General features: G+C 42.9%; 1 protein-coding gene across 2 annotated transcripts; it reads left to right on the top strand.

Moving 5' to 3' along the window:
* Window positions 1-38909: 38909 nt before the first annotated feature.
* NAMPT (nicotinamide phosphoribosyltransferase) lies at window positions 38910-71439 on the top strand. Of its 2 annotated transcripts, XM_086609883.1 has the most exons (12): window positions 38910-38984; window positions 53893-54049; window positions 55356-55459; window positions 58102-58230; window positions 58706-58864; window positions 59231-59367; window positions 61403-61628; window positions 62811-62930; window positions 65462-65479; window positions 68160-68300; window positions 68457-68591; window positions 70311-71439. In XM_086609883.1, the coding sequence occupies exons 1-12, from the start codon at window positions 38925-38927 to the stop codon at window positions 70422-70424; spliced, it is 1500 nt and encodes a 499-aa protein (XP_086466009.1). In that variant the 5' UTR covers window positions 38910-38924; the 3' UTR covers window positions 70425-71439. The 2 variants fall into 2 exon arrangements, with proteins under 2 accessions (XP_086466009.1, XP_086466008.1); XM_086609882.1 differs by lacking the exon at window positions 65462-65479.
* The last annotated feature ends 650 nt before the right edge of the window (window positions 71440-72089 follow it).

Raw genomic sequence — 72089 nt, 5'->3', positions numbered from 1 at the left:
GCCATTCCCATGAAACGCTGGTTTCATAGCATATGCTGCCATTCATGAGATCTCTGTCAGTAAACGCCTGGAAGTGACCCCCTGACTTGGGAAGTCACAGGAGGAGAAAATGAACAGAAAAACCACTTTTCCTGTAGATGGAAATTAGGAGACAATCACTAAGGAAGCAGAAGTGTGTGGAGCCCACTGCCATGCTCCCACACATCTGCTCAGTCACTTTGACTACAATGAGCTCTGGATATAGCCCTCAAAGTGGTCCATGGAAAACCAAAACCAAACCCAAGAAAACCTGAACCCCCTTATGCAAAATCTGCTGCTAGTACACAGCTTTTTCAGAGAATCCGATCAGTTACATTTTATCCTGAAGCTCTTACAAGGAGTTCTCCTGAAGGAAGCATTGTTCTTTATGCCAACTCAAAAATATCTGCTTCCTGTCTTACCACCTGTAAAGCTATTCTAAAACACATTTCAACAATTATTTTATATTGGAAACAATGCAGCTTTTTTTTTTCCTTCATACATTGCTAGAAAACACTTTTTTTCTTTCTGATTCAAGCCGACTGCTAGGCAGAGTTTCAGTATTGCTGTTGAAACTCATCCCTCCTCAGCTGCCTGAGGTTTTATTTGCTGCACCCTAACAACCTGAGTCTTTCATCTCAGACTCTCATCTCATTAGGAGTTGCTCCTTATTAGGTTTCAAGAAATACTTTTTCACAACAGTTGTGGAGAACTGGGAAAGTATTACTACCTTTCACTGATCTTGCAGAAAATATTTATTTGTCATGACCAGGAAGCCACTGGCAGAAGCAACGAGACAGTTCAGGTCCTCCATGTCCTACCTACCAAGCCATAAGAATGATCTCCCTTCCCAGCAGGCCCATCCCTTGTTCTGTACATGTCACAAAACTTCCAGTACTGACACTTCCAGGTATACAACAACCCCACCACCACCACTAGTTTGCCAAATCCTGCTTCCAAGCAATGCATGGAATGAGGTAGACAACCCAACAGCAGTAATTAAATATCATCACATTACAAAAGTTTATTACAGTGAATTCACTCACAAGATAGTCTGAAATAACTCTGGGCTTTTGCAGACGTGCTCTGCAAGGAGAGCAGTCCTCAGCAGGAGATGGTACTGGGATGAGACCTGTGGATTATGCTGCAGCCTCCTTCAACCCGAGACCCAACATGGCTCTGTGCCTGCGGGGCTGGGGAATCGGGAATTTAATCTTTAGCTTCAGGAAATTCAGTTTGTCTTTAAAGAGGCTTAGATTCCAGCTCACAGTCTGCAGCGTTTAACCTGCAGTGAATACAGTGTAATATGAGTGCATGTAGACAAGTAAGGAAGCACTGAGAGGACAGCGTTATAGGGGAAGCTCTCACACCTTTCCTGGGAAATTAACAGGACCAAGGGCCTCTCTGAAGTGCCTGTACACCAACACCTGCAGCATGGGGAACACACAGGAGGAATTATGAGGTTTGTGTGCAGTTGCACTGCTATGACCTGACGGGGATCATGGAGACACGGTGGGACAGCTCACCAACTGGAGTGCTGTCATGGATTGGTACAGGCTCTCCAGGAACCGCGGGCTGGGAAAACAAGGAGGGGGTTCACTTTTTATGTGCAAGAGCAGGGGTAATGCCTGGAGGTCTGTCTGGGGGTGGACGATGAGTCAGATGAAAGCTTAGAGGTTAGGGTTAGAAGGCTGACCAATGTAGGCAATGTTGTGGTTGTCTGCTACAGACCCCCTGATCAGCAAGAAGAGCATTTCCTACTGGTCTCAGACACTTGTGATTCTTGAAGATATATCTTGCCAGTTAAGATCACAGCAAGTGGATATTTTTTATCTTGGCTCTATCAAGAGTTTAGACACCGTCTTCCATAACATCCTTATTGACAAATTGATGAAGTATGAACTAGATAAATGCACAGTGAGTTGTGGAACGGTGGCACAAAGTCCAGCCAGTCATTAGTGAAGCACCCCAGGGGTCAATACCAGGGTCGGTACTGTCTGACATCTTTGTTAATGACATGGACGATGGGACAAGGTGCCCTTTCAGCAAGCTGGTAAACAATATAAAACTAGGAGAAGGACAATATAAAACTAGGATGAACAAAGAGCTCCTGGACCAACTCGGGCACAAAAAGAAGGCCTACAGAGGGTGGAAGAGAGGACAGGTAGCCTGGGAAGAACACAGAGCGATTGTCCGAGCAACCAGAGATCAGGTTAGGAAAGCTAAAGCCCTGAGAGAGTTAAACCTGGCCAGGGACATCAAGGGCAACAAAAAAAACTTCTATAGATATGTCAGTGATAAAAAGAGATCTAGGGAAAATATAGGTCCTCTCCAGAAGGAAACGAGGGACCTGGCTACCCAGGATATGGAGAAGGCTGAGGTTCTCAACGATTTCTTTGCCTCAGTCTTCACTGGCAAGAGCTCCAGCTGCACAGCCCAAGCCACAGAAGGCAAAGGCAGGGACTGTGAGAATGTAGAACCGCCCACTGTAGGAGAAGATCAGGTTTGAGACCATCTAAAGAACCTGAAGGTGGACAAGCCCATGGGACCTGATGGGGTGCACCCATGGATCCTGAGGGAACTGGCAGATGAGGTTGCTAAGCCACTATCCATCATATTTCAGAAGTTGTGGCAATCTGGTGAAGTTCCCACTGACTGGAAAAGGGGAAACATGGCCCTCATTTTTAAAAAGGGAAAAAAAGAAGACCCAGGGAACTACAGGCCAGTCAGTCTCACCTCTGTAGCCGGCAAGATCATGGAGCAGATTCTCCTGGCGACTATGCTAAGGCACATAGAAAACAGGGAGGTGATTGGTGATAGCCAACATGGCTTCACTAAGGGCAAATCCTGCCTGACTAATTTGGTGGCCTTCTATGATGAGGTTACAGCATTGATGGATAGGGGAAGAGCAACTGACATTGTCTACCTGGACTTATCCAAAGCATTTGATACTGTCCCACACGACATCCTTATCTCTAAACTGGAAAGACATGGTTTTGATGGATGGAGCACTCAGTGGATAAGGAATTGGCTGGATGATCACACTCAAGGAGTTGTGGTCAACTGTTCAATGTCCATGTGGAGGCCAGTGACGAGTGTTGTTCCTCAGGGGTCAGTACTGGGGCCAGTGCTGTTTAACATCTTTGTTGGTGACATGGACAGTGGGATCGAGTGCACCCTCAGCAAGTTTGCAGATGTCACCAAGTTGTGTGGTGTTGTTGACAGGCTGCAGGGATGGGATGCCATCCAGAGGGACCTTGACAGGCTGGAGAGGTGGGCCTGTGAGAACCTCATGAAGTTCAACAAGGCCAAGTGCAAGGTCCTGCACGTGGGTTGGGGCAATCCCAAGGACAAATACAGGCTGGGCGGAGAATGGATTGAGAGCAGTCCTGAGGAAAAGAGCTTGGGAGTGCTGGTGGATGAGAAGCTCAACATGAGCCAGCAATGTGCGCTGGCAGCCCAGAAAGCCAACTGTATCCTGGGCTGCATCAAAAGTAGCGTGGCCAGCAGGTCGAGGGAGGTGATTCTGCCCCTCTATTCTGCTCTTATGAGACCCCCCCTGGAATACTGTGTTCAGCTCTGGAGTCCCCAGCACAAGAAGGACATGGAGCTGCTGGAGTGGGTCCAGAGGAGGGCCGCGAAGATGATCCAAGGGCTGGAGCACCTCTGCTATGAAGACAGGCTGAGAGAATTGGGGCTGTTCAGCCTGGAGAAGAGAAGGCTCCGGTGTGATCTTATAGCAGCCTTCCAGTACTTAAAGGGGGCCAACGAGAAAGCTGGAGAGGGACTTTTTACAAGGGTGTGTAGTGATAGGACAAGGGGCAATGACTTTAAACTGGAAGAGGGTAGATTTAGATTAGATATGAGGAAGAAATTTTTCACTGAGAGAATGGTGAGGCAGTCGAACAGGTTGCCCAGAGAAGTTGTAGATGCCCCATCCCTGGAGGTGTTCAAGGCCAGGTTGGAAGAGTCTTTGGGCAACCTGGTGTAGTGGAGGGTTTCCCTGCCCATGGCAGGGAGGTTGGAACTAGATGATCTTTGAGGTCCCTTCCCACCCTAACCGTTCTATGATTCTATGATTGACGCATCAGAGGGGTTTGCTGCCATTCAGAGAAACCTGCACAGGCTGGAGAAACAGGTGGACAGGAACCTCATGAAGCTCAACACAGGGCAACACCAAGTTGGTCACCCGGGCAGAAATAACTTCAGGCACCAGAGCAGGCTGAAGGCCAGCTAGCTGGAAAGCAGCTTTGCAGAAAAGGGCCTGGATGTCCTGGTGGACAAGCTGGCCATGAGCCAGCGATGTGCTTTTGCAGCAAAGGTGACCACCAGCCTCCTGGCTGCATTAGGCAAAGCATCACCAGCAGGTCAAGGGAGGTGATCCTTCCCTTCTACTCAGCAATGTCTCATGCTGGGCTTCCTGCTACAAGACAGGCATGGAACCACTGGAGTGAGTCCAGCAAAGGGCCATGGAAATGATGAAGGGACTGGAGGATCTGACATATGAAGAGAGGCTGAGAGAGCTGGGACTGTTCAGCCTGGGAAGTGAAGGCTCAGGAAGATCTTATCAGTGTGTAGAAATAAATACCTGGTGAGGGGAGTAAAGAAGACAGAGACAGACTCTTCTTCATGGTGCCCAGTGACAGGAGAAGAGGAAATGGGCAGAAACTGAAACACAGGAAATTACACTTGAGCATAAATATCCAACACTTTTTTTTACTGTAAAGGTGCTCAGGCACAGTGTAGGTTTCCCAGAGAGGGAATGAGGTTTCCATTGTTGAAGATTTTCAAAAGCGGACTGGACACAGCCCTGAGCAGTCTTCTGTAGCTGACCCTTCTCTGAGCAGACGGGCTGGACTAGACGATCTCTAGAAGTGCCTTCAAACTTCATCCATGCTGTGGCACTGGATTCCTACGGTGTTGCTTGCAGGTGCCTGCTCTGATCCGCAGCTCCTGGTCCATGGCACAGGTAGTTGAAGAGTAGCTTGTCCCCTCTTCAGTTAACTTGAGCTATCACCAGTGCCAGTGGCATCACTCACACTAATATGCAGATAGGATGGCTGAGGATCTCAATGCACAACTGCCGCTGCCCCTGCTCAGGGAGAGGAATCTCCACAGTGCCGGAGTAGTAGCCCTCAGCATCATGCCAGAGACAAGTCTCCACAGTCACTCCAGCCCAAATGCTCAAGAATGTGTCAAAGCATTTGTCTGTTTTTGGACTGATGCAAGGAGAAAGGCTTAATACACTGATAGAAATTAAGTTCTTTATCCCTTTAGCCAAGCTCTCTTTCAACTGGTGAGATAAGATGGACCAAATCCAGAGGAACTGTGAGTATTCTTTTATTAGTGATAAAATCTAAGCTGTTGTTAGAAACATCAAGGGGATTTAACAGGCTTAACAATGAGACTCCTAAATTCCTCAGGAGGGCTATGGATTTGGAGTCCAGATCTGTGAGAGCTAAGAAGCGCTTGGCACCTTATCAGCAGTCAGCTCAGCAGCCTTCGGAGAACGAAAATCACCTTTTTGCTCAACTTCCCTTGGTAGCTTGCCAACCTTCTTGTTACTCACTAAGTCAACTATTGGCAGAAAATACGCTTTCTGATCTAAGCCACAGGATTGAAAACATAGCTTAATAAGTAAGGGGCAAGTTGATAGGCATTATATCATATCATAACATCTCCTCAACAGGCAGAGGCAGTTCAGCTCCTTGGCTGCACAATATCCTAACTAGTCAATAGGTTTTTCTCCGTGGTGCCACTACCTTGGAGGCCCAGAGTTCTCCCTACGAAGCTGTCTGGCCTCTTTCCTTCTGGAAAGCAGTGGGCAGGCAGGGACACAGAAAGGTGGTAGGAGGCAAGGACCAAATAATGGGAGCAGGTGGGTGAGCAGCTGGCAAACAACCCCAGAGCCATGAAATTTCCTTAGCAGTCTTCTCAGAGTGATTGAAACATCCCCCTCAAATTAGCCTTATTGTGACCCTGGATGTTTCTGTTCACATGGCTGAAGTTTGCCAAAGTTTCTCTTCCAATTCTAATAAATACAAAATATCTTTGTGTAGAGCTACAGTTAGTATCGTCTAAAGAGACATAGGATAAAATCCTCTTGCACCAGTAACTAGGAATACTGAATTACGATCACAGCTATCACTAGTCATGTCCCTCGTTCCCCTTCAAAAAATCCTAAATTTACATTTATTCTGTTGGCATCCATGCCCATCACTGGAGAAGTTGTACCATAATCAGAGCTGCCAAAGCCGTGCCCAAGGCCCAGCCGGAGACCCCCACCACACACATCACAAGGGGTGGGATTAAAGAGTAATACACAGGCAAAGGAAGGGATGTTCCCAAATACATTGCTTGCTCCGAAACATTAAATATTTTGCAGTTGCCTTGACCATTTGTGGAGTGCTCTCCATTAAACATTCATCATTTGCTATCCCATTAATCACAGCAAGTGAATCAGTAAATAGCTGTGATGAATGTAAGATATGTGTCAGCAAACACTGATATTTTTTTACTAAACAAAACTCTGTCTAGCTCTAAAGAAAATGCTCCAAAAAAAAAGTCTGTCTGCTCACAGATCTGAGCAAAATGTGTGCGAGAATCCAGGACTTGGCTGGTTCTCCTGTGTCTGGGAATTCGGGTGATTTGCGATGCTTCACTTTTTTAATTTCAAGTAGCAATGTGAGTTTGCTTGTTCTGCAGCAGAGAGTGTATTGGCAGTGCCATTTCCCCTGAACAGCTCTTTCGTCTGAAAAGCAGCTCATGTTCCCTTCAGCATGACAAATAACACACTTCATCTCCCCCTGGAGCCTGGAATATCTGAGATGAGATTGGCACTGCAATATAAAGAGAGATACCCTAAAAAGAGAGGCAACAGAGGCAAAATCGTTTGGCCTGGGTGGAAATAATCACTGGCACTTCCAGCCACAAACAGTCCTCTGATTTCAAGCTGTATTTCAATGTTAAAATGGCTTTCCCTCGTCATGGTTGTACAGTACCTCGCACAACTCTATCCCAATCTTGACTGTAGCTTTCTGGCACTGCACTAAAACAGACACCGAGCTTATAAAAAAATACACGATCACACGTGTTCTTGCATGAGCCCATCCACTGCAGTCAACACGCCCTCAGCATAAATTAAATCCAGGCATGGGACTTTGTACAACTTCAATTTTGGACATCCAGAAGAAAACTTTTCTCAACTAATCCTGCATTTCAGAGCCAGCCAGGCTGGGAGTTACTTTTTAAAAGAAAAAACACACAGGTGGTCTGCCATTTGCTGTGGGTACATAAAAGGAGTATTACACAGATAGCACAGAAGAAATGGATGGGTCTGGCAGATGGCATCGTGATCAGGGTTAGCCAAACCCCCGCTCAGGCACAGGCGCCCATATGGCCAAGCAGAAACACTCTCTGCCATGAAGCCTTTGCGTGCCTTTGGGGCATCTCTGTGCTGGGAGGGGAAGTATGTCCGCTCACTATCTTGCTGCAATAAAAGAAAACTGGACGTATTTTGGCAAAGTGCGTTCATTCTCAGGCCCTCCTCAGCCCCAAAACCTTCCTCCCCTCATCTGAGCCTCTGCCTGGCCAAGGGCTGATCATGGCCCCGCACACTGTAAAAGGCGATTAGCGCTGATTTTGAAAGCCAGGTTTGCAAAAAGAGGAAAAAAAACCCCTCCTGGCAGGTTTCTGTCTGTGCACCTCTAAAATCAGCAAGGTCTCTCTGAGAAGCTGGGAGAGCGGGGACTGGATGGATGCAGTGCTAAGGGACCCAGCAAGGGTGGCTGGTGCTGATGGAAGTGCTTTGCAAAATGCTTAACACTTTCCCTTTGTCTTGACATTGCTTTTGATCTTGTGGGGCTTCGCACAAGTTATCACACAGTTATGCAATAAATTTTCACTGCTTGTCTCACTAATGACACCACGAGACATCCAAGATGTCAAGACCTTACAAGTGTCTCCTACCTGCTGCTTTTCATGCTCAGCTCAGCCCAAGTTGCCATACACTTGCAGGTTGTCAGTAAAAACCCGCCTGGGAGCCATTGCACAGGCATAGGGATTCTCCAGGGCGTTGCAGTGCCATGTCCAGTGCTGGCACCTGCACTGCCCAGGATTAGGCCAACAGTGAAATAAGTCTCAAGGAGACTTTAGTGAGGACTCTGACCAACATACGTCCAAGCTGCCCCTGACTTACGCATTTGGTAAATACTCAAGACATGCATTGAGAGAGCACAGGGACTGGTTGGGAGAGGAGGAAGAGGAGGAAGAAAAGTGAAAAATGAGAGAAAGAAATGGGACAGGACGGGGAGAGGAGAAGCAGAGCCTGACTCAGAGATAAGGGAAGGAATCATCATGAAGCTTTGATAGGGAGAGAAGGTTAATTAGCAATTATCTTTAATCTCCCCATCTCTTTTGCCTCTTTTGCCTTTCCTGAAACCTGACATTGCCTCCTCACCATCCCATCCTGCTCCAGTCTCATCTACAGACACCCTTTACACCTCGCACGAGCCTGCTCACTCGCACAGGCTTTCCTCTTCTCCTCCTCTTGTCCCCAGACCTCTCTCCCTCTCGAGCTGGTGGCTGCTCCCTCAGTGCCTGCTCTGTCCCCAGCTGAAGGAGCCCAGCCCTGTGCAGTCGCTTGAGCGGGGCCATTGCCATCATCATGCCCTTCTCTACACACACATCCCCTTGTGATTCCCTAAACACCTGTAAAAATTCAACAGTTCCTATTCAGGACGATTCCTCCTTTATCCTGAAAGCCCTCATTTCCAGCACATCCTTCCTTTTCCTCCCTGAAAAACCTGTCCTTCCACAAATCCTCTCCTTGTGCTTTGCCTTGTGCACACGTTTACGCCAGGGAACAGCCTCTCTGCCATCCCTGCTGTGGTTTAGAGGCAGCAATGATGCTCCCAAGCCAGTTTTTCCCCTGGCTGTCAGGCCAACTGGGCCAGCAGATGCCATGCCATGCTGTGCCGTGCCATGCCGTGCTGTGCTGTGCCATGCCGCAGCCTGCACAGTTGAGCATGGCAGCGGGGGGACAGCCAGCCCCATGACACCCCTTCAACCAGGAGCAAGCTTCTCTATGAAACACCTGAGGCTCTAGCCTACAGCAAAGAGCAAAAGAGAGCCAGAACCGAGGCCTGAGCACCACTTCGTGATCAGCAGCTAACTCATCAGAAAGGTCCTTGGCATGGGTGAGGTCCCAGCAGCCCACGCGACAGCCGGTCAGGGTGCAGGCTGGCACCAGCCTGGCTCCTCACAGGCTGCCTGGGTGCAGCCGTCAGCTTTGGCCATGAGAGAGCCCAGCTGTGCAGACAGAAGCCAAACCATGCCAGGGGGCTGCTGGGCCAGAGAACAGGGTTTCATTTCCTAGCACAAACGTAGCATCAGGAAAGCCTTCAGTGCAGCCACACCTTGCTTGCCTACAAACTCTCGGAAGCAAGAAACACAACAGCCTCTTCAGTAAAGTGCAATGGGTATAGTGTGACATTGTTTTTTGAAGATTACAAGCGACTTCATTCCAAATGCTCTCCCAAAAACTCAGCGAGTGATTGTGGCATCCCCAGGCTTCCTATGCAGGATTTTACTACTTTGGGATAAGCACCTTCCAGGCTATGGAAGAGAATTCTGCATCTCCATAATGCCACGCAATGGCTTTGCTCATATCATCTGTCAAACTACTGTTGCTGCTCCTTCTTCTGCCACCTCTGCATCTCTTCCTACCTCGCACACGGTCCCAGGTCAGGCTGTCAGATCCTGGCAGACCCTAACAGATCCTGATTGCCAGACATGTCAGGCTTAAGTCTAACTTTAGGGTTTAGGTCGCTGAGACAGTAAAATGCCAAATCGAAAGTTCATCAGGGACTTTGAAAGGTCATCTCGCAGGATGCAGGGCGAGAGCCAGCTGGGTTCCTGGCGCAGTGCTGAGCTCAGCATGGGGGGATTTCCTGAATAACAGGCGGCACTTGGAAACTTAGCATCGCTAAACCTAATGACTGTGTTTGAAATGGAACCCTGACAAGGAAACGGGATCAAATTAAGATGAAGTCAATTTTTTTTGCATATCACCTGAAGGCAAATATTCATTCTCACTTAAAAATTGTCTGCTTACATGGACATAGTGCAGAAAAAACTACTCTTGGACTACAGGTAGGAAAATCCCTCTTTGCATGAGATTTATTCTGCAAAAAGTTTTTCTTTCCATCTCTAAGCACAGCCCACTGTGTCTGAGCAGGGCTGCAAAGCAGGGAATGCACTTTTACTCCCCAAATCCCTTCTCCCTTCCCTGTTGGAACACGCAGCAACATCACCACTTTGGCCTGATTTGGTGGAGGATACTACAGATGGCAAAGTAGCAAAGGCTGCTCGTGACCAGGGGCTCCGTGGCCATGTGGTTTAGGCAGCCTGGGCAGGCTCCAGCCAGCCAGAAGCACGTGAAAGGAAGGAGGATGGCATCTCACAACCCTCTGATCTCTAGCTGATGGCAGGAGAAGTGTTAGCTTGAAGATTGCATATCTGGGAGAGTCAGGGAACAAGCCTGGAGCTTGCTCTCGTGCAAGGGCATGTATTGAAAAGAGATGTCCCCATTTTACTCTCGAAGTACATAACTGAGCAGGTGGAGCATGAACCTCAAAAGGGTGTTGAGAAATGGCAAGTTCTTGTAAAGGAGGGGCGGGAAGTGTTCACTGGCTTGATGGGATGAATAAAAACAATTCTTTATTTATTTCTATCTTTAAGACTCAAAGGCCTGAGAAGTTGGGCGCAATCTTTACGAGCTTCTAAATCTGACTGTGATTTCCCAGGGCTCCAGGAGAGGACGTGGTGTAGCTCCCTGGCAATCTAAGAAGCAGCCATAAAATACCACCAAGCCAGCATGATGCTGCTGCCCAGCCCTCCTGCCAGGGCAGGTCAGCCCATGCCGAGCTCCACGCCGCCCGTGTCCACGGACCACGAGCCCATGCCTCAACACACCACCACCACCAGTATTTCTGTGCTGCTGCAGCCCGGCTTGGCCCTGGCTCCTATTTACTTGTGAGCATGAGAAAGAGAGAGAGTACTGCTATATTTGACAAATAAGAAATTGGTTTCTTCCACGCCATTTCATTGTTCCAGCTCCTGATTCGGTTCCAGGAGCTTGTCACCCCTCAGCAGGGACAGTCCTGTGACAGAAACAGAGTCTCTTTGTTTGCTGTGGGTCTCTGGGCTCTTCTGTGACCCACCTCCCACCAAACTGCCTCAAATGCTTTTTCCTGCAGTAAGCTTTGAGGTGGTTCCATTTCATCCCACTTCCTCAGGGAGTTATCCTGCATAAAAATGCTGTAGCTCTTTCCCTGACAGGTTCTTAAGATATATGATAACTATATTTTACATGGATGCAAAGAGGCTGGCAGCACTAAATTCAGATGGAGCCATTCATCACCAGAGGTTAGCAAGGATGAACATAATTTAATAGCATGACAAAATTTTTGTTCTGTTTTTGCTGGAACCCCAAAGCTGAGAGCGAGAGCATTTCAGGCCTGAGATCCAGACCTTGTCACTCCCCAGCAATCGTGGGCACAGCCCTGGGGGCATTGCTGGAAAGGACTGACATATGACGCTAGTCTGACAATTCATGGGGTAGCTGTTATTTTCTGAAACTTTTGCATCTGTTTTTTCACGCTGATCAGCAAAGCTCTGAGCTGAGACCAGATGGTACCGATTTGCTCAGGGTTATTGCTGGTTGAAACTAAGCAGCGCTGCGCTCCGTTCCCACGGACAGCTATTAGACTGGAGATGATTATTATTTATTCATTGGTATTTCAGCGGTGTTCAGTCGGGAGCGAAGCCACACTCAGCTGGGCACTAGTCACAAGCACAGGGAGTTACGGTTCTTCGTTCCCAGAAACCTAAACTTGAACTGAAAGCCCCAGATGCACAGTGCTCTGACCTCAGCCTGTTATCAAATACTTCTCTCTACTATTTCAAAATCCATTTCTCGGCAATGCGATTTCCTCTTTTTTCCTCCCCGGCTCGAGGAGCCTAGATGTCATATTACAGCAATCGCTGACTGAGCTGGCTCAGAAGACACCCTTCAAGGCACAGCTGAGGCTGCTGCAGCTCTGCTGCTGGGGTTGCTGGGAGTGGCTGCTTCTCTTTTCTCCATCAAAAGACCTTCTGCCACGTTATCATCCAACCTGTGCCTCCTGTACCCATCTGAGAGTTGTTTGATTCGGTAAAATATTGGCTAAACTACTGTGGACAGTCTCTTGGAGATGTGGCCCTTGGGCAGCTTTTTTCTCCTTATTGAGGGAAAGGGAGATTGCATGAGGTTTGTGTCGGTAACAGAAACATTTCCCTGAAGCAACTCTTGACAAATCCACTACCTTTCTCAAAGTCCATATTAAAACTACTGATTCTGAACACTCTGGTCTAGCAGAGCTTAGAGGACCTCAGCGGCTCAGCGTCCCACGTGGCAGGTCTGGGGCAGGCCTGGACAATTCTTGGGAATGGGGGAAAACAGCATTTCGGAAAGACAAAGTGTCTCTGGGGACCTCGAGAGCGGAAGAAACAGAGCCTCAACGCAACCCTCATTTACCTTTGCAAAAGAAAACAGCCCAGTGTAATCTCAAGAGGTTCTGTGAGGCCATCTTGCTTTCTCTGTTAGCCTTGACTGCTTCATGAATGTACCTGTCGTGCTCCAGTGCATGACAACATGCAAATAGTGAAATCCACTGATGGCAAATATCAAGATAAAGAAAAGCTTAAATTTAATGTAATGATTGCCATAATAATTTACACACAATTACAACTCATTATAAGGTTATCTTGCTACAAATAGCTAAGGTTATCTTGCTACAAAGGTTAGCTAAGAGAGGGACCTGGACAGACTGGATCGATGGGCCAAGGCCAACTGTATGAAATTCAACAAGACCAAGTGCCGGGTCCTGCACTTGGGCCACAACAACCCCCTGCAGAGTTACAGGCTTGGAGAAGTGTGGCTGGAAAGCTGCACAGCAGAGAAGGACCTGGGGGTACTGGTTGACAGCCGATTGAACATGAGCCAGCAGTGTGCCCAAGCAGCCAAGAAAGCCAACGGAATCCTGGCATGTATCGAAAACAGTGTGGCCAGCAGGAGCAGGGAAGTGATTGTCCCCCTATACTCAGCACTGGTGAGGCCACACCTTGAGTACTGTGTCCAGTTTTGGGCCCCTCACTTCAAGAAGGACGTTGAGGTGCTGGAGCGGGTTCAGAGAAGGGCAACAAAACTAGTGAAGAGTTTAGAGAACTTGTCCTATGAGGAGCGGCTGAGGGAGCTGGGACTGTTTAGTCTGGAGACGAGGAGGCTCAGGGGGGACCTTATCGCTCTCTACAATTACCTGAAAGGAAGTTGTAGGGAGATGGGAGTCGGTCTCTTCTCGCACTTTATGAATGACAGGACGAGAGGCAATGGCCTCAAGCTGCGCCAAGGGAAATTCAGGTTAGATATCAGGAAGAATTTCTTTACAGAGAGGGTTGTGAAGTATTGGAACAGGCTGCCCAGGGAGGTGGTGGAGTCCCCATCTCTGGAGGTGTTTAAAAACTGTGTGGATTTGGTGTTGAGCAATATGGTTTAGGGACCCTGACAGTGCAGGGTGAATGGTTGGACTCGATGATCTCGAAGGTCTCTTCCAACCAGACGATTCTATGATTCTATGATTCTAAATGTGACAGAGGCCAGTGATTCCCTTAAAATGGTAGAGCTAAGTCACAGATTTGGATAAATGAAAGCTTATCTGCAAGAATGATGGTTTGCTTTGGATAATATTACAATTTTTCCTGGGAAGTTTCATGATCCAGAATAAATTGGAAGTATGTTCAATTTGAATGAATTCTTTCAGTCAGTAATCCAAGAACAGAGATTTCCATATTCTAAAGACCAGAAAAATATCTTGGAATGGCAGAAGCTGCCAGACTTAAGTTCTAAGTATGACACTCAAGTCCGTCCCATAGTTACAACTGTGGCAAAGCTGGGTGTCAGGGCCGTGCTGCTCCGTGTACCCATTGCACTGCCGTGGTTTAACCCCAGTCAGAAACTGAGCCCCACGCAGCCACTCACTTACTCTCCCCCAGGGTGGGATGGAATTGGAAGAATAAAAGTGAGAAAGCTTGTGGGTTGAGATAAAAACAGTTTAATAGGTAAAGCAAAAGCTGCACACGCAAGCAAAGCAAAACAAGGAATTCATTCCCCACTTCCCATCGTCAGGCAGGTAGGAAGCCATCTCCAGGAAAGCAGGGCTCCATCACATGTAACGGTGACTTGGGAAGACGCATCACTTGGAACGTCCCCCTCTTCCTTCTTCTTCCCCCAGCTTTATATGCTGAACATGACATCATATGATACGGAATATCCCTGTGGTCAGTTGGGGTCAGCTGTCTCAGCTGTGTCCCCTCCCAACTTCTTGTGCACCCCCAGCCTACTCGCTGGTGGGGTGGGGTGAGAAGCAGAAAAGGCCTTGAGTCTGTGTAAGCACTGCTCAGCAGTAATGAAAACATTTCTGTATTATAGGCACTGTTTTCAGCACAAATCCAAAACATAGCCCCATACCATCTACTATGAAGAAAACTAAATCTGACCCATCCAAAAACAGCACAAGCACTTAAGTCATTAATTCTCTGGTGGTCCAGGAACCCCCCAGCTTGTCATCAGCACAGATGAGCTAGTAGGGCTGGTTTGAGACAACAGGCTGCCTTGAAAGCAAGTCTGAACTCCTTGCCACCTCCATAATTAAGTAATTGAGACACAGTTCTACATATTCCCCCAGGTAGCTCCTGCTATAGCTCATCTCCTTTGTATGATTAAATGCGTATGTGTTGATTAACATCCTGAGTGGAGCGTCCCTGAGATTCTCACGCAGTTCTGCTGCTTCGGCAGTTGCAGAAGGGATCAAGTTGTACATAGATAAGAGAGTTGCGAACAGTCAGTACAAACTGTTCCTGCAGATGCAAAAATACTCATGTAGGACAGTCTTTTGTACACAGTTAAGATATAGAAACCAGTTTTGCATGTAGCTGTCATGGACAAAACAGTCCAGAGTCGGAAAATTGTACTTGAGTTAATTTACTGTCAGGTCACACAAGCTTCTGATCCTTGATTTGGACATTGTGGGAAAGAAGAACACAAACAGCTAGACAAACACAAGAAACTCGATCCTCCCTCCTTCCCAGCCTCAACTTCCCTTATTTTTGCTGCAGTTAGAACCAGTCCATCAAAACTCCCCTGGTGAGGCAATGGCCAGTGTAGGAAGTGGAAGCGGTGCATGTGATGCCTTTCTGCTGCCCTGTGTGCAACCAGTTCTGCCAGGCTGCACTTCAGGACTCCTGACACTTTGTGTAATGCTTTCTGCCGCACTGCACGTCATGGCCTCTGCTGCTCTGTTCCTCAGTGTCCCCACTCCAGTGGGGGCTGCCCATGGGTGTGTTTTTTCACCATATGGTTTTCACTTTCTTCAGAGCAAGCTGGAACCATTTTCAGCACTCAGCAGATCATGAGCTCACCCCATGCAGGTCATCACTGCAAACCAATGCTACGTACAGCCTGCAACATCTGCCCATCGCAGCAGGTACGGTAACAGGGATGGATTACGTGTAGTCATGCAGGATGGTGGGATGGCTTGCAACTGAGAACTTGTATGACCATTGCAGTGGGGATTCTGTTGGCATGGGGCAGCGAGCAGCCATTCTGAAAGGTTTGATTCCCCATGTAAGAGTTACCTTATGATAAGATTTAAAAAAAAATATTTATTTTAAACAAACATTCTGTCATTGAGTTTCTATGCAACATTGGGCTGCCTGAGAAATGGTTATTAAAATATCTTTATAGTGCTCCCTCCAAAAGATGCATAGCTCAGCAGCTCAGTATATCCCCAAAAGCCTGAGCATGAAGGTTAACTCTGCCTATCAGCAGCTGGCTCACTTCAATTAGAAATTGTAGTGACCGTCTTAGAAGTAGAGCCAAAGATTATCAGAGTTGAGTTTTTTTGCTTATGCTGTCAAATGAAAGGAGTCTGAGAAATGGCTCTCTGTCCATCTCTCAGAAAGCATTGCGAAGGAAGAAACCTGATGGCTTGATGTTGCTGAGTAGCGTTCCTCCTTTAGGATGAGTTTCAGACCTAGAATTGCTTTGTGTGTGTGTGTGTGTGCGCGTGCGCACGCGTGTAACAGGGAATCTGCTGAGAGTGCAGAATGAAGACAAAGCCCTGCCCGCACTCAGCCTGCACGTAGCTACCACCCTCCGTACGCTTTAAATAGAGACCTGGGACCACTGAGGCTTACAAGGGTCTCAAACAATTCCTCTGTGTACTTATACTCTGAACTGGGAAAACAGTCTCCTCATACCATGTAAAAGCTGTACAGGCCTGCTCCAGCGGTACCTGTTTTGGGAAAAGATTGAGAGGTTTAAGCATGTGGGAGCAGCCTGCAGAGCTGGTGCATTTGGGTGGACACTTTCCTTCTCGCTTCTGCTGGCTGACTTGGAGTTTTCACGCTTGATTGTTTTTCACACCACTGCTGCTATATCTGAAGGTATAATGATTGCTATAATTCAAAAACTTAATTGATCTAAATGATTTCTGACAGCTTTATTTGTGCTTATCTAAATTTATAAAGAATAATGTCAACTCTGGTAGCCGTTATAAAGTCTTCAAATACCCTCAGATATTGCTGTCCGTAACGAGTGCACTGTGAAAGCTAAAGATTCTTTTCAGAATCTGATTTTAAACGAAGAAAGCCATGGCAGCTTCGCAGTGAATGCCACTCGCAGTGGCCAGGCACTTCATTTCCGTGGTGATCCCTAATCCTAACTCAAGTAAATCAAAAGTGGAAATAAAATTGTACTATTACACAATTGCAAAGGCAGTCAATTCTGCTGTCAGCAGATGCAGTGGCTAAAGATCCCCTTAATCACAGACACGTGATGACTGAGTGTTACATCCCCGGATAAAAGAACAAACGCCAGTGTGAAAATGAAACATTGGCAAACATTTCACGTAAAACCTAAGCTATGTAGTATGCAAGAAGGTCTGAGTCATAGATACTTTCTACTGTAATATTAGATGTTACAGGCTGTGAAAATGTCACCATTAGTACAAGCTCTTCCCCTTCATCAGGCAAAAATAATACATATAGGTCAGTTAACCTGCCACATACTGCATTGTTTTTACTTTATGGCAACAGTATTTCGATTTAATTCCTATGTGTAATTTTTCTCATTAATAGATAGGTGAATAAATATATATTTATTATTAAAAAATAAAAAATTATATTTAAAAATATAAATATATATATATTGTTTATGGATCTCACTACTCTGGACAGTAGCAAAATTCTACAATCACACCACAAAGATTTCTCGGAGGGACTCACAAATTATTGATGTTTACCCCAGGGTAATTACTATCACTCCATGTGTATCTTTTATCTGTCAGATATAGTAAATTGAGATACAATCTGCCAATGGTGAATGCTTGCTTTCTCAAATGCCTTTAAAGATGCTCAACCTTTAACTGTTCTTCTCAAACACTAGATGAAAGCAGCAGTCAGCCATTCAACAACGGAGTTTTGCTGCATATATTCTCCCAAGGCCAAGAGAATGGAGATTCCTTGAGGACATATGAAGGTGATCTCTGACAATGCATCCTCGTCTGGCAGGTACTACAGCACAGAATAAATACATGGAATAAATCCAACTGTTTTGGTGGGAGTAGTATAAAGACTAATCTGATTCAAAATTCCTGTGCAAACCTCGACAGGTAAAATGATGTAAGATAATTTTAAATACAGGCTTCCTCACTCCTTCTGAATTCCCTTTCTTTTACTTTTTTCCTTAAATTTTCTTTTGGCTTTGAAGTCCCTGATCACATTTTCATTGCACATGGTTATATATGCAAAAACATGGAAACTGAAGGGTTGTTTAATTTCAACGTGTGCATATGGGCTACTCTAAAGTCCACGTGAGTTACTATATTCCTCCTGAAAGCCTTGGAAACAGCAAAGGGCAATATGTTACTGCAGCTTGTGAAAGGCTGCAGTTGTCTATTTAATTAGTCTGAGATTGCATTTTTCCAGAGTCAGCTGTGTTAAGAAGCTGTGCGTGAGGACTGCTAGCTGACGAGGCTGTCGTACAGTGGTTTCAAGGGATCTGAACCTCTGCATTCACAAACGAAGCGAAGCATTTTCAAAGCTGCATAGGAGCAATGTCCTGTTATAAAAGAACACTGAACACTAGTGTAGGTGTAGCCCTTATCTCCATCATCCCCAACAAAGCACAATTTTCTTTGAGACTGAGTGTCCAATCTTACGTAGATACTTCTCTGCTTAGCACCTGATAAGTACAAGTACCACGTCCAGATGGATTTACTCCTGTTACAAGGCATGTGCTGCAAAAGATCTGGCTCAGATTTTGCTTGTTGCCTAATTTCCCCACTGTAGAGTTACCTGTAGTTCGAAGTAGGTTTCAGGTAATGTCAGGTCTCTCTGTTATGGAAAACAAATGTTCAGGTAACTGTACATTCCTCTCTGGGTACGTTTGCAGTATGCATTTATTACATGTTCTGGAGTGAACTACTGGGCCCAATGCACTGCTGTCAAATTGCTGTGTCTCACTGGCAGTTAGTGGGAGACTGGGAATTCTTATTTCGGTCTGAAACACTATCTGGATCGGGCATGTCTCCACTGCACAGTGGCTCAAAAGCCTTTCTATGAGCATTGCACTCAAATGGTGTAGACACCTCTAATGCACATCACAAACCTCATCCATCTGTTGCACATAGATCTTATCGACGTCTTTAGTGGCATAGGATCTAGAAGTTGCAATGGAGTCACAGAATCATAGGACGGTTTGAGTTGGAAGAGACCTTAAAGATCATCTAGTTCCAATCCCCCTGCCATGGGCAGGGATACGTTCCACTACACCAGGTTGCTCAAAGCCTCATCCAACCTGGCCTTGAACACTTCCAGGGATGGGGCAGCCACGACTTCTCTAGGAAATCTGTTCCAGTGCCTCACCATCCTCAGAGTGAAGAATTTCTTCCTTAGATCTAATGGAAATCTACCCTCTTCCAGTTTAAAGCCATTGCCCCTTGTCCTAGCACTACATGCCCTTTTCAAAAGTCCCTCTCCAGCTTTCTCGTTTACCCCCTTTAAGTACTGGAAGACTGCTAGAAGGTCTCCCCAGAGCCTTCTCTTCTCCTGGCTGAACAGTCCCAACTCTCTCAGCCTTTCTTCATAGGAAAGGTGCTCCAGCCCTCAGATTACCTTCGTGGTCCTCCTCTGGACTTGCTCCAGCAGCTCCATGTCCTTCTTGTGTTGGGGGCCTCAGAGCTGGATGCAGTATTCCAGGAGAGGTCTCACGAGAGCAGAGGGGCAGAACCACCTCCCTTGACCTGCTGGCCACGCTTCTTTTGATGCAGCCCAGGATACAGTTGGCTTTCTGGGCTGCAAGTGAACATTGCCAGTTCATGTTAAGCATCTCATCAACCAGCAACCCCAAGTCCTTCTCCTTCAGGGCTGCTCTCAATCCATTCTCTGCCCAGCCTGCACTTGTGCTTGAGATTGCCCCAACTCATGTGCAGGACTTATGCACTTGGCTTTGTTGAACTTCATGAGGTTCGCATAGAGTTCCTATGGAATAAGTGGCTTCTCCAGGACAAAAAGTGACACTGGAGCCTCTGAAAGAGAAGACTGAGGATAATGTTCTTCTAATGGCAGAAAACTCATTGACTCTGATGGTTCCCTCACGGAAAAAGGAAACTCTGGGTCTGGAGGCTCACAAAACATGCTCTTGAATGGTGTTAAAGGATTTATCAATCCTTTTCTCTCCCTCTGGACTGCTGGTGCTACTCTATTAGGAACGGCTGCTCTGCTATCTAGTTCCTACACAGCCAACAGACACACTCTTAGTAGAGGTAGTGCTCTCACTGCAGACCAGCTGCAAGTCAACAGATCAGTTCTGATTCAAAGTCCCTGACACAACAGAATCACCAGTCTCTGCCTATCTCTAGGCCCTGGGCAGAAGGACCGCTCATAGCAGCATGGCAGCAGCCAGCGTGACTCCACCTGAGAACCTTGCGGAGACATGTATCAAACCCTGCAGACTTCTGAAAACACACAATACAATGCACTGCTCCTATCTGCTCCCTTCAGTGCCCTCAACGCCGAGGTCTGCGTTTTTAGCAGCGGAGCGAGAAGCCTCAGAGAGACTTGTTCATTTGTTGCCTGTGTTGTAAGAGGATTAAGCCTTTGAGTGGCAAGGCTCTTTCAACACGTTCAGCTGAGCAGCAGGCTGTGCTTCAGATCACAGAGAGAGGAGTCAAGCAAGCACAGGCAAGGGGAGGGGAGGGAAGGGAAGAGTCAGTTTATGCACTGTATATGAAGGACACCATGGCAAATGCCCTTCTCTGCAGGGACTTTATAACTAGCTCTAATTAGTGAGGGAGCTGAGCACCTCTTGCATATTCCGGTAGTCTTCTAGGAAAGCGGATGATGCCTTTGAATAGAGAGACAAAGCCCTTCCCACACTTGCTGTTCATTTGCTGTGTGCTATGTTATGACCCACCTAGACCGAGAAGTGGTCTGGTCCAGTATGCTTCTGAACGCTTTAACCTACCCTTATTGGCAGTCATGTAGGGATTTGGCTTTTACAAAGACAGGATGTTATCTGAGGATTGAGGACTGCTGAGGAGAGAGGATACACCTGAGGAAGTAGGGCAACAGCATCTTTGTCAAAAGGTTGGCCATCCTGGTGAGAAGGGCTTTAAACTAGAAAGATTGGGAAATGAAGGTTATGACCTACAGTTAGGTGAAGAAATAGAGGTAAGCAGTGGAAAGCAAATGATGCAAGTGGATGTGAACAAGAGAAAAGTCAGGAATTATAAGACAGGAGAAAAGGACACCCATCTCAAGTGTATGTCCACAGCCTGAAAAACAAGCATGAAGACCTAGAGCATGACATGCAGAACTGCAACATCACTGGAACAACTGAGATGTGATGGGACAGCTGGCATGACAGCAGTAACATGAGGGGTGGATAGAAGTACTTCAGGAATGGCAGGAGGGAAGAAGACAAAAGAGTTGTCCTCTAGGTGAAAAGGCAGCTTGGGTGTATGGAGCTCTCCTATGGGACAGATGACACGCTGGTTGAGAGCTTGTGGGTCAGGATCAGAAGACAGTCCAATAAAGATGATATTGTGGTGGGACTTTGCAACAGACCACATAATCAAGGTAAGAAAGTGCATGAAGTCTTCTTCTAACATGGAAGTCTCTGGATCACAGACTTTTCAGTCCTTTTGGGGGGTTTCAGCCTCTCTGACATTTGCTGGATGGCCACACAGTGGGAGATAAGCAATACAGGAGGATTTTGGAGGATGGCAGGGATAACTTCTTAATACAGGAACTGAATGGGCTGAACAAGAGTGACATACAGCTGGATCTGGTATTCACAAAGAGGGAAGAGCTAGTTGTAGGTGCGACTATCAGTGGCAGGCTTGGTTGTAGTGACCATGACATAGCGAGGTTCAAAATCCTGAGTCTGTTTGGCAGCGTGACCGTGATTGGTGAGTGATCCCTCCCTGGCCTTGCCTTGGCTGAGGAGCCTTTCCTTACATTTCCTCCTCTCTATCCCACCAGGGAAGGGGAGCAGGGAGTGAGGCGCCACGTGGTGCTTAGCTGCCGGCTGGGACTAACCCACACTATTATTAAATGAAAATAATGTTATCGACTCGGTACATTTCATAGGCTTCATTCCTTCAGTGTTCAAAGGGCTCTAAGATCTAAGGAAGGCAGACTGATGTAGAAGTACAAAACATATTCTCTTTGATTACCATCTTACTGATCAAAATCTCTCATATATTTGGAAATACTCTCTCTCTGAACTCAAGTGACTTTTCAAAATCACATAGCAGTGTTTGACTACATGTGAAAAATAACCTGAAGACTCTTGTTCCAATTAAGCCGAAGACACAGGAAATTTATTCAGAATGCTGGATTAACACTCTTGCTTTTCAAAAATCTGTAAGGTTCTGTAAGATAATAAAAATCACAAAAAAATCATAAATTCCTCTTATCTCAAATCTCTTTGGGCTTCTGATCTGGCCACAGCAGGAGACAGAAAAATGTAAAATTTCAGTTATTGGAGAAAAAAAAATTTAAAAAATCCGTGTAATTTACATAAAAAAGCATTTACTACAGAACGTGTATGTAATCAACCTTCCATTAAAGAAAGGTATGTTTTCAAAATCTAACTGCATTGATGGCATTAACAAAACCTTCCAACAATTTGTACATGACAATATTGTGATGTAGACACTTTTCATTTCATTCTATGAAGTAAGACCTTCTGATAATGACATAAATAATAAGTGATTGATACTTGTAAAGTGAAAATGCAGTCCACTTTAATACGAGAATATACCTTTCATCCTGTCCACTCGCTAGTCCATAGAAGATAAGAATCTACTACTGCTCCTGATGGTGGCTTTAATACTGAGAAACCCAACTCTTGTGAGCTTAATCAGATCAAATTTAACAGGCTTCATACTGATATTAGAGTCAGACACACAGCAGCTTTATCCATTATTTGAATTTCTGTTTTTGTCTAATATGTTAAAAGACATTTTTTATAAGTCTTTATTGAGCTTTGAAGGATTTAATTATTATAATTTAACCAAACTGGACATGGATCAGATGAAAAGTCATTCTGAAGTATTGTGCTAATGAAGTCTTTTGCCATTGTTGAATCAGAGTCCATGTCTGATAATCCTTTTCACTTGAGCCAGAAGAGGGGAAAATTTCAGCTTAAATTTTCCTAATTCTGTAATCATTACACCTCTTTTACACAGAAATAATTACTAGTGATTTCAATATGATTTTGCCTACTTTATGTAAGTGTAATAGAGAATGAAACAAGGCCCAAGTATTAATTTGACTCTTCTTAACCTTCCCTATTCACACAGCTAAGTTGTACATAATCAATACGTATGAAATGAGTAAAAGTTTATGTTCCAGCAGTGGCCTTAAGAATTGGAGTATCTGTACTTGCATGACTGCCACTAAATGCCTGGTACAGCCGCACAGACCTGAGCTGCAGAAGATTAATGCACTTCGATCACGCTGCTTCTACGTTAACTGCAAGGTGTTGCTCAGAAAACGTTAAGTGAAGTCCAGGTTTTCCCCGGGCACTTATAACCAAGAGCATTAAATCTATGCGAGAATTCAGTATGATTTTCTAGATAACCCAGCTAAAGATCATAAATTTCACAGAAGATAAAGTACAACATAGTCTTTCATACATGAATAAATCACAGTAGTATTCACAGGAGTATTGGCAGTTCTTGGCTGCTTATGATGAATTTACTTAAAACCTTAAACCTTTACTTAAGACCTTAAAATCTTCTCAAAAAGTATACACAAGTATCTATATGGAGAAAGATTTCAGTAGGTATTGCTGATACAGACTCATCCCACCATCGTGAGCTCACCTCCAGAACCAGAACTGTTCTGAACTACTTCCACCTGAAGTCAACAATCAGAGGAAATAGCCACTACAGTGATTGCTCAAAGGTATTTACATTACTCCTAGTGTCCTTCAAGGGGGACACTTATAGTTGTAATCTACATTCCCCGCTCTGATGGTTCTTTCAGTCAGCTCACTTGAAAAAGACAGTCATCGAGAAGAGTTAGCTATCTTCATGAAGAGGTTACTGTCTGTGCATAGTAAAGGGGGAACAGCTGATCCACATACCACACTGTAGCCACTTTTCTTCACTGTTGGCATAACATGAAGGGCCTTCACAATCTCTGATTATGATGACAGAGGCCACCATTTCTGGGTTCCCAACAGCCTATGTTACCAACAGTGGTGCTGCATTATACAATTATTATTGTCCACTGATAGGACAAGGGGAAATGGGTTTAAGTTGAAGGAGAACAGATTTAGATTAGATCTTAGGAAGAAATTCTTCAGTAGGAGGGTGGTAAGACTTTGGAATAGATTGCCCAGAGAAGTTGTGGATGCCCCCTCCCTGGAGATGTTCAAGGCCAGGTTGGACGGAGCCTTGACTAGCCTGATCTAGTTGAGAGGCATCCCTGCCCATGACAGGGAGGTTGGATTAGATGATCTCTAAGCTCCCTTCCAGCCTATGCCATTATATGATTATCTGAGCAACTGGTTGGGGAATTTTCTGACTTAAGAGGAGGGAAATACTCAGTAGCTAGAACTAAAACATCTCATGCATACATATAGGCTTTAAAAAGGGTTTTATTAAAAAAAAAAAAAAAAAGAATCCAAATAAAACCTACCTTGCTGGTTGCCAACCCATTTATTAGACTAGAGCATGCTCAGGCTTCCAGAAAACCCCAAAGGTATGGATGACCTAGCTTTGTTTAGTGCTCTGACAGAGAGCGAGGAGCCCAGAAATCCTCCAACCATTGGGTCTAAAGCTTCCAGGTTCATTCAGTCTTTCCAGTGCTTCCAGTTTCCCAGTTCCCTTCATCCTGCCGGGGCTCCATGCACAGCACCCAAGTGCACTGCAGCTGAAGCAGGTGTCTTGAAACCGAGCTCCCTGCCTCAATTTCAACATTTTCAAAGATTGTTTTTAACAAAATATTTGCATTTATCTTGAAACAATTATTAATAAATCCTTCCACATCAAATATTGACATTTCTGCCTTTGTTTCTAACATAATGAATTTTCATTGCACACAAAAGTTTTCCATAAGGCAGACACCTCTCTTTTCAACCAGCTCTGCTCCCTATTTTTTCATGTATTTATCATTATGATATGCTGGTAAGACAGAAAAGTGTCTCATGTTCAGGGAAGGAACAGGCTTGCCAACTGGTAAAGAGGACTTCAAACAAGACACATCAGGGAATGGTGATAACAGCCTGTAGTTAAGCAAGGGAGGTCAGGGTGGAAAGGATATGAGAAAAGGTGATGGGAGCAAGAGAGCCCTTGGGAGGGATAAAATAGGTGTGAAGGGGCCACCTTAAATGCCCATACACAAACACATGCAGCCAGAGAAACAGGAGCAGCTAGAGTTCCGCATCTGGATACAGAGCTATGACATCACTGGAATTACTGAGACATTATGGGACCAGTCATACCAGCAGAGTTCTGGGATGCTTGGATGGATGGATGGACAGATAGGACAGACAAAGGCTCTCAAAGGAAATATTAAAACATTGCCCACACACTCAGGGCTGATGTCAGAAAAGCCAAAGCTCAGCTAGAATTGAAACTTGTAAAGGATATAGGGGACAATAAGAGCATCTGCTGCTATAATAGCATTAAAAGAATAAACAAATGTAGGCCTGCTGCTAAATGGGATGGGTGATTTAGTGACAGTGAGCACAGATAAGGCTGAGGCTCTCAATGCTTCCTTCACCTCAGCCTTCACCAGCAAGATCCCCCTGGGCTGTTGTGTCTAGAGAAGAGAGCAAAGGAGAACCATATTCTCCTTGGAAAAGGATTGAGGCGAGTATCTCTTGGGAAATCTTGATGTATCCAATATCATCAGATCACAAACACCCTATGAGGTGAGGCTGAGCTTGTTTAGCCAGGAGAAGGGTTTAGGGAGCACCTAATAGCAACATTTCAATGCCTACAAGGAGGTTGAAACTGGGGAGGTTCCAGCTGGATATAAGCAGAGGGGAGGATTGTGATCACAATCACAATGCTTAATCATAATTAAGCATTGGAACAAATTGTCCGAGAACACAGGAGAACCTCCGTCCTTGGAAATTTTCAAGATCTAACACAACAAAGCCCTGAACAATACGGTCTGAATTTTTTACTGACCTGTTTTGAGAAGCAGGTCAGATTAGGAATCTCCCAAGGTCCCTTCCAATCTGGATGGCTCTACAGATTACCACAGTGAGGTTGAGTTGCCTGAGATCCAACAGGAAATGGTGGGAAAAGAAATGGGCTCAGGACTTCTCAAGACTTCAGCTAACTTTTTCCTTTCCTGATAGATCTCCTCTCTTACCAGCTCAAAATAACATAATGTTTTTAGAGACTAGACATACACCATTGCATCCAGGAATAACCTATGACTCCCAGGTCTGAATTTGGAATCATACCACCTCCTGACTGCATCTAGAGCTCTCATATTGCCTTTGCGAGACTGGAACTTCATAACCATCCTTCTTGCCCTGACACTGCCTTGTGCACCATATAAAATAACCTGAGGTAGATCTCTTGGAAAGCTGATATGCTAGAAGAGACACTAAACCAAATAACCAATAGCCAGAACACCACTGTACCACAGTGTAACTCAACACATAAATCAGGACACAACTTCTTTGCTGATTTCCTGATCTAGTAGAACTCCTGAGAAACTCCCCATAACCAAGGGAAGAGCAACTGACATCATCTACCTGGACTTGTCCAAAGCATTTGATACTGTCCCACACGACATCCTTGTCTCTAAAGTGGAAAGACATGGATTTGGCGGACGGATCACTTGGTGGATAAGAAATTCACTGGATGGTTGTACCCAAAGAGTTGCAGTTAATGGCTCAATGCTCACATGGAGACCAGATACGAGTGATGTTCCTCAGGGGTCAGTATTGGGGCCGGTATAGCGACATGGACAGTGGGATTGAGTGCACCCTCAGCAAGTTTGCTGACGACACCAAGCTGTGTGGTGTTGTGGACACGCTGGAGGGAAGGGATGCCATCCAGAGGGACCTTGACAGGCTGGAGAGGTGGGCCTGCATGAACCTCATGAAGTTCAACAAGGCCTAGTGCAAGGTCCTGCATATGGGTCAGGACAATCCCAAGCACAAGTACAGGCTGGGCAGAGAATGGACTGAGAGCAGCCCTGGAGGACTTGAGGGTGTTGATTGATGAGAAGCTCAACATGAGCCGGCGACGTGCGCTTGCAGCCCAGAAAGCCAACCGTATCCTGGGCTGCATCAAAAGAAGCGTGGCCAGCAGGTCAAGGGAGGTGGTTCTGCCCCTCTACTCTGCTCTCATGAGACTCCACTTGGAATACTGTGTTCAGCTCTGGAGTCCCCAACACAAGAAGGACATGGAGCTTTTGGAACAAGTCCAGAGGAGGGCCACAAAGATAATCCGAGGGCTGGAGCACCTCTGCTATGAAGACAGGCTGAGAGAGTTGAGACTGTTCAGCCAGGAGAAGAGAAGGCTCCAGGGAGACCTTCTAGCAACCTTCCAGTACCTGAAAGGGTCCTACAAGAAAGCTGGAGAGAGGCTTTTTACAAGGGCATGTAGTGATAGGACAAGGGGTAATGGCTTTAAACTGAAAGACGGTAGATTTCAACTAGATTCCAACTCGATTTTCCAGGCACAAATACAGACTGGGCGGAGAATGGATCGAGAGCAGCCCTGAGGAGAAGGACTTAGGAGTACTGGTGGACGAGAAGCTCAGTATGAGCCGGCAATGTGCTCTTGCGGCCCAGAAGGCCAACCGCGTCCTGGGCTGCATCAAGAGGAGCGTGGCCAGCAGGTCAAGGGAGGTGATTTTCCCCCTCTACTCTGCCCTCGTGAGACCTCACTTGGAGTATTGCGTCCAGTTCTGGAGTCCCCAACATAAGAAAGAAATGGACCAGTTGGAGAGGGTCCAGAGGAGGGCCACGAAGATGATAAGAGGGCTGGAGCACCTTTCCTATGAGGACAGGCTGAAAGAGTTGGGGCTGTTCAGCATGCAGAAGAGGGGGCTCCGGGGTGACCTTATAGCGGTCTTCCAGTACCTCAAGGGGGCCTACAGGAAAGATGGGGAGAGGCTGTTCAGGAGGGCCAGTTGTGATAGGACAAGGGGTAATGGTTTTAAAATAGAGGGAGGTAGATTCAGGTTGGATATTAGGAAAAAATTTTTTACCATGAGAGTTGTTGAACACTGGAACAGGTTGCCCAGAGAGGTGGTGGATGCTCCATCCCTGGAGACGTTCAAGGCCAGGTTGGATGATGCCCTGAGCAACCTGATATATTTGGAGATATCCCTGTTCCTTGCAGGGGGGTTGGACTAGATGACCTTTGAAGGTCCCTTCCAGCCCTAACCATTCTATGATTCTATGATTCTAGATCTAAGGAAGAAATTTTTCACTCTGAGGGTGATGAGGCAGTCGAACACGTTCCCCAGAGAAGTTGTGGCTGCCCCATCCCTGGAGGTGTTCAAGGCCAGGTTGGATGAGGCTTTGAGCAACCTGATCTAATGAAAGGTGTCCCTGCCCACAGCAGGGGCGTTGGAACTAGATGATCTTAAAGGTCCCTTCTAACCCAAACCATTCTATGATTCTATGCCTCATAGGGAGAGTGGGGGAGATTACTCCAGCACTGTGCATAAACAAGGACAACTGACCATTTCTTCTACATATATATTCTCACTGTTGTCTTCTGGATCGTTTATTTGCAATCTTTAATTTTGCTCCTACTCTTTTCCATTGCTCCATGCTACTTAGTTGACACCCAACTGTCTTATGAATATTTCCCTTTTGGTAGGAAAAGTCAGTATCTCAGACTCAAACAGAACAAAACAGAACACTGTTTCTTGCGTTACACATTTAGACATTCCCCCCTCAAATTTCCAGTGTTGCATTTCCATTCTCTCTGTAAAAGAAACCTTTGAGCTTAACAAATATTGCACAACATTTATCAGTTGTTATTTAAATCTTAAAAGTCTTCTAAATTTAAATCTTCTAGTTGGAATCAAGTTATTATCAAATGGTAGATATTTGTGACTAAGTTAGGCGACTGGATAATACATAAACAGTAATAAAAATGAAGTGACACAGAATTAAAACCTCTTAACAGGAATATGGATTAATTTTCACTACTATGATCAGTTTATAAAAGAGAGAAAATATTACTATGCAAATCATAGGATGAGGTATCTGCAGAAAAAAGTACATCAGATACCTTCTGCCTCCCCAGTAAGAAGAAAGAAACTGCTGCCAGAAGAAGCAAAACGGGTGCTTTAGAGAGACAAAATGAAAGAGGAAATGAAAACGTAAGGAAGGGACTGGCTCAATATCGGGAAATTAACAGAGGCTATGGAAAGGTTCACATTTCATTTGACACCAAGGATTGTCAAAGGCAACTATTCACCTCACTGGGCTCACTGGACCACAAATTACCCAAAAACATCGATGGGGTGATTATTACTTGCAACCTGATCAACTAAATGCCTGTTTTTTTAATTTGTTGCTAAACATTATCTCATTTCCACATTTAAAAAGTAATACTGCCAGAGAGCTGATTCTTGAGAATTTTATAATTATAATTTAAAATCTCACTCCTGTTTCCACTAACTTTGAGATCTCAGGAACAAACTTACAGAGACAGAAATATAAAAGACGCCTTGCTAATGATCCCAGCGGAAGGACTAGCTAGGAACAAGCATGGATTTCAGAGACGTGTTTTAATTATTTGGTTCATTTCTTGAGAGCACTGAGGAAAGAATGAGACTGTAGGCAGGAACTGAATTCAGGGAGAGGAGAAGAACTCAGGAGAAGAAGAGAAGCTGGCAAGAAAACACTGTGTGCAGAAGGCCATGCGGTAATTCAGTTCACTGCAACTTATCAGATTGACAAACTCTCCAAATGTCACCAAAATGAAAGGGAAAAGCCAGACCCTACAGGTATCTGTTGGGTAGGTGTAATCCAAATCAAATAGCTCAAACTGGGATCCCACACTGATTCCTGATGCAGCACAAGCTGTTACACTGTATGCCTGTCATCTCTCTTCCCACTAGGCTCAGGCAGCTTTTCCTTCCGCTTCTCAGCACCTCTTATACCACCTCATAATTTGAGGTAATGTGATTTTAATTTATGCATCAATCTGATCTCTGTTGAAATTGATGCATAAAGTTCATCCCTGTCTCCTCTTCTACCACAGTAGACTCTGATTTCCAGTTTTCATTTCATGTTTAATTACAAAGCACCAAATTAAAATTAGGACAAAGGTGAGTAAAGTAGAATTTAATAGAAAAAAAAAGACCTAAATCTAAATTCACCATTCATAGAAAACTCTGTATAATGTGGTAGGTGCCTACTTGTTTAGCCCTAAGATCTTCTTGGTGCCTATCAGTTTGCTTCCATGCATGTCCACAGCTTGACTGCTTCGCTGCCTGCCTATCTGCAGCCTGGCAGCATCCACAGACACCATCCCTCTGCTTACACCCAGAGAGCATTTCTAGGCCATGCTTCGTGCACACTAATGGGATTAAGCTCTTCACAAAATACAGCTGCAATCTTATTCCGTGCAGAGAGCGAGAGCAGAAAACTGCCCACGCATTTAAACAGCAGCACCGCAGAAAAGGGCCATGTGGACGTTCCCAGCCTGTGCCCTCCAGCACAACTCCCTAACCAGCTGGCTATGGGTGAACCTAGGATGTGTGCCAACCTACTCAGAGTTATCTGCTGTGGAGAAAATTGAGGATGGACTGGGTCTCAAAGAGAGCAGAAGAAACCTGCGTCTCATCTATAACCATAAGGATTGCAGGGAGGGTGTCTGCTGCTCCAATGACTCTGCATTTCATGGAAATCACTCGAGAGATCTTGGGAAGTGCCCTACTCACAGTGCAAATATTGCGTAAGACCACTTTTTTAAAAAAAAAAAAAACACCACAACTATTTTTCAGATATCATTTCTGTTTGAGACATCAACAAGAAAGATCTCCAGCTCTATAAATGAGTGCACACACACTCATTACTTCACCACTTCTGCAGTTATTCGCCAAATGTGAGGACTTTAACCCTGCTCAAGTCAATAAACTGCTAACACCCTAAATTTAAGCACCTGCGGCAGTTTTTGCTGGTTATGGGCTTAGGCTAATATTCTAAATCCATCTCTTTTCCCTTCATAGTCACTTAAGAAGTAACAAAACACAAACCTAAACATAAATTTCCGTGAGGATTTCCCTGGTTTCAAAGAAGTTCTCCACTTCCACTTCAGCACAGGAGAAGCACAAGCCATGGCAAGTCCAGCAGCAGTTTGCACGAACCAGCACTGAGTGAGCAGAAACGATCCTACATCTGTATGCTGGGTTTTCTCACCTGCAGCTGGGATGACTTAGCAGAACAGCCCTGCATCCTTACGCAGTATCACAGCTCCAGCCACAGTCACAGATAGCCTTGCTGACTGAAATGGTCTTAATTTGTCCCCCAGTCAAACTATAATCTGTGACGAACTCATGAAAATGGACAACACTCGGGGCTCTGTTCTGATCCCTTCATAATCTAAATATTCACACTCCTCAGGAACAGCAAGAGCAAGGTCTTTGCCTGATAAACCTCTGTTTCCTTTTAGAAAGGGTAAAAGGGAAAAAAAATCACACATTTCTTTAAACTTGTAGTGTGATAAATTTTACAGCCTTGTGATATTTTTTGCCAGAAACTGTCTGTTCAGTACAGCTTGCCCTCCATACCATTCTTTCAGAGAGCATAAATAAATTATTCCTTTTTTTCTCTCTTTAAAGAAACAGTAGACAAGATCCTGAGCGTACTGAAGTGAGCGGCAGCTCCGAGTGCTCACAGGAGAAGCACCACGTGTTACAGGATCAAGCCTAAGCAGAAAGTGTCTAAGTGTGTTAACACCACAGAAAAGACAGTTCAAGGCTGAAGCTCATGAGAGGAGACTGGTTGATGTCATAAGCTGTGAAACTGCAACTCCCCTAACTGATGGGTTGTAGCAAAATGCTGAGTGTCTGTTGCTTTTTACAAATGTGTTGATTTATCTTGTTTTCCTTCAGGTATTCTCCCGCAAAACCAGCATGAATATTACAGAAACTGGGCAATCACTAAATATATATAATGTTTCATGTTGTCTATATAGTGGAAACAGAAATTCTGGGCAATTAGTGTTTCTAAGGGGTTCTAGGTTTTTTCTTTTCTGCCCAGGTAGGTAGAAGTCAAATGAAGAGAAAAATAAACTTCAGCTTGCTAGAAGGAGCATGGAGACCTGGATCATTAGAAAGTCATCTTCTGTTTTTCCAAACTGGACAACTGCCACTTAGTCCTCAGGCATAACTGTAGCAGCACGGTTGAACTTTGCATGTTCTGCTCACTCAGCGGCACAGCGGGTGTTGTCAACCTTGTATTTTTACCTATATTTTACACAACTGTACCTCTCTCTCTCTCTCAGATTCAAATACCTACTGTGTATTGTGAAATACACAACAAAAATCAATCAGTTTAGCTTCAGCTGTCTTATCCTTCCGCCATACAAACCTCAATCATGCCCTGCAGACACGGCAGTTGCTGTTGTTACTGTGTTAGTGCAGAGGCTCTGGTTTGAATTAGTCCTCACCACGTTAGGTGATGAACAAACACAGAACTAGAAACGCTCTCAGCTCCAGAGGACTCACTATTTATCGTTTTGCTCTGGAGCAGTAAAAAGTGATTAAATTACAAATGTAATTCTCAACAAATGGCAGTAAAATCTTCAAATTACGCCATAACATTACAAAGTCTCCATTGGCCAAACGCTGCTGAAGAAACTATTTAGAAGTACTTCTGAATTCTGAAATGTATTTATTGGAAATATTTCACTCTTCTTCCTGTAAAAGTCAGATGCATTCATTATCATGAACTCTATTTGCCCACGCTAAGCCTCAGAGCACTCTAATGAAGTGGAGAAAATTTGAGCTGCGAGACAAAGAAAATACTTTGTGCTTACTTAATTAAAAAAAAAAAACCAAACAAAACCACAAAACCCAGCTGTTTGGATGTTTGGGTACCTTAATGTGTGGGCAAAGCACAGGTGATCCAGTGTAATATTCATACCAGTTCCCTTCTCACACTGCATCCTGTGCTCCACAGCCATCACTTAACTGGCTGTAGAGGGTTATTTCAGTCGGACATTAATTGTGCCATGGATACATTTGGTATAGCTCAGAGATTATTACAGTTTATTGGCCCAGGTGCAGCACTACACAAACAAGGTTAAAGAGTTTTCAGTGTTGGTTCAGATCTGGAAGCAGTTCAGCCATTCTTATATCATCTGGAACATAAATAAGCTCTGTACCACAGTACAAAACCATGAAGACTCAGAAGTGCAACACCAGCACCTTTCACTTCATGGACTCACGTTAGATCCAGCAAGCTCCTGCTCAGGAAGGTCTATCTTGATCCAAGCTGGTGCTAGACAGATGCACTCCAATATCCATGCACAACACTTACTTGCCATCCAGCTCATGAGGAATCTTAAGCACTGAAAAAATGCAAAGCAGATCCACCTGAGTTGCTCTTTGCAGAGGGAGCCTCAGGCCTCAGTCAAAGCTGGTGAACTGTGCTGGATCCACAGTGACCATGCAGAACCAGTCAAGTGTCATTGTAGCCCAGGAAACTTCATGATGTCCTGTGGCATTCATCCATCTGTGTGACAGCATTTTCAGGTTGTCTCAGTTTCTTGTTACTCTCAACGATCAAGTGATTGAACTTTTGTTACTCTTTGGAGAACTTGCAAAAATCTCAGTACTGGTTATGCAATGCATGCCAAGAAATAAAAACGTGTGTGCTATGATACAAAGCCATAATCACAGTCTGATGTTCATCTCTTTCAAAAACCAAGGCAAGAAGTCTCACAGCATGTCTGGAAAGCTAGTAATCCAACACTCAGCAGAAATACACGCACTGACTTCCAAAGACCTAATGGCAAGATACAGTTCTTAAGACGGTATAAAGAAAAACTGACTTGCTGTGACTCACTCAGAAGCACAAACCTTTGAAGGTCAGCTGCACTGAGGTGTGAATCTTCTGACCCAGGTCCTGCAGTCATACAAACACCTCTCGGTAGCTGGAGTTCAGAAGAGAGATGTTATGCTATGGACTGAACAGGAACTTCAGTAGACAGACCATCAAGCAGCATTTCAAGAGAATATTAGGGTTTTTTATATATATATACACATGCACAGACAAAAGATCTAAATATCAAATAACATATCATCCAGTGTGACTGCTCACCAGAAGAATCTGACAACTCCTGTAAACAGGATCTTGCACTGGATTTAACCTTGTCCTATACACCACATAAATAAAGCAATTCTTCTTATTTTTCATACATATTATAGTCAGTTATTTACACAGTTTGCATAGCACATAATTTTTAAAGAGTATTTTGAGTTATGATTTAATCAGACTTCTACATAAGCCTCTGGATAAACTACAGGGGAAACATACTAGGCTTGCTTCATTCACTGAATATGATTTAAAATGATGTGTCAGGATTTTTTTATTCACTTCTATGCAAAATAATCTACCTCTCCTTGATTCTTGGTGACTGGGATACTATTTAACAAGACTAATGATGGATACTGTTTAGCAATGAGAATTAAATTCTCAAGCCCACTAAAATCTACTTAGACTATCTTAACCAATTATGCACTGATTAACTTTGGAGTCCCAGCCAGGTATCCAAGGTGAAAGAATGTTACAAGAACACAGAGGAAACACTGAGATGCTGCAGAATGACGTAGGACAGGAAGCTTTAGGAAGGATAAAAGGAGATTTCGGAGATTTAGCCTCAAAAAAAGTCTACAGGCTCCACTGTTTTCCTTGTAGCTCCACAGTGAAGAATTATATGCACCGAGGTAGAGAGTGACAGATGTTTGATAAACTCCAGCAATACCAGCCTGGCTGTCGGGCACCCAGGGACTTGTTGCCAATCATTGTAAGCTCACCATGAGCGCTCGTTGCACCAAACCTAAAGCACAAAGGAATCCAAGCTAAAATTCTATTCTTTGCCAGCATACTCGAACAGAAAAATAACAGTATTAAGAGATAATGTTGACATTTAATCTGTCAATATGCCTTGGAATTATCACCAAGATAAAGGGAGCACAGAGGATTGGTTTTGGCTCAGAATTAATGACCAAAAAAACCCCAGTAATTCTTTAGGGGAAAAAAACTCACACTCTCTGCATTACCATGGTGTGTGCAGAAATTGCAGTCACATAGATCTTCTATGTAACTGTGATGGGACTCTCATGCATAGACGAAATACATACCAACTTTTGCAATACTGATTGAAGAAGGGATACAATGTAATATCCACCTTAATTTGACTGTCCTTGTATACCTCCTAAAACATCAACCTGAAGACATATTTGCAGGATACCTTTCCTCCAAACACAGCAGCAGGCTACGATACAGACTTTATATACGTAAAATGCTGACTGGACACTTTCACTATGCAAAATATCATTTATTACCAGAAATCTCTGGGGAACAAAACATGTCCCTGGAATAATATGAATTTATTAAAGCTACCATTAGAGCCTTGTTTATTAAAAATACCTAAAATTAGTATCTTTAAAAATCTCTTACACGCCAAAGGAAAACGTTAGAAGATGATTATTGAAGAACCCTGACATTATCAGTAGGCCAAACCGTATCAGAAACAATTTAGCTGAACTTGCATTTAAACTGAAGAACACGATTTCTTGGTGCAGTTCCATTTGAAGACAGAAATTAAGCCCCGCATACATTACAAATCTCGATCTCAATAAACCAGATGAACAGTTCACAGTCAGTTTCACAGATAATAGATGACAAATACAGCACAGGAATCGAGTGCTTGAGGTTCCTAGGATCATATCTCTTCTGCCATTGTAACTATACTCCCACCGTCTACTGCTGCAAGAGATCTATTTAATTTTTTCCAAACTTAAAATATGTTCTCTTCACTGGCAAACTGTGATTTAATATAGTCCTGTTTAGCATAATATCATTTTCTATTAATACTCTGAAGTGTCCTAACTTTACAATATTTCATTACAGATACAGCTTTAGATATGTTCATATGAGCTAAATTAAACCATTATTCAAGTTCTGGCACATCGTAAGATACAAGAAAGAGCCAGCAGGATGAGGAGGAAGATGCTGACAATTAAAAATTCTGTCTGAGCAAATCATCATTATTTATTCTATTGCAGGCTTGAAGATATATCAGCAGAATTCTGTAGCAAGAAATGTAATTTTTTTTAAAAAAAAAAACAAGCCCTGTAGTATTTCTCTGACTTTTCTAATTTCTTGCAACAGTTAAGATAAAAGACTGATCCGATCAAATTAATTTATTTTTTTCTTTTTACTAATCTGTCTTGCATTAAAATAGGCTCTCCAAACAAAACTGAAGATTTGTCCTTTGCAGCAGAGAAATTTCATCATGAAAGACACACAGATAAAGAATGTGATAAGGGGGGAAATTCTGATGTAAATGACATCACAGAAGAAAGTTTGGGACAAAACAAGGGAGGTTTGTATATGAAGATAATTTCAAACTATCATAATCATGTTGCAACATTGATGGGACACTCCACGAAAGGAATCCTCAGAAGGAGCTAAGAAGGAGTCTAGTCCAGAAAGCTTCAGAAAAATCATTTTATATTTACAGAGGATGTGGAAAAAGGTAGAGCAACTTTCTAGACTAGCATGTAAATAGCTCTTTAAAGGTGAGTTTTGCCAATGAATGGAGCCGACCGGGTTGGCTACGCAGCAACAAACAAGACAAAGCAGTAAGAAGGGGAAGAGCTACAGAGAGCCCTGTGAAGGAAAATGGAAATTTCAATTTTTTTTTTCGCTGTGATGGGGAAGTAAGGGTAGGAAGGTAACTTTGTATCCATGGGACTGAACAAGCAGAAAATCTAAGATGACTTATTTGCAAGTTCATGGAAGATAATAGCAATAATAGCAATTATCATTGCCACTCCCAGATTTTGTTGAAAAAGAGCACACAGACAAGATGGCAGAGGGAAGCGTACAGGAAACTCCTGATACACATATTCTCTTAATGTTTCCAATTGCTTTACTGACTTTTTCCTGCTCCATGGGAACCCTTCCCTCCTGAGAAAACTAATTAAAGTAGTTTCATATAGCTCGATTATTGTTAGTAGCTGCCAGTGTTTACCTGTTGTTTTTTTATAAACAGTAGATCCCATTCCTAATCTCATTCTTTGCAATTTTCTTGGATATTCATATTTCTCTAGAATCTGTAGAAGCTATAGATTCAGTCTATGAAAATCTCACCGGTGAAAATCATCTTTTCTGAATCATCTTAATAAACAGCTATTGTTATAACATTTTAGGATTGGATTTGTACATCATCAAATGTCAATCTAAGTGTTAATTCACTGATGGTTTTACAGAAAAGGCTAATTAAGCAGCTTTTTTAATGCAGTACTGATCAGTAGCATTGTCAATATTTAATGTTATTTTTCCATACATCCAATTAGTACAGAACAGGACCATCTTCCCATCACGGATGAGCCATAATTGTGCCAGAAACCATATTCGCTACTTGCTCCAAAAGGAGTGTTTTCTATTGTCGCAGAACAATTCAAACAATAGCTAAATATGACTCAAAAACCTTAAGTATTTGCACATACTAGGAAATCAATTATAAGTACAGGAGAAAGCTTTTGGAAGGGTTATGTATCTTTATATGTCATTTCTGATCAACATCTACTTAAACAAGGACTAGGAAGTATCATATTCTTCCATTAAAACAGCAGGTACCGAATGCTAGCAGTGGAGGTAGAGATGGAGATTTTGATGCTAGATTTTGATGAAGGCCAGGCGGTTCCTTCCCAGGAAATACGCCAATCCTGGCATCTTGATAACAGGAGGCCTGATCACAGCAGCATCTCCTACACTCTGCTGTTTGGCTATCATTCTCCACACGGCAACCGCAGCTCTTTTCCAAGTGCTCACACGTGCTTTCTGCTTTCCCCAAGTTACCCACTTTGTGACTCCATCTCTTTCCTCAAGAGTTCCCTCAAGGCTCCCAGCCCACCTGCCTGTCTCCTTTCTCCTCCTCCTCACACACCTCCGAAGGCCCTGACCCAAGATGAGATGTTGCATAACCCACAGGTGCAGCAGTTGCCCTCTCCTGGCCCGAGCGCGACGGCTGGCAGGCTGTTAGCGCTACCTGTGTCCCTCCCGGGGGACCTGTCCTCTCCGCCACCTCACTCCCACGGGCTCAGTCCTCCCCAGAGGGGACCCTTCACCCCTCGGGGCACACCGGCCGGGCAGCCGCCCCTCGCAGCCAGCCCTGCCCTCACTGCAGCGGTTGCTCACCACCGCTGCTGCAACCGGCACCGCGCCCCCGATGCAGCTCCCACAGCCCCGCCGGCGGCTGACGCGGCTCGGTGCAGCACGGAGCCTCGGCTCCTCATAGCCTGAGGGAGCGGGGCGGAGGGCGGGGCGCGAGGAGCCGGCCCTCCCTCACGGCCACCCCGCTGCCGGCAGAGCAGCTGACCCCGGGCATGGCACCTGAGAGCACGCCCGGCCAGGGCCAACCGCCGGCAGGGGCTGAGGCCGCCGCCCGCCTTTTCCCGTAACCGCCGCCCGGAGGCGGGGGCCGCAGAGAATCGAAACCGGACCCGCATCGGCCCCCCCGCTCCCACCCCCCGCGCATGCGCACGCCGCTCCATCCCCCTCCGGCCGCCCCCTCCCCGCTCGCCGCCGGAGGCGTAGCCCGCTCAGCCGAGCGTCCCGCCCGCCCCGCCGCCGCGCTGCTGGCCAATGGCGAGAGAGCGCGCACAGGCCGTGCAGTGACGTCCCGAGCCGGCCCCGCCCCCCCTGCCTTCCGCCCGGAATCCAATGAAAGAGAACGTGCAGCACGGGGCTCTGCCCCGACTCCGACCTTCCCCTGCACCGGCCGGGCGGCGGGGCCAATCAGAGCCTGCCCAGCGCCCTGGCTCCGCCCCCCGCGCGCAGTGACCTCATGGCCCCTCCTCCGGCAGCGGAGACGTGCAGCCAGTCAGCGGCGCGGGAAGGCGCGCGAGGTCTCCGCCCCCCCCGGCCGTAATCCCCTTGTCACGCCCCATCCCCGTTCCCCCTTTCTCCTCTCTCCCCCCCGCACCGAACGCCTGGCGGCGACGGCGCAGCCCAGTCCTGTCCGTGCTGGCGGCGGCGCCTCCTCAGGCTCGGCGACATGGAGTGCGCTGCGGCGGGGGCCGAGTTCAACATCCTCCTCGCCACCGACTCCTACAAGGTGGGTGCAGGCACGGCGGGCGGGAGAGAGGGGGTCACCTCTGCGGGCGCTCTGGTGCCGCCACACCGGACCCCGCCGGGCCTGGCGCCGGGGCACTCTGTCGGCGGGGCGCCGAGCCAGGCCATCCCCGCCGCCACCGGCTGCCTTCCCCTGCCCGCCCGGCCGGGGCTGGGAGGCCCCCCCGAGGCGTGAGGGAAAGTGCACGGCCTCGGGGCGGCGCGCGGGGGGACCGCTGGTGGCGCGAGCGAGGCCGGTGGAGGCCTGGCCGGGGGCTGTGTCCCCCCTCCCCCCCCCGCCCCGGTGCTTCGGAGAGGGCGGCCGAGCCCGCGCCCTCGCGGAGTGCCCGGGGCCGCGCTGCCGGGGCCGCGCCGGCGGCGGCCGGGAAGAAGAGAAAGTGAAAGCGGGAGGGGTGGGCGGCGGCGCCCGGCGGGCGCAGAGCGGGGCGGGCAGGGCGCGAGGGGTGGCCATGGCGGGCACGCTGGAGGCGGGGGCCGCCTGCCGCCGCCGAGCATCCTCTGGCCCGCCGGGCTGCCCGCCCGCCCGCCCTCCCTCGCCGGAGACGGCAGCGGGCGCACATGTTGCCTCGGCAGAGAGTGAAAACCGAGCAGAGCGGTTGCTCTTTTTTTCCCGCATCTCATTTCTCCCGCTTCCCTCAACTCGGGCGGCGACACCGTGCCGCTGGCTGGCTGCCTGCCCGCGGTTTTGTATCTGGTGGTGATGCGGAGCGCTGTGAGGAACGTCCGACTCAAAATACGTGTTTTCTAGTCCTCTGCTTAGCTTCTCGTCATTGCGGTGTCAAATTTGCTGGGCAAGGTGTTCGTTCAGAGTAGGGAATAACACTTCGCAGTCCTCTGTTCTTGGAAATTCCTTGAAAATAGTGTTGCTTGATAGCAATGGCTGAGCGCAGGTGCACTGTCCGACCTCCGATCTGGTGATTTCTGACCCGGGAGCACTTGACGTGCCTCACAACGTGAGTATGCCCGGGCCCATGCCCTCCTTCTGCGCAGCGTTGCATTAATGTAAGCGTACAATTTCTGGACGCTGGGCAGAGCCAGTGTGTGACTCCCCCAGTCTGGTTGTACAGATGTGCCCTGCGTCTCCTATACTGAAAAACTAACTTTTTTCCTTCAGGAGCTGTGTTGCAATGTCAAAGAGGGTGTTGGTGCTAAACAACACTATAGTAATGGTCCTGATTATCATTATAAAGCACTTATTATATTATAGCTCTTAAAGATTTGACCACTCGGATGAGTTTTGGGATGAGAGGGTACTTCTGGATAGAAGCGTTGAAAAAAAAAAACAATGTTATGGCCAGGTCTTGTTACTGGCTGACTACCAAAGTACAAGCCTCAGTATGTGCTCCCATTGCTGACTTGTGCTGTTGTACCTTTCCCAGCTCCTCTAGTGGTATTATTATTATATGATGTTACATAAAGGTGCTCTTTTTGTAAAGACCTTCCTAACGTTTACTGTTGCTGTTTGTGGGAAGGTGTGTTGGAAGACTGGAAGACACTAGTAAATCTTAGAGCAGCTCAGTCAGAGCGTCCCAATTGAGGGCTCAGAAAACTGCTTTCATTAAGGGCTTAATCTAGCTACAGTGCTCTTTAAGAACCGTTTAAGTGTTTGTTATCAAACATTCAAATATGGAAGATCCACTTTTCTTTCATGCCTAAGGCTAATCACATTAAACACTGTAGGCCTGGGTTAAACTGTATCTATTTTAAATCTAATTTGCACACTACTTTTCCTAAATTCACTGGATCTGCTCTAGGATTAGTGGTAGTGAGGAGCACTGAGATGACAGGTGACCAGTTTGCTTCTGTTTTGTGTGCTGTTTCATGGGAAGGATGATTTGGTAACACTCCAGGAGTGGTAGAAATCTTAAAGAGGTCAAGTAAAGGCCTGAGGTTTTTTTTCAGTTTAAAACTGAATTTGGATGAAATTTTCTGTGGCAGCTAGGAGCGTTTCGTATTATATTAAAACCAGTTGAAATTGTCTACTTTGTTTTATTAGGTCTGTCTTCCTGTATACTTTTTCCAAATCTTAGGAACTCCAGTGTCTTCGAGCAGTACTTAAACAAGTAGCTTCTCTTATCTTGTTAGGTAATATGAGCAAACATCACTTATCTTCTCCCTGGACGATACTGTCATTTCCTAATCAATGCAACACACTTAGTGAGAGCACTTTCGGTAACAATTGCGCTAAAATACCTGGTAGTTTGCAACATCAAGCTTTTTACAGGAGTTACCAAACAAAAATGAGAATTGATCGTGTGTGATGGTTTGGGTTTTTTTTAGATATTTCTGCTGTATCCACAGTTGTAGCATCTGTTTGTGTGCAGTACTGTATGTAACACGCAGACTCTGAGGAAATACATGTATCAGTTCAGAAGCTTACTTGGTGATCCTATCGCAGTAGATGCCAATCCATACAAGCTAATGTTGATGACGAAAGTCATGTGGAAATAAACAGCTTGGAAAAAAAAATGTGCAGACCGTCCTAAACTGTACAACCCTAGCTTAGGCAGCTCTCCATGAGTAAAAGGTTCTGGTATCTCAGGGTCATATCTGTCACAACTCATCAGTGTGAGCATTAGATCCAGTGTCCTGGTTCTCTGTTGCTACAGTTGGAAATTTGAAGTGGTGAGAAAATTGGTTACTGGTTTAACAAAGTAATTTGGTAGGCAAAGATTTGTCTGTTGACGGTTAATCCAGGCTCCCTTTCCTCTAAACTGTTTTTCTGTTTGTGTGCATCATAGGGCATTTCCTCTTCAGTCATAGAAGATTATCAAATGTTCAGTTTCAAAATCTTAAAAGCTATTTTTGAAAAACAGCTGAGTATCATGCTAATCTCTAATATACTTGATATTTGTACGTAGGAGTAGTTTCCAGTGGGTGAATTTCAGAGACTTGCTACACACTGGACCCAGTACTGAGCTTTCATTATGAACTGGGGCTTACTGAATTGTACAAGTGCTCCAGGATTTTGAGGCCAAGTTTCAAATAGTCCAGCTTATCTCTAACCCTCATAGCAAGTTAAATGCTTTTACATCACTTAGGTTTTTTTTCTTCCTGTGCACTTTTGTCCTGGTTTTGGTTGGGATAGAGTTAATTTTCTTCCTGGTAGCTGGTATAGTGCTGTGTTTTGGATCTAGGATGAGAATAGTATGGATAACGCAAGGATGTTTTTGTTACTGCTGAGCAGTGCTTACACAGAGTCAAGGCCTTTTCTGCTCCTCACCCCACCCCACCCCACCAGTAGGTAGGCTGGGGGTGCACAAGAAGCTGGGAGGGGACACAGCCAGGAGAGCTGACTCCAGCTGACCAAAGGGGTATTCCATACCATATGACATCATGCTGAATAATAATATGGGGGGAGTTGGCCAAGGGATGGCAGCCGCTGCTCAGGGACTGGCTGGGCATCAGTCAGCAGGTGGTGACTATATTATTATTATTATTATTATTATTATTATTATTATTATTATTATTATTATTATTATTATTATTATTATTATTTTCCCTTCTTTTTCTGTCCTGTTAAACTGGCTTTGTGTCAACCCATGGGTTTTACCTTTTATTCCCAATTCTTGCCTCCTTCCCACTGCAAGGAGAGAGGGCAAATGACTGTATGGTGTTTAGCTGCCTGCTGGGTGTTGTGGTTTAACCCCAACCAAAACCAAGCGCCACACAGCCACCTGCTTATTCCCCCTCCGCAGTGGGATGAGGAGGAGAATTGGAAAAAAAAAACCTCGTAAGTTGAGATAAAGACAGTTTAATAGAACAGGAAAAACGATAATGATATTAATAATGATAATAAAAGAATATACAAAACAAATGATGGACAATACAATTGCTCCTCACCCACTGACTAATGCCTAGCCTGTTCCCGAGCACTGATTGTGCCCCTCACCCAGCCAACTTCCCTAATTTATATATGTCATGTGGTACTATGGAATATTCCTTTGGCCAATTTGGGCCAGCTGTCCTGGCTATGCTTCCTCCCATCTTCTTGTGCATGGGGAGCTGAAAGTCCTTGACTGCTTAGCAACAACTAAAAACATCAGTGTGATATCAGTATTGTTCTCGTACTAAATTAAAAAACATAGTACTATACCACTACTAAAGAGAAAATTAGCTCTATCCCAGCCGAAACCAGGACAACCAGGCTAAACCATAACAACTCTGTTGCATATTCTTAAGCTTCTCCAAATCCCTCATCAGTATAATTCCCTGTGTGCTGGGTGCTGTATGCCAACCCCTCAGCGTCTGGGTGTGGGCATATGGTATGGGGTGTGTGCATCTTGCTGATAAATAACAGCAGTCTCTTTAGTTCTTTGAATCGTAAGACTTTCAAGAGATTGATCAATGTGGTGTTATCTGGGGAACCTTTTTGTGTGAACTTCCAGTATAGCAATGACATTTTTAATAGTAAAGTTTGCTGCGCTTGACTCAGTATTACTGAAAAAGGGAAGCATCTGCAGTCAAAGTCATCGTTGCTAGAAAGCTGCAAGTGAGGGGATGTCAGCAGGCTCCTCGAAGCTCACTGTGCTGCATGATGTCTTACTCTTGTGTTTATAGCAAGAAATCCCCACAATCTCACCTCTCTGACAGCGAGGGTTCTGTTCACTCATTGCACTTCCTGAGCATAAGGGTCCATGCCCTTCAGTTCCTCAGTTGTGTGATGTTGACACACCACCTCTCCATTTTCTTTTACTTTGATTACCAGTGCTCTGTTTGTCCCATGTTTGTTTATTTCTGCACAGGCAAAAAAATCTTCCAGGGTATATGTAGTTTGAAACTGTATTGGGAGGATCAGCTTAGCAGAGCTGTGTTGTTCAGTTGGAAGATACCAGTGACTGGTGTATACCAGGCCTGGGTTGGATGGAGCAGGAGCTGCAAGTAGGGAAAGGCTATCAAAATGAGGACTGAACCTTGTTCACTAAAGTAACAATAACTTATTTGGCTTTTACCAATGAAATATATTACTGTTGCTTGGAATGTTTTGTAATTAAGCTGCCAGCTATAATAAGCTGCCATGCAATTACTCCATAGGAGGAGCTGACTTGCAATCTAGACTGTAAACGAGATCTGTTTCAGAATTCAGTTCTTTCTGCATGCTTCAAGGAAGCCTGAAAGATACGTTTTAACTCTGTATGCCTTACATGTTGAATTTTAAGTATTTGTCACTTCGAATGACTTCTTTTAGTCTGCATAGGTATAGGAGAGCACTTAGTTCTGAAGCACTTCACGAGTGTGAGTTTATTCCAGGCTCTGACAGCTTCTATGTTCTTTATTTAGAAGGCTAGAGGTATGCAAGGAAGAGACATGAGCACTCTGTATCTTATTGGGTTTTGACTAGTACTTAATGACTGCAAAATATTCTTTTCAGCAGCACGCATATGTATATATATATTTATTTTTTTAATTAAAATCTTGTGGTGGAAGTGTGAATGTGTTCTCTTGCTTCCTGTAATTCTGTCAGTGGAAAAGCCTTGGAAACTTCTGGCTGAGCACTCCTCCTAAGAAGTGATCTTCGCTCTATCTAGGTTCATTATCTTCCAAGTTTTGATTTGCAGTCACACGGTCCTGTTACAAACCCCAAGTCATCATTGCTGTAAAAGGAACACTGCAACTGTGTAAAATTCAGCCAATTTTTAAATTAATGGAAAGTAACCCCTTCCAGAATAATTGCAACTTCCATTTTTGAAAAGGTGAATGTTTTTCTTTTTTCATTAAGGAACACAGAACTTGTAGCTGTATGTGAAGTAGTACAGCTGACTATTCACAAATGTGTAAACATTAAACATAAAGCATTTTGTTATCTTTTTAATGATAATCTTGGATGCAAAACACAGAAATTTTTGGTGGTAAAGAAATCTGCTGTAAAGTGTTACCTTTTTTAAAATTGTATTTTCTCTGAGCAATTTAGAATACATTCAGTTTTAGTGCTTACACTTGACCTTGTTTTTTCAATGAATGTGGACGTGGTCACTTACAGCATCTCTGCTGATAATGCGCAGCTTCCATAGGAATCAGGTGCTTGCATGTGCTCTCCTTGTTTTTCTTAGTACTGACTGCTAACCTCTGGTCCTCTTATTTTTCAATACGCATATAAGAGATGGTGGCTGAACTAAAACACAGAGATATTAAGTGGTATGAGTCATAACCTGCATTAGCTTATCCCTCTTGTCTTGTAAGAGTAGATATCTCACAATATTCTCGCTTTAGTTCTTAAACGTTATCTCAATCTGTATTTGCTTCACTTAGGCGTTTTTAATAAAGGGGTCTGGAGTCCCTCTAAGGATACTTTCCTATGGTAATTTGAAGCCTATGTATAACCAAAATAGTAAGATTGTACTTGATTTTTTTTTTTTTTAACTTATGTCAAGTGGCTTGAATTTTACCTGCTATTGTTGGATGACTTTTTTGTTGACTTACTAAAGATTGATTCTTCTGAGGTTTCCTCTTATGTTCAGACAAACTTATTTAACCACACTGACTTTCGAGTTGTTTTTAATTTCCACTTCTGTTTGTGGTGTACATTCTTTTTGTGATTGCTTTATAAGCTACAAAAGCGTCTCTGAGTGTAACTGCTAGTCACAATTGTGAGTTTTTTTCCTGAACAAGGTCAGCAATCACAGAATCATAGAATGGTTAGGGTTGGAAGGGACCTAAAGATCACTTAGTTCCAACCCCCCCCTGCCATGGGCAGGGCCACCTTCCACTAGATAAGGTTTCTCAAAGCCTCATCCAACCTGGCCTTGAACACTTCCAGGGATGGGGCATCCACATCTTTTCTGGGCAACCTGTTCCAGTGCCTCACCACCCTCGGAGTGAAAAATTTCTTCCTTAGATCTAATCTAAATCTAACCTCTTTCAGTTTAAATCCATTACCCCTTGTCCTAGCACTACCTGCCCTTGTAAAAAGTCCCTCTCCAGCTTTCCTGTAGGCCCCCTTTAAGTACTGGAAGGCTGCTATAAGATCACACCGGAGCCTTCTCTTCTCCAGGCTGAACAGCCCCAACTCTCTCAGCCTGTCTTCATAGCAGAGGTGCTCCAGCCCTCTGATCATCTTCGTGGCCCTCCTCTGGACTTGCTCCAGCAGCTGCATGTCCTTCTTATGTTGGGGACTCCAGAGCTGAATGCAGTATTCCAGGTGAGGTCTCACGAGAGCAGAGTAGAGGAGCAGAATCACATCCCTTGACCTGCTGGCCACGCTTCTTTTGATGCAGCCCAGGATACGGTTGGCTTTCTAGGCTGCAAGTGAACATTGCCGGCTCATGTTGAGCTTCTCGTCCACCAGCACTCCCAAGTCCTTTTCCTCAGGGCTGCTCTCAGTCCATTCTCTGCCCAGCCTGTACTTGTGCATGGGATTGCCCCGACCCACGTGCAGGACCTGGACCTTGCTCCATCCCTGGAGACGTTCAAGGCCAGGTTGGACAAGGCCCTGAGCAACCTGATCTAGTTGGAGATATCCCTGTTCCTTGCAGGGGGGTTGGACTAGATGACCTTTGAAGGTCCCTTCCAGCCCTAACCATTCTATGATTCTATGACCTTGCACTTGGCCTTGTTGAACTTCATGAGGTTCTCACAGGCCCATCTCTCTAGCCTGTCAAGGTCCCTCTGGATGGCATCCCTTCCCTCCAGCGTGTCCACCACATCACACAGCTTGGTGTCGTCAGCAAACTTGGTGAGGGTGCACTCAATCCCGCTGTCCACGTTGCCAACAAAGATGTTAAACAGCACTGGCCCCAGTACTAACCCCTGAGGAACACCGCTCGTCACTGGTCTCCACTTGGACATTGAACAGTTGACCACAACTCTTTGTGTGCGACCATCCAGCCAATTTTTTATCCACCGAGTGATCCATCCGTCAAATCCATGTCTTTCCAGTTTAGAGACAAGGATGTCGTGTGGGACCTTATAACTGCTGTTGATTATGCCTCATCCCAGTGATGTATATCTGATGAAACATTCCCTTTGTTCCAAATTACTGGTTCGTCTCCTCATTGTCATTAACAGTGTTGTTTTCCATGCAAGTTATTGGCAACCTTTGGTTTTAACTGCTCCATTGGTTAAACCTTATAAAGGCTAAGGCAAAGGAGTCCTTCTAGTCACGGCCACTTTCCACAATATTTTCAAATAATACTGTAACTAATGGGGATCTTAGACGTGCTTTGCAGAAGTCTCCCCAGTGTAAATGCCAGAAGCACTACTGCTGTAAAAACTCAGTAAGGTGTACGTGGGTACGAGGATCCTCCAAATACAGCTCTTCCAGCATCAACAAGCCATTCGGACACTGCATCCCACCATAGCTCTCATTTTTACTTGTCACTGCAATCATATCTCTCATTTTTACTTGTCACATAAAGCAGGCTACAGTCAATGTTCCCCTACCCCGGAAAGGATATAGCTCACTTCAGCGTGCAAACAAGGCTTGCAGTACAGTGACCCAGCCATACCCTGGGCCCTAATGACTTGCAGCAGACCTGAAGTGCCCCAGCTGAGTGTCCCAGCTACGAGCTTCCAGGGCGTGCCAAGTTTGTGTTGTGGGGTTTTGGTGGCACAGGAGGGGCTGCAGAGATGGCCCCAGTAAGTAGCTGCGAGAAGCTCCCCTGGCTCTAAAAGAGTTCAAACCAGTCTCTGGTCAGGTGGGACACCCCCTTCTGCTCTGGCCAGGGCTGAGCCAGTCAGAGCCTCTGCAAATGCCATATTTAAGACAGGGACAAAGGAACCTGAGCCAGGCAGGACCTACAGGAAAGAGAGGGAGGAGGTGGGGGGCTGGCCCCTCTGGCCTCCCGGGCAGGCGGCTGCCCACGCTGGGCCACCAACACTTGACTGGAGATGGCTGCGGCAGTGCAGCTTGGAGAGCTCCGAAGTGCCCCGCTCCTGAGGCGCCCACTGGGTGGAGTTCATCTTGCTGGAATTGCTGAGGTTTATCAGGCCCGGTGCAGCTGCAGCAAAGAGAGGACTGAGACCTGAGAGAAACGGTCACACAGACACCAGGTCAGTGCAGATGGAGTGGGAGGAGGTGTGCCGGAGCTGAGATTCCCCTGCAGCCCGTAGTGAGACGACAGTGGCCCCCCTGCCGCCCGTGGGGATTAACAGTGGAGCAGAGACCCACTGGCAGCCCGTGGAGAACCTCATGGTGGAGCAGAGATGCCTGAGCCTAAAGGAGGTCATAGAGGATAGTCTCCGTGGGAAGGACCCCACACACTGCTGGAGGCTGATGACAAAGCAGAGATGCGTCTGCAGTCTGTGGGAAGAGATTCCACACTGGAGCATGTGGCTGTGCCCTAAGAAGCTGTGACTCCGTGGGAAAAGCCCACACTGGACAAATCTGATGGGTAAGGTTCCCCTTACCTTACGCAGGATTTCATCCTGTGGGAAGGACTCAGGTTGGAGAAGTTCATGGACTATTTTCCCATGAGGAGGGTCCCACGTTGGAGCAGGGGAAGGGTGTAAGGAATTCTCCCTCTTTAAGTGAAGGAGCGGCTGACACAGTGCGTGACAAACTGACCACAACCCCTCCATGCCCCCTCCCGCTGCGTTGCTGTGGGAGGGAGGAGGTAGAGCCAGGAAGAAGGGAGGGGTGGGGGGGAAGTGTTTTTAAGTCTGGCTTTGTTTCACGTTATCTTCTCAAGTAACTTTAAACCAATTAAATTGATTTGTCCCCAAGCAGAGTCTCTTTTGCCCAGGGCCATGGTTGGTGGGTGATCCCTCCCTGTTCTTATCCCAACCCTCAGGCCTTTGGTTACATTTCTCTCCTCTCCACCCCACCAGGGGAAGGAGTGAGGAAGCGATCCCAATCCCGAGGTGGCTGAGCTGCTGGCTGGGCCGAACTGCAACACAGGGCCACGCTCCTTCTCGCCCACCTTCCACGTGTCCCTCTGATTCTTCGTGTTTCTGGCTGTACAGTGCCAGGGGTTCAGTAGCTGGGTTGTTCTGTATCCATTTTGCACTAAAGATTTTTTAAAAAAACTCCAGAAAGTTCAAATACAATCTCTGTTGAACTGGTATCATCTTGCCACTTGTAGAGTTACAGGACAGGCAAGATCCTGCTGGCCAGGTGTTTGGGGGTTTGTTTTCTTCACTGTAGGCAGCGCTTAGAAGTATCTTTCTGGTGGCTCATATTAGCACCCATCTGACCTAGCTGAGCACAAGGAATAAACCACCAATGGAGAATGTGGCCACGCCTGACTTCTCGTGTCAGACCTGTTTTTCTCACGTTTTCAAATGGTTGACTTAAATAACTATTTAAAGTCATTTCATTGCAATCTCTTGTGCAACAAAGCTTGTAGATTATGAGATGATTTGGCTTTTATGCCAAAGATTTTCTTATCTAGCCTATAAAAACACAGCCTTTACCTGTTTTGTGATGCGTAGCTGTTAATTCCTTTTTCTTAAAATTTAATGTATGGAATAGTTTTTTGGATGTCTGATCTAGATGCGATTTGTGCTTCTTTTTTTTTCTCAAATGGCTGACTTGATTTAGTGAAGCAGGTGTAGTCCTTATGGAGGTATTCTTTGTTCAGAATATACCTTTTTTTGGATTAAATTTAAGAAGGAGCTATCGCAACTGGAATTAAAGTGCTCTGTTTCAGTCATAGTACATAACCTTGTTGTAGGTGGTTGTTCTAAGGCTGTTTGCCATACTTTTTGTAGTCAAAACCTAAACCACAGCCTTTGAGCTAAATATCAAAAGGCCTTTGAATATATTTTGGGGTTTGTTTTCTTGTAAGGGTCTCTTAATCCCAATAGGGTCTTTTGTTTGGGTTTTGGCTGATTTTTTTTTTTTTCGGTAGAGAAGGGCTTTGCTATTGGCTTTACAGTTACTCCCGCTTATGAAGGACACGTCTGTACAAGTCCTGCTTCTGTCGTCCCCTAACTGAAAGCATAGATTTAGCAATACTATTGCGACCTGTAAGTCACATAAAATACATTTCAAATATTGTGCGCTGTCACTGATTGTTCTTTCGACTCTTCTTTAGAGTACAGAAAGATGCAAAACTTCATCTGACAGTAAGGAAAGTTCAGTCTTTTTTTGAGGTGTTAATTTTTGTTGTCCAAGTTTCTTGGTTTTTTTTTTGGTTTTTTGATTGATTGATTGGTTTGTTTTTAAATGGCATTCTTTGGGTCTTCTGTGAACTGTTCCTGCTCCCTGCAGCTTGATCTTATTTCAGACTTTGTTTTACTACCAGGCATTTCATTACATACCAAACCTCCTGACCATCACTGTGGTGGATGGGTATTATTTCTCTGTGTCCTAGTAGTCCAGCTAATGGTCAGAGCTGCCGTGATGTTTTATGGGCAGATGCTCCTGCTGGGTATGGTGCCCTGCCTAAGAGCTTGGAAGCAAAACAGATGGCCAGATAAGTGAACAAGGGGACATAGGTCTTGTAGAGATAGGTACATGAGAAGTTAAGTACAGCATGCCTGGAGTAAGTATCGGTTGGAAAGTATGGTGCTTTAGGATTGTGATTGTATCTTTGAACACTGAGTAGTAGTCTGTGAGAAGCCTTGCAGACAGCCAAAGGGTCTTTCAGCTTTATAGGTAAAACTAATAGCATTGTGGAATGTCAAAGGAAGCACAAGTTATTTAAAATTACAGATGTAAATATTGCTTGGATGTAAACATCTTAATTGCCAGAGATGTGTATTTTTCACTGTTTAAATAGATTCCAATGTGTGAAGAATATAATTGAATCTGATAGAACAGATTTACATAGAACTGATGTAAAATTAGCTCATTATCTCTTTCAAGTACTTGAAGAAATTTAATTGATAAATTGACATTTCTATCATATACAAAATTTTCGTTTAGGTTTGTATATCTAGAAGTAACTATTTTTGGGACACTAGCCAATATATATTTTCAGGCTAAGATCTAATCTAATATCAGAAAAATTAGCTAAACCTGTCATTTAATGTTTGAGGAACTTGAGTGGGGTTTTTTTTAAGTTGAAACTGCCAGCCAGGTAGTCTGGTGGAGCTGCTTCCCCAGGTATGCTACCTAAAGGATAAATCAGGTTGTTCGCATTCCAGCCTGATTTCAGCCCTCAAGTTCTGATTTGCAGCCAGAGAGCTGTGTTTTGTGATCATGCTTCAAAGCAGAGCTAGAATGGGAAGTCCCTAAAAAACCCTGTATTTCAACGTGATAGGAAGAGATGGCACCAACTCGGTGTGTGCACTGTATACATTAAGCTAATTTTTGGGCCTGTAACCCGTTTGATAGAGAGAAGCATTTAGCTGGAGGAGATGTCTTTGAACTGCAGAACCAAAATATCTTCTTAAAGATGGTGTCCAAAGGTCACATAAACTTCCATTATAATATAGGTGTTGACTTCAGCAACCTGCCTGTAGTTTGCAAATTGGATAATTAGACTTTTTAAAGAAACCTGAGAAGGCAGTCTCAGGTGGATGTGAGTTTTCTTTGTTTTGCTTGAACTGTTGTGGATAGAACAGCAGCATTGCATTGTTTTGCTCTAGAGTTTGTCACATGGAATTCAGATGCTGGTTTGGGGGTCCTGGGATGTCTGCTCTGTACATCTTAAGCTGGTGGGCTCAGTGTTGGGTGTTTACTCTGAAATCATGAAACCATAGCATGCCAATAGGATGAAGAATAGAGATAATTAAACAAAGTTCCTAGGTGATTTAATCAAACCATAAAGAAGCACCAACTTAAAAGTCCAGTCTGAGTCATAAAAAAGAGCAAAATTTTTCGTACAGTTGCTGTAACTTAAGTGGCAACAAGGGAAGCAAGGAGTTTCTGCTCTCTGTGCCTTGAAGTAAATGATCCTTCTAATGAATTTGTTACATGTTCTTTTTCTTGGAGTCTGTTTAATACAATTTTTTGTAAGGGAGTTGTGTGTGTTCATATTCCTGTTAGTTAAAAGACATGTCAAACAGAGCATGTTTTTGACTGCTCCACAGTAGGGGGGAGGGTGTTTGGTTTAGTTTGGTTTGGTTTGCTTGGGTTTTTTTTCCTTGAAACATGATGATATCCTGAAGAGACTTTTCTGTGAGCTGACAGTGTGATTTACTTTTTTGAAAGTTCTGTGTAGAGCTAGAAAATGACATGTTATAATTTTTGGAGTGATGCACTTCTTAATAGCTAGAACTAAATCTAAAAGCCATGTTTTGTCTTTGGGTCTTAACCTACTCTTAAGCATTGTGCTTTTGAGTGGCTGTAGAATTGGAACAGAAAAGATTTGTGCTCCATTAAATGTCTGCGTTGCAGTGCTTTGTTTGAAGTAAAAGCAGAAATCATGCAGTGACAAGCTTGGGTTTTATTTGATTGGCCTTGAAAACTTCATGGAAGTAAAGATAATGGAATATCTGGAAATTGACCTTTTCATTATTTGAATGTTTCCTTGCAGCATTGGAAATACAACCACAAGGGCATTGTGTTGGTATATAAGTGAAAAATTCAGTTGAGCAGTCTAGTTCGTTGTGAAGATGAGTGAAATACTATATATAAATGACATTTGAAAGGAAAAATAAAACTGTATTTTTAAAATCCTTTAATATACAGTTTTGGCAATACAGGTAAGGGAAACCTTCAAATATTTTGTTTTGAAAGTGTCGGAGGTACATTTAAAAAACCAGGACAAGAAGGAAGAAGTAGTAAAACTAGCCTTTTTCCAATTCCTTGCGATATTAGAAACAAAAAATGTTAAGGTGATTTGGAGTAAGAAGTAGCAGCAAGAAACTTATGACAAACTCATGCTCTAACCGATAAATTTTGGGGTTTGAGAAATTCAGACACGACTTTCACACCTTTTTGAGTTTTTTGTTCTGTTGTAGGAACAGTTTTCCCTTATGGAATGTATAAACTTGTTCACAGACTTTTCATCATAATTTAAGAAAACTTTTGATAGCTTCACCTTTGGGAATGTCTTAAGTGGATTTATGTATGCCATAATTTAAACATTGATGGTATGAAATTTATGTCATTGTGTATTCTTTTTTGTTTAATATGGAATTACAGATTTTGTGTGGAGTTTGCTTTTTACACATTAGGAGAGAACAATTTTGCAGGTTTAAGTTGTAAATGTTTACAGTGCAGTTGTTTCAAATGATATGTTACTCAAAGTAAATTTCTGGGTAGATTTGCTATCGGTTGCTGAAAAAAGCTGCTATGGTTGAATCCAACATAACATTATATGTTCATATGACTCATTTCTGTGTACTACACAGGTTCAAACTGCAACTTTTCATGCTTCCTTTATTGGAAAAAAGTCCATCTAGCAAACTTTGTTGGGGAGGTACAAACCTCAGGTAGATTTTAGCAGCATTACTAACAGTAACAGGTTTGTAAGCTGGCTTTGACATAACCTGGGCTTGGGAAACCCACTCTGCTTATGGTGAATGGGACACTTGGGTAAAGGCCATTGTCAGTGCCTTCTTGGGTCTGGATGGCTTTTATTTGAGCTACGTGATTATAGCCTTCAAAATTTCAATCAAATGCAGTGAGTACCTCCACTTTGGTAGTGGCAGGTGACTGTGCTTCTTGTAGCTATTAGGCTTGGCTGAAGTGTGGGAGAGTGAAAACTGACCCTACACGTTGGTGCTCAGTTGTGCTCCTAAAATCCTAGCCAATGTCTTTGCCACTTAATCAAAGGAAAGTCATCAGGGGCGTGGAAAAGCTGATGATGAAGATTACTCTAGGGGGAAAGGCTTGACAGAGGAGCAAAGAATAAGATAGGGAAGATAGTCTTTTGAACTGAAAATTGAAGGCAGCTAAAAAAGGGGAGATCCCCTAAATACTTACTGTGTAGAACATGAATGGATAAATACTGATAGTAAAGAAGAGTTGGGAGTTACTCTAAGCTTTAATGTACAAATACGATTTCTCTTGTGATTTGTAGTGATGTTCTGAGATCTTACTGAAGTTTTTCTTATTGTAGGTTACACACTACAAGCAATATCCACCTAATACAAGCAAAGTATATTCCTACTTTGAATGTCGTGAAAAGAAGACTGAAAATTCCAAATTGAGGAAAGTAAAATATGAAGAAACTGTTTTTTATGGTTTGCAGTACATTCTGAATAAATACTTAAAAGGTAACTGTCTCAAATTCCAGTAAAACTTCACCTGTAAATAAATATCTTAATTTTTCTCAAGCCTGTAGTCTTATAGTTGAAACAATTCCAGGTTATTTTGGTACAGTGTAGGTAGTGACATGCGTAAGATCTTATTTATGTGACTCTGAAAATGAGATGTCCACCCTTGCAAAATGGTATTGACTTCTTAATTCAGACACCTCTCTACTAGGTTTATTTATGCCAATAGTTTATTAAAAACGAAGAGGTGTTCATATCCCAACCTCTGTGGGCGAAATTGAAATGAATAGATACAGAGCAAGACTGTGCACAGAATCACAAGAAGATGGAAGATTCGAGGGAAAATACATTTCGCGTTTTGAACGTAAACTTCAGTCTGTGTTTGCTGGTACATTTACTGCATAAACTAATCATGGTTTTAATTTACCTTAAATTTCAGTTGCCAGTCAGCTTAGATCACTGAATATGACAGCTATGCGTGAATGCGTTTTCAGTATTGACAATTTTAAGAGTTACATCTGAAAATTCCTTGGTGCCGTGTAAGGTTTTGTTTGCTTTTTTGCATTATGTGCAAATATCACCTGTTCTGACCTGAATGCAAGATGCCTTCTGCCAAACTTTAGAAAGAAGACTTTAGTCACATGGCTTACGTATGTTTGTCTTGATCCAGAATCCATAAATATCTCTGCCAATTCCACCGAAGATTGGAATTCCACTGTAATCAAAACATTTGATAATCTTGTTTCTTTTCTCTTTAGCAATCCGAGTATTGTTCTCTAACATTACCAGTAGATGATTGGTCCTAAAGCAGTAGCAATGCTTATCCAAATAATGTGGTTAGTTTGTCAGTTTGTATCACACAAGTGCTTAATCAAAGACTAATTGTAAGGCCTCTCCACAGGTATTCTCCCTGGAGCAGCGTAGCTTAACCCTTATGCTAGTCTGGTTATGTCTTGTTCCATGTGCCAACTTGCACAATCATTACGTTCCTCTGGGAAAAGTACTGCTACTAAAACCCTTGACCGGTTATTGATGGTCATAAAAGAGTAATAATCTCAAATTGTTCCTGAGTCATCTGCAAACTACAAGTTTATTTTATCCTGTTGGTTTCTTGAGCACCCTAATTTATGTAATAAATGAAAGTAAAATTTGGTTTTAACATAGCTAGAATAGTGCATTTGACATGTTCTCCATGTCTTTGTTGGAGGCAAAGTTACTTTTCTGTGTCCGAACCTTTTTGTCATTACTTTTCTAAATTGATGAATATCATAAGTTTCTAAACTTCCATCTGTTTCTGAAAACACAGGCAAAGTGGTGACCAAAGAAAAAATCAAGGAAGCCAAAGAAGTATATAGGGAGCATTTTCAGGATGATGTCTTCAATGAAAAGGGATGGAACTATATTCTGGAGGTAAGAATTTATGAAAATAGTATGAGATCATCATGAAGGATTTATGAATCAACTGTAGAATAAATACAGCAATCTCTCCTTTCAACCATGATAGTAAAGACTGGATAAATTTAGCTTTTTATGTTTAGCGTACAGGGAGTAGCAGCTGTCAAAGAATAATCGTATAATTGTAATTCCTTAGAGAAAAGTAATTTTCATCCTTTCAGATGCCAAATATGGCTTTTCAGGTAATAAGGATTTATGGCTGCCGTCAGGCAGCTAGTATAAGTGGGGCTTGTTGGCAAGTCTCCATATAAAATACAGTGCTTAGTGGGTGCTTGCAACATTTACATTGCTTTCTGTAACTAATCATAACTATTTTTCTTCTAATGCAGAAAGCATTACAACTTCTTGCATGTGTACATGGTTCCAGAAAATACATGTTTTGTTCAGTTGTGTCCTAAATTTTTCAGATACTTCAGTCGAACTTTAGTATGAAATACAAGGCTTCAGTACTTCTGACACACAAATCCCTCCGAATTAAGTCTTTCCACAATTATCCTCTTTTGCTTTTGTTTAAAACGGTGTCAATCTTCAAGTAATTGCAAACATCTCTTCTCTGTAAAAGCAGCAGATTCAGACTAACAGCATTCATCAGAGCTGTTCTCTGCAAATTAGTTAAATGCCAAGTTTCATTGTGGGTTCTAGTGAATTGATATTTTTGGCATTTGAAAACACAATTTTTAGTTCTTCACATTTATTTTTCCCTGGATACCCTGACTGTATGTATTTTATGGTGGCATCTGTCTGTGAACGTATCTGGATGTTCATCTTGCAACCAGGGTGGACCATAAGGTGTGCGAGAGAAAAGTGAGTTTGAACTAAATGTTGCAAATGGCAGCAAAGTAAATAAAATTACTGTTTTCTAAGAGGGAGTTAGGGAGAGGTTTGTAGAGGACTTGCATCCATTTGAAATACCTACAGATGTGAATTCAATCTCCATTTGTGTTTAAGCTACATTATACATTGTGAACTGCTCTCATCTGTATTCAAAGTAGTCTTGATCCCTCTTTGGCTAAACTGAATTAATACACTTTTAATGCTGCATGTCTGTGCACACGGAGTTGTAACATGGTTTAACTAATTCCATTTCAATGCATGCTTCTAGTTTAGTCAAAAGAAGCCTTCCTGCATATGCCCTGTATGCATTGTTTATTCCTTTGTCAGATTTTCTTGTTAAAATCGTGCATATATATATATAAACAGATACGATTTCCACTTCTTCATCTTAGATGCTGATGGCTCTAAAACTGGAAGTGTGTGTACCCTTTGGGTCTTTGTATGCCCTTAAATGCACACAGAGAGCCTGCTTCTGTTCACTGAGTTCTTGTCTATGTTTACATACCCACCACTATATGCTCTCTGGCTCTCTTACCTAATGGGTAGTGTTAGGTAAAGTGGAGGGAGCAATGGGTGTATGAGTGAAGTGCCAAAATGAATTTGAAATGTACACGCACGAGTTGGAACAGAGAGTAAATGAATGAGTAGATGCTGATAGGGTGAACAGGTGGAAGCAAGGAATGGACTGCCTGAAAAATGAGAGGGTGGTGTAAAGGCTGGACGTTGGCAGGAATTTGATGATGTGATAGAGATGTAAGCCCTCAATTGTACAAGTTGATTGTACCTAAAATTTTTGAGAAGTCTGACAGCTAAACCCTGTGTGGTATATAAAAACAATTTGCTGCAACATATTACACTTTGGAAGAAACTTTTAAACTGTGGTGTAGAAGAGACTTCTGATGTGTATTGGGCACTGGAGAATATGTTTTCATGCTACTTGTGAATTCGTGTAGTTTCTCTGAAGTGATGCAATTTTTGTTACCTTTAAAGAGTATCTCATGAGAAGCTTTCTGTCAAAAAATATTACTATACAGAACATTTTAAGTATTGCCAGTTTATCTTGCAAGCCTCTTTCAGAAAGTTGTTAATTACTCTTTTAGAGTTACTGTTTGCAACTTACCCTTTTTCAAAAGCCATGTTTCACACAATATTTAGTTCTTCACGGATGAAAGACTGAATTTGACAAAAGGATGACACTTCAAGATTAGTTTTCATGTTTAGTGAATAATTGAGATGATAAAATGATAAATGATAAAATATTCTTTAAAATAGATGTTAAATGGATCCTACTCTAAGTTAACAAAGCACACATCTATACTAAGCAAAACTAGACTTTTTTTATGAAGGCCTAGATAATAGCTAAACTTTTTTTAGTTTACTTCATGTGAAAGCACTGAAGAAAACTGAGTAGCAAATACTTTGTGTTTTGTGGACAGAACTTAAGTATTTTTATAGAATATTTAGGCTTTCCTGACTCAATTTGCGCAAGTAATATAATGGATAACCATAATTTGGTGTGATAATCCTGTAACCTAAAAAATAGTCTGTTTTTCTTCCTTTTTTTGATAAACTTGGATTTTTTTTATTTATTTGGGTTGATGGGTGTGCAAACAAACCAAATTATTTTTAAAGTTGAAAGAAAGAGATAAAGAAGAAAGCTTTATCAGTAAACTCACAACCTGACTTTTATGCATTGCAGTCGAATAAGAGAAGTAGGTCTTAATCTTTCCTGTTGTCTGAAAATATTACTGTTTCTTACATAGAAATACGATGGCCATCTTCCTATAGAAATAAAGGCTGTTCCTGAGGGCTCTGTCATTCCCAGAGGAAATGTTCTTTTCACAGTAGAAAACACAGATCCAGAGTGCTACTGGCTCACAAATTGGATTGAGGTCAGTTTTGGAAAGTTAACGTGTTTTTCTAAGTAGATATTAATGCACTTAAATTAAAGGCTGAATCTCTTATTGGTATCGAGGAATCTCTGGCAGCTTTTACTTTCTGCCTTAAGTAAGGATCCTTCTTTTAATGCTCTTAGAGGGACCTTTTTCCCCTACCTGGCAAGAGATCGTAATAATTTTACAGGAAATTCACAACGGTACTTTTATCCACAAGCAAAGGAGGATGGTGGGAGTTGTGTGTCTGTAGCTTGGGAGTGGTCATTCCTGAGATGGTCAATACCTGGTCTATCTTATAAAGGTATTGTAACGGCTAATTACTTTAGCCCTAAAGCAAACTGTTGGAGGCATCAGTACTTTCTGAATGGCCGATGAAAACAGATAGGCCTTTTTGTGCCTGATTAAATGCTGAGTGGGGATTTTTAAGTCCTAAGCAAACATACACCTAATAATGTGATCGGTTTTGTTTTAGACTATTCTTGTTCAGTCGTGGTATCCAATCACAGTGGCTACAAACTCTAGAGAGCAGAAAAAGATTTTGGCCAAATATTTGCTAGAGACTTCTGGCAGCTTAGAAGGACTGGAATATAAACTGCATGACTTCGGCTACAGAGGAGTTTCTTCACAAGAGGTGATAATACTTATCTAATAATTTGAGAAGTCTAACTGTTGCTAACTACAAAGGATTGTAGCATGTATCTGTTAACAATTGTGTTCCTGTTCAGCTGTGAAATTGTGAACGCATAGAGTACTCTGTTTGGACTTACTGTGGAGGGAGGCAGATCTGGAGTGGTGGGTGGGTATGTGTCTGAATGAGACACTAGACAGGAAGGGCTTTTTTCTATATGGAAGCTGTCTTTTATGTGTAAGTGCATGAAGAGTGTATTGGTGAAGCAGAAACTGAGTCAGAGTTTTGCTGTTACAAACTATTGCTAGGCAGTGACTGGAATTAGGCTTCTGTATTTGGTGTGGCAACTGAAAGCTGCATCTTTTTCAGACTGCAGGAATAGGAGCTTCAGCTCATTTGGTGAACTTCAAAGGAACAGACACTGTAGCAGGAATTGCATTAATTAAAAAGTACTATGGTACAAAAGATCCGGTTCCAGGATATTCTGTTCCAGCTGCTGAACATAGGTAAGGTATTGGGCTATTAAAACCTTTTGAAAAATAGTTTAACAAAATGTAATTTTTTCTTATCCATCTTTGTATCCAAGAATATTAAGCTGTCTCACTTGTATCATACAATATTAGCCTTGTCTGATCTATCTGTTGATGCTGAAGTTCAATACTGATGCCTCTGTATGTTCTAGGGGCACAACAGTGGCATGGTTGTTCTTAACTGTAGATGTGTTTTAAATGTTTTTAACTATAACTTTCTTTTCAGCATCTAAGTAAATCGTGATTATTTTTAGAATAGACTTGAAGGCTTACAGGTTAAAGTAGGTATTAAGGATTCATATTATGAACTTTAAATTTTGTTTTAAACATAAAAGCATAAAACAAAAAACCATGTAAGTTGTAATTCTGGACTCTCCCAGATCATGTTCTCCCTCTAGAAGAGGCAGTTGCTCTAAAGCTTCCCATCAGCATAAGTAATTGGCAATAGCCAATGGTAAATCTCTCAGTACAAATTGTGGATGATGGATGAGTTTTTGAGAGTAAGGAACTGATCTCAAACAGACATTTGAGATGAAGAGCTGTCATTTTTTATATCAAAGTTTCACTTGCATGTCTGCATACTGAGTGAGCAGAATATAAAGGAAGGGGTGGTCATTTTTTTCTTATCGAGTACAAAATCTAGTGCTTTTAAATAGTGAATATTTTCACTTAGGATTGCAAGACAGATAATGGAAAGGCTTACATGAATAGCCCGCGTAGAGTAGTGAGCATCTTTAAAGGAACACTGCTTCATATAACTTTCTGGACCATTGCTGTAGAACGCCTGCTTGATCTGTAGATGTGACAAATTTTGTCTGAAACATATTCTCTTAGCTTGGCTTAATACTACAGTTAAATCCAAAATTGATGGCCGAAGCAACTATAAAATTGTTTGTAACGAAAGCAAACACAGAGAATCAGAGAACTGATGTCCTTTGCACAGCATATCGAAGTGGTGGTATGAGAGCAGACAGCTTCACGGGCCCTAGTTAAAGTTTGCATTGCCAAACACAGACTGCAGTCACCTTTTCCAAGCTGATACGCAAACGGTCTTGTGCAAGAGACACAAATTTTTCCAGAATTGTTCTCCTGTTCCACAACTTCCAACCTGAGGTTGTTTTGTGAGTGTGGTGCTTGCCACTGGCACGCCACCAGCATCGTTCCTCTGGCAGTCCCAACCTCTTTGAAACAAATATTGTTTTGTCTCTTCACTGCTGTGAGTCGGAACTTGTTCACACAGAATTAATGCTAGCATTTTGTGGCAAAAATTCAGTGCCCACTAGCTCTTAACTGCACACCTATGCTTTGCACGAGAATGTTCTTCAGTGTTCACACACAAGTTACTAAAGTCAGTTATGTCAGCTGGTCCGTGACAGCCACGTACAGAACAGCTACTGCAGATCAGCTGCATTCAATAACTTATTACCTCTCTTAGCAACTCTGCTTTATGTGCTTGCCTGTACCCTTGTACCAAGGGTAATGCCCTGAGGTTCCTCTAGAAGAATGTTTGCATGAGTGAGCATAATGGTGTTAAATCACTATTAAAAAAGAAAATAAATTGTGTTTACTTCTAAGATTTTTCTAACATATACTTCTAGTTCTCTACTTCCTATTTTGTAGTCTGAAGTTGCCAGAGCAGATGCATCTGAAGTTGCCAGAGCAGATGCATCTGCAGTCCTTGCATCTGTAGTTCCCTAACTGTCTGAATTTCAGATTTAAAAGAAACTTGCTCACAAATGTTAAATAAATAAAATCACATTTACATATGAAAGAAGTTTCACCTGTCAAGTGTTTGTCTGGGTTGCCAAAGGTGAATCTAGGGTGCTGTTTATTTAACATATAGTATGTTTACTATCCATGCAACACACAGCTGATAAGCACATAGTTTATACTGTCTTGTAGTCATATTGTCTACTGTTATTTTGAACTGTTACTGGAAATGTTAGAAATACAGAATGTGTGATTTGACATAATTGCTGCTCTAATGTGGATTTTTTAATTAACTTCACAGTACCATAACAGCCTGGGGGAAAGATCATGAAAAAGATGCTTTTGAACACATAGTGACACAGTTTTCTTCAGTGCCTGTATCTGTTGTTAGTGACAGCTACGACATTTACAATGCTTGTGAAAAAATATGGGGTGATGACTTAAGGCATATAATTGAAGCCCGAAGTCCAGAGGCACCACTTATTATTAGACCGGATTCTGGGAATCCCCTTGACACTGTTTTGAAGGTAATTCTTTCTTGAAGTCATTTGTATACAAGATTGGGAAGGGCAATTGTTTGTTTAGTAATAACCGGCTAACAAACATAGGAAATGTAGTACTCTCAACTTGGTGTGCATAGGATATAGTTGATGCTGGATGATTGGGACCTATGAAAAATGTAAAAATGTACTGCATCTCAATATAGATATGGAAACTCTTTTGCAGTCTGAATAGTTTAATCTTTTTCATCAAACCCATTCTTGCATACCATTCTTGAAGCTTCTACAACAGTTACCAGTTTTGCTGGTCTAATGATGCTGGAATGATTCTATTAAGAGAGGTCTTTCATCACTTAATAACAAATAAAACAGGAAACAACTTGAGCATTAATGAGGCCAATAAGACTTTTTACCACCAAGTTTAGGTATCGTCACATCCTGTATTAGTGTAATTCACTGTTTTACGCTACAAGTTTAGCGCTCTTCTCCCTTTAAGGTGTGCATTGAAGTCAGTGGCACAGGACCTCCAAGTTGAAAAATGCTTCTTGCCTTGTAGCTCCTTAGAGAGCATAGTGATTGTTGCAGTTCTGTAATACAAGCTGTTGATATCTCTGAATTTTAGTAGCTGTCAGCACTGTTTTAATAAGGAAACAGGAGATTTTACTTATGTTGGTACTCTATCAAATTAGATCCATACAGCTTTAACACGTTTTTTTTCCTGTGGGACAAGGGGCGTATCACAAATAGGAACTTTGAATAATCTTTGTTAGAGCTGATAAGAAAAACTCCTAACTGAAGTGTTTTATTTTAATTATTGGTGGCTAATAAAATCGCAGAAAACTGAAAGCCTCATCCACCATCTTAAGGGAGGTCAAAAGAAAAGCAGAATCTTTAATTGACACATTTAATAGCAAAAACTCACAGCAACCAAAGAGAGAAAGGAGGGAAGCATGGTTCTGATTAGCTCTCGGGTACAAGTTCATAAAGGCCATATGGTTTGTGACTGCTTTAACCTAATGGCTCTACGACGATGGCTGGCATGCTTTTTGTTTGTATGCCTATGTGGATAGATTTAGAGGAAGATATGTTGGTATATTTATGGAGTTTTTTTTTTTTGAGAGCATGAATCAAATGTGGCAATTGTGTTTCTTTATTGGAATGGCAGGTTTTTATTTTTATTTTGAACTGTCTCCCTTCTCTTTTCAATAGGTCTTGGAGATCTTAGGGAAGAAGTTTCCCATTACAGAGAACTCAAAAGGCTACAAGTTGCTGCCACCTTATCTCAGAGTTATTCAAGGGGATGGTGTGGATATCAACACATTGCAAGAGGTAGGAGATCCTGTTCATGTGTCAGGGTGACACTGGCAATGTTGATATTTAATCTGGACTCTGTTATGACTAGTCAGATGTTAGAGCAGAGACTGCTGACCCGGCCCTGCCCTTCATTCCAGACACTGGCAGCGATATCCTAATGCATAAAACAAATTCATTAAAACTCCACAGGGAATTATTAAGTCACACTAAAAAAAATAAAAGGCATTTCAGAATCCTCCTGTTGTAACCCTTCTCCTCCCACTGTCTCTCCTTTTGTTTGCTTTCATCCTGCTTGTCAAGCCTAATTTAGTTCGAAGTCTTGGCAGTGTTTGGTCCTTTCACTGATATCTAAGGCACACTGCATGATCATTGTGCCATAGCAATAGTAGTAATTAACTGGTTTGTCTCATTAGTTATATACCATCTGTACTGTGCTTGGAATATTGAAGGTGTAGTTTTGAAGGAGATTTTGTACGACAAGGGCAAGGGAGATGAGTTCGTTGATTTGGGAACTAATGGAATAAGGATTGTTGAAAGCCCAGAAAATACGTATAACAGATTAGGCTATAGTGTGAGTCAAAAGTATAATTTCATCAAGACAAAAATTGGTTATTTAGTAGATGCTGCATGCCTGAAACTAGTTCTAAATTTCACCATTATTGACTAGATGGAGATACTAGGTAATATAATGTGGTTGCAAAGATACAGGCTGCAGTAACTGCAGATGATGAGGGGCATGTGCAAGGCGGAGGATTTGACTTTATCAGATTTGTACTGGATCATGCATCTTCAGCTGTATTAGAGTTCAAAACCAGAAATAAGTTGGATAAATTTAAGGTTAATTTTACTTGATTTTATTGACACTTGTCTTAGCTTTCTAGATTGACACATCCTTAGATTCTTCTTAGCAAAATTGACTTTTGATGCTTCTCAAAACTAAGAGTAAGAGAGACATCAAAGCTTGTTTTAGAGTCTGAAACTAACTACATATTCGACACATAATGTGAACCTCAACCACAAAACTTAAATTTGTCACTCAGATCCTTAGAGAGCAGTTAATATTGAGATTATTACCTGATATGCCAACTCTAGTGTAGTCATGCACTACAGTTTCGTTCCTCTTCCAGTGGCCTTTAAAGCAACTTTTATTTTTTGTCCCACGTGGCTTTTTGAGAATAGACAATTATGCTAATGTGCTTAACAGAACACAAGCATGAGAGGTTAATAGCTGGAAAGAAAGTATTTTCATTAGATACTAGGGAAAGAGACTCTTTTTTGTTGTTGTTGTTTTTAAATAAACTTCTGCTTGTTCTCAACAACTGTGTTAGGCAAAGTATGTTGTTGAGGTTTCATGAGTCATGATAGGAAAGATATTAGACTATTAATTCTTTCTTGTAAGGAACTCAAAGGTTGCTTTCCGTAAGTTATACTGGACAAAATTCAAGGATGCTTATGCAGCATTGATTGTGCTCAAAATATTTAAACTAATATTTAACGTATTTACATTAGAGGAGAAAAATGCATTGCTCTTCAAGATCTAAATAGAGCAGGAAAATAATTCCAGCAGCTAATGGGAGAGGATAAGAGGCAGAAGGAGCAATTCTTTGTTCAGATCATCTACCTGTTTACATATCATCCTCATCAAACTGTAACTGACTCTGAGAAAAAGTCTACCTGCAATACTTAGTAGAAGGGAGCTGAAGATCCGGTTCCACAAGACGTACAGAGCAGGCAGAGCTCACTGCTGCCTAGTGGCTGCCTCCTCATCTTTTCCTGGCTCTGTAATCTTGCTGCTCACTTCATGTCAGCTTTGGTCATTGAACCACTGGTCATTAAGCTAATTTAGCCCACATATATAGCAGCAAACTAATTCGACCAAAAGTGATCAATTTTCTGGTTTAGTGAATTGCGTTGGCCCCAGTACTCACAAGCACAACACAGGAGAGAAAATAAACTGTTGTTTTGGGCTGGGAGAAGCAGGAAGGAAGGAAGGAAGAAAAGAAACGCTTCTCATTTGACAGCAGCAAGTTATGTTGGAGCAAAAAGACCATGATCTTGCAGCCTAATTTGACTCATGTTTAAATTTCATGGATCTCTTGATCCTCTTATGTTAGCAAAACCAAGGTTACCACGCTGACTTTTGGAAGACTGGGTAATAGCTTGCCATTTAAAAACAACCAAACAAAACTCACACACAAAAAAAACAACCAAACAAAAAACCCCACCACAAAAACAGACCAGCCCTGAAGTATAATTCCTCCTTTTTGAAAAGCTTTTTATATGAAAAAATATGAATATATTACTGTGGCCATCTTTCTCTCCCCCTTAAAGCCTATGCAGGTGATTATTCCAATTACTCCATATCAGTCTTAGATTCTCAGTATGATCTACTGTTATGGATCAGATGAAAGGTAATGGGTACAATAGGAAAATCTAGAATGAGTAATGACTAATCGATCTCACTTAACTATCCAAACTAGCTGAAACAACAATATAAAAAACAACTCAGAGTATAAACTGGATTTTAAAATTCTTTGTTTTAATAGGGGATGCTGGTAGAACAGGTAAGGAACCTTTTCTGACTTTCTTCTAGCATTTTCACTTTTTGAAATCATTCCAATCTGCTAACTCCACAATATACTACACTTTCAAAGGATTTTCTTTGAACATTCAATTTCCAGATGTCTTTAAATAAATTATTATACAGAGAAAATCCTCTAATCTGGAGTCACAGTTGATATATTAATCATGCTCATAATGGCCAGAGGAAGCTGGTTAAAACCTTGACACCTGAACTGTTCTCCCTGTATAGGTTTGAAAGTGTGAGATAAGAAATTCTTCTGTATTGTTTTCCTTTGGAGGAGGCTTCAGTAGTTTCAGATCTCCCCCTTTTCTTCTTCCCTATTACTGCTGCTGTTTGCCTTCTCTTCCCCATAACAAAGGACGCTGTTATCTGGGCCTCTGCTGCCGGTCAGTGGTAGAGTCAGAGCTAGAAATCCTTTGGGAGAGAATAGAAAAGTGGAAAACAGTTCTTCACCCAAGGTAAGTGAAGAGTTGTGCCTGTGGCACAAGATGAACAAACCCTCTGTAAATGAGAGGAGGAATGCTAGCTGGAAGGAGGTTCACATTTCTTGTCACCCAGGCAAGGAGGTTAAGCAGCCATGGCCCCGCTACGCTATACTTGTACTAGCATCTGTTAACCTACACGTGTCAGTGAACATGAAGTCTGAGCATCATGTGCCTTGGTAGGATGTCGTTTATGCCGAGTAGCTTGTGCTACATCTTGCAGGCACGTTCAGGCAAGTTCCATGTCAGACCTGATCTATAGAGCTGGATAAGGAAAGGAATAGAATACATTGGCTCAGGCTTGGCTGACAGTTCACAGGGCTTCAGGCTTGTTCATTGTCTGGACAGAACTTGATCAGCATTCAGGTGGAGTTTACCTACCTTTGCCTTTTTGCTGTATCCAGGCCCTGTCAAGTCTGGTTTCTTATGGTACTGTTGGGCTTTATGCCTATGGAGAGGGACTGCAAAATCCCTTTTCTTACCCTTCCTTTGTTGTCTTCAGTTACTTCTGAGATGCTTAAGGAAGAATTCCATTCGTTTCAATCCTTTATGCTCCCTGGGTACCCCGTTTAACTTCTTCCAGGAGAACCTGATCACCTGAAAGTACAGATTCCTTTTGTGCATGGTCACTGTCTGAAAGGATACGATGACTACTGCTAAAATCCACAGGATTGTCACGTATTGAGGGGGTATTTGTTCAGGATGCAAAGCTTCCAAAGAGTTTCCTTAAGTGAAAGTCATGGTGGTAGGGCCTGAGATTTGTTTCGCTTGGCTTTTTGAATGAAGAAGCTGAATAAGCTGGTGCCATTAGAATGATGGAAACTCACTGATGAGATCTCTACTGGGAATATCTCTGCTAAAAATGTAGTGGATAGGTGTTCAGAGCATACCCTCAAAAGGTTATGGCTCTGCAGTCTGCCTCTCCTGGCTTCTGTCAGGCATTCAGACTTTGAGAATATCTGTGCAGACACAGTCTGCATGTGACTAAATGGATAAACAAAATACTAGTATACTCTTTTGTTTACATTAGCTACCCGTTTGCCACTATCTGAAACTGGAATTGTCTCTTTTTTTTTTTTTTTTCATATGAAACTTTAATTTTGCCTTAGCTGTCCCTTAAAAAAAGGAGCTTGACTTCAGTAGCTGTTGAAACAATCCTGTTCAGTGTTACTCTGGCATTTGCTTTTGATGCAGGAGGCTGAGACTGCACAAAAGACTACTAGATTTCTGATGATGTTCATTTTTTTAAACTCTACACTATTCCCCATAGATTATATCCTTCCATTCTGCTTCTCACCTTCCTCTTTTCTGGATGGATGGGATTTTGTTATTTCACCACTCTGAAGTTATCTTACCCACTTTTGTTAGTAAAATAATTAGGAGATAGTACACACACACTCTTATCAGGGCTATAACCATAATTTCAGGCTGTCATAGAGGTAGTAGGTCAGGGAAACAAATCTTGGCCGGTTATGAGCATGACTAAACTAGCACCTAGTACTCCAGGATAGAGGATGTCATGTTTGTCTAGGTAGAATGAGGGTGGAGGGTAATGATATAGTAAGTTTTAACTTGATTGTTGATAGCAGTGCAGTTCACATTGATTTGTACCTGCCTGAGAAGGTGGCAAAACAAACTTTTTGAGCAGCTGTATGTATTTCTATTTCCCATCTTCTAAATTGCTAACCTAGTTCTAGACAATGTGATTTTCAGGACAACTGCTCTGTTGAAGTCATTGGTCGAAGTGGATAATAACTTTCTGGAGTTCATGAACAAGATGACTGCATTGTTTCAGGATACATGCTATGCTTTGAAGTCTTCCCATATTTCTGAGGAATTGGAAGGCTCTGAAACACTCCCATGAAGTCTTTTATTTTCTTTAGAGCTCTGATTGGGCATTGCATTACTGTGCTACCCTAGTTTGGGAAGTGTATATGCTGGAAGGATAGTAGTTTTACAGGAAAATCTTTCTATAATTATGCCATGCTGGAATCACAAATAAAAAATGCAAACAGCGTGCCAAGTATTGACAGAATTGTTACACAAACCTCCTGGAAACTGAATGTTAGTTGGTTTAATTGTCTGTAAAAGCATCTTGTTTAAGTAGTATAATATTTTTTATGGAAAAATGGCATGGCCTAAAAGTGTACTCCATCATAATTTTCTTTTTCTTATTAGATCGTGGAGGGAATGAAGAAGAATAAATGGAGTATTGAGAATATTGCCTTTGGATCTGGTGGAGCTTTGTTGCAGAAACTAACCAGAGATCTCTTAAACTGCTCCTTCAAATGTAGTTACGTGGTGACCAACGGTCTCGGGGTATGTCTTTGCACTACTTCTACCGCTGTGTTTTCAATAGAGGCCTCCTCACTTGAAAACCTGTTTGACGTTTCCTGTTACGTTACCACCTTCTGCATTAGTTACACAAGTCCCACAAAGCCCTTTCCTTTTAAAAAAATACTCTTTTCGTTTTAGGTAAATGTCTTCAAGGATCCAGTTGCCGATCCAAACAAAAGGTCGAAGAAAGGCAGGCTGTCATTGCATAGAACACCAGCTGGAGACTATGTGACACTGGAAGAAGGCAAGGGAGATCTTGAGGAATATGGACAGGTATGAATTTCCAAAATGTATTACGTCGTTCATGCAAAAATAGACTGAGGAAAAAGAAGGTTATAACTTAATTTCAGGATTTACTTTTTTATTGCCTTTTTGTTCAACTCTTATCTATTTCCTCAGAAGTGTCCCACGTGCCAAATTCAGAATAATTCAAATAACAGAATGTTAGGATGCCAGTAGAATGTTCAGGCTTTATAATTAGAGATCTTTCCCTTTTGTTTTTCTTCAGAAACAAGAGAACATTGCTGCTTTTTCCCAAAACTAATGTCTGAGTGTTGTAGAATATATGCTAGCCAAGTAGTTTTGTATGGGCTATATTGCAAAATTTGAGTAGTGATCTGAGTTGAAGATGGGAGAGGGACAGACACAACCAGAGTTTGTTTCTGCTTACCCATTGAGGTTTTTAAATAATTCCTCCAGGTGTTAATACTCTATACATGGAGTAGTTGCCCAGTTTTCAAAGATGTAAATTTAAACTAGGAATTCAGTTTCTCTGTTAATTCTTTACAATTGCAAAATGAAATAATACTTTTTCAGTAAATAAGCACAAATTTCAGACTTTCAGTTTCTCTCTTACGTTTTCAATATGCAAGCAATTAAATGTTTAACTGCATGTTGAGTCTCTTCCTGAAGTTATCAAATTGCACTTTAGCCTTTAGAAGCTGGAATTTTCTTGAGTTTTCTGATATACAGAAGCACATTTCTGTGATACTAGGCAGAGGAGTACTACTACGCGTACTGTTTTATGCAACAGTAAGCATAAAACTGAGATCTCTCTGAGAAATTTCAAACTGAGTTATATACCATGTTGATAATGTGGTCTGGATGCCAAGATCTAAGAAAAAAAAACTTTCAAAGTTATACATAGATATATGCATCTAGATATGTTTGTGATGAACATTCATATATATATATATGTATATACGTAGAGAGGGAGGGATCTAATGGTGAGAAACCTTCAAAACAAATCACAAGACCTTGGCTCTGAAATTAGGCAATATGTAGTTCCTTCTTTTTTGACAGATTCATTAAGAAGTTTTCTGTCCAAGCATATTAGAGAAGGCTGTTGGTGTGGTACAGGTTCTGGGGCTCCCTGGGAAACGACAGGGAAACGTACTCTTTATGTGGGCCTATTTCCCTAAAGCCACAGGTCAAGAGGTCATCAAGCAAGAGGTCATCAAGCATAGCGACTGCTCAGCATTGCTATTGTGCTAACTTTTCTGCGTTGCTCTTTGAGTGTGCTGTTTGCAGCACTTCTTGATACACTATTTTACAAAATACATGTGCAAAGGAGACTGTGCAGAAATATTTTTTTTTTAATTATTTTTTTCATAATTGCTCTGGCAGAAATAAAGACTTCCTTTAAACATCTGTACTTGAATCGTATTTACTTGGTTGAGTGTCTCCTTTCTTACCAGCTGCTCAGGCAGAGTATATTTAGCCTGTGTGTTTTTGACTTTGGCCAGATGTGGACAACTCACTTTAGGGACTACTTGGCACAAAGCTTCTGTGTGCATAGGATGGCCTAAATCCTCTCTTCTGTCTAACCATTAGTGAAGGTGTCAGAAGAAGCTGTAAGGATTTAGTATCTTGACAGTCTAAAGCTCTAGTCTTGCCAGACTTGATTTGAGTGCTCGCTTTTGAGTCTGTATGACCTATGTTGTTTGTTCTTTTGCCCAATTACTCTTGCTAAACCAGCGGTATTTCTTGCAGGATCTCCTTCATACGGTATTTAAGAATGGAAAGGTAACGAAGTCATATTCGTTTGATGAAGTAAGACAAAATGCCAGGCTGAAGAACAGTGAACTAGAAATGGCGTCTCACTAAGTTTCATTCCATGTCTGTGTATGTGTGTGTGTAACAAGTACGTACTGCATAGCTACTGGATTTATTGTACAGATTTGTGTGTTTGTGTTTTATGACATTGTAGCCAAATTATTTGTTGGTTTATGGACATACTGCCCTATCTTTTGCCAGTCTTTAGAAAAGATGAAATCAGGAAATGGTACTTACATTGTAAAACATATTTAATGTTGAAGTGTGCTTTTTAGGGCCCTTTGCCAGTAGTGATTCAATCTGGTATTGATCTTTTCACAAATAAGACAGAGCTGAGAAACTTTTTTATATATAACAGAATATCACAAAATGGATTTACATAAAATTATCATGATTGCTTTATGTTTATATTTAACTTGTATTTTTGTACAAACAAGATTGTGTAAAATATATTTAAAGTTTCAATAATTAAGTCTTTCCAACTTTTCATGATTTTTATGAGCACAGACTTTCAAGAAAATATTTGGGGGGGGGGGGAAATCCATTGCCTTTTGTCCATTAATCAGCAAATAAAACATGGCCTTAAAGTTTGTTGTGACATTGTACCATTTGACAGCTAAACCAGGACTCGTATCTCCTCAAGATCCCATAGAATTGCTGACCTCACCGTTTCTTGTAGTTGTCTGTATTAGTAAATCTACATTAAAGAAAATTACTGTTCTTACTAGAAGGTTTAGGTACTACAGACCTTGCTGGCACAGTAAGGTATGTAAATGAAATGCCAAATTTGAAAGGATTCTCTACTGCAACTTAACTTGCCAAGTCTATCCCACTTGGCATATGCACCTCAATATTTTAAGAGTAAAGTTTTTAAGAGATCTCCTCTTCCACTATAGAATATATGTGTAAAATACTGAAATATGGAAGCGGTGTATTTTAAAGTAATTACACTTCTGGGTTTATTTTTCATATACTGTAAGTGACATGACTTTAAGCAAAATACTGGTCTGGGTAGTGCACTTTTTTACTTTTTTGTATTTTTTTCATTGATTTGCCTTTTGTCAGACTGGATGTTAAATTGTAAAAATGTTCAACTATTTTTGTTAACTACTTTAATAAAACTTTATGCTAGCCAAACTCCTACATGAATGGCAGACCTGTTTCCCCATCTCGCCCCGTCTCATTGGGGTGAGGAGAGACTTTTATTTTGCAGAGGGTAGCTGTAAGACACTGAGAGATACTTTTGAACTGTCTGCACTTGATTGTACTTGCTCTCTGCATATGCTTGATTTGAATATCTGCTGGAAAACAAAACTGGTGAGGATTTTATTTGAGAAGCTATGTAGTAACCTCTGAAATATTTGATAGTATTGTAGGATGGCTCTCACTAGAAAAGTACCTTCCTTAGTTAAAAAGCAACAGCGAAAGCAAATGGTTCCTGTGTTATGCTGGTGATCATCTATCAGCCAATGGCTTAATATACTGGTGTAGTTAATGTAGTTAATGCTTCTAATTAGTAAATGACGTTACAGAAAAATTTTAGGGGTCCCTTAAAATAATTTAAGCCTACAAAATTTTATAAAACATGCTTTTAAAGGAAGACTGAAAAGCCATACTTCATTGTTCTTATTCTCTCGCCAAAAAGGGCCACATCAAAGCACCCATAATATTTCCAGGGTTTGTGGTTAAGACATTTATGCCCAGTCTCAATAGTTC

The sequence above is a fragment of the Tauraco erythrolophus genome, chromosome 4 (genome assembly GCF_009769465.1).
Source record: "Tauraco erythrolophus isolate bTauEry1 chromosome 4, bTauEry1.pri, whole genome shotgun sequence".
NCBI classification, from domain to species: Eukaryota; Metazoa; Chordata; class Aves; order Musophagiformes; family Musophagidae; genus Tauraco; species Tauraco erythrolophus.
The sequence above is the reverse complement of the archived record's forward strand: the minus strand, read 5'-3'. Positions and strand labels throughout refer to the sequence as shown.

Coding starts and splice junctions, on each gene's coding strand:
- NAMPT (XM_086609883.1), top strand. CDS start 38,925: ATGGAGTGCGCTGCGGCGGGGGCCGAGTTCAACATCCTCCTCGCCACC. Junction 55,460..58,101: donor GATGGAACTATATTCTGGAG/GTAAGAATTTAT, acceptor TTTCTTACATAG/AAATACGATGGCCATCTTCC. Junction 61,629..62,810: donor CCCTTGACACTGTTTTGAAG/GTAATTCTTTCT, acceptor TCTTTTCAATAG/GTCTTGGAGATCTTAGGGAA.